Here is a 71,151-nt window from a genome sequence, read left to right as displayed (position 1 = left end):
TATTCCTCCTACATATGCATGAAGGTGACGAGTGTGCATGCTATGCTAGTACTTGGTTTAGTAGCGTTGATCTATCTTACACTAAAGGTTACTTAAACATGAGCATTATTGTGGAGCTTGTTAACTCCGGCATTGAGGGTTCGTGTAATCCTACGCAATGTGTTCATCATCCAACAAAAGTGTAGAGTATGCATTTATCTATTCTGTTATGTGATCAATGTTGAGAGTGTCCACTAGTGAAAGTGTAATCCCTAGGCCTTGTTCCTAAATACTGCTGAGTTACTACTGCTTGTTTACTACTGCTGCGTTACTACTGCTACATTACTACTGCTTGTTTACTGTCCTGGGCAAGCACTTTTCCGGCACCGTTGCTACTGCTCATACTTATTTATACCACCTGTATTTCACTATCTCTTCGCCGAACTAGTGCACCTATTTGGTGTGTTGGGGACACAAGAGACTTCTTGCTTTGTGGTTGCAGGGTTGCATGAGAGGGATATCTTTGACCTCTTCCTCCCCGAGTTCGATAAACCTTGGGTATCCACTTAAGGGAAACTTGCCGCTGTTCTACAAACCTCTCGCTCTTGGAGGCCCAACACTTGTCTACAAGAATAGAAGCTCCCGTAGACATCGGCTTCCTCTCGTTATCGGTGCGAGCGGCACCTGGAACATCTTCCGGTGCTCGCGCTACTCCGATCAACGAGAGAAGGTTCGATAACCTCGTCGAGTTCTACTTTTCTTCCGAGTCACTTCTTTAGTGAGAAACTCTTTCTCAAGAAAGGTTCCGTTCTTAGCAACAAAGATTTTGCCTTCGGATCTGTGATAGAAAGTATACCCAATAGTTTCCTTAGGGTATCCTATGAAGACGCATTTCTCCGCTTTGGGTTCTAGCTTGTCCGGTTGTAACTTTTTTACATAGGCTTCGCAACCCCAAACTTTAAGGAACGACAGCTTAGGTTTCTTATTAAACCATAATTCATATGGTGTCGTTTCAACGGATTTAGATGGTGCCCTATTTAAAGTGAATGCAGCTGTCTCTAATGCATAACCCCAAAACGATAACGGCAAATCGGTAAGAGACATCATAGAACGAACCATATCTAAGAGAGTTCGATTACGACGTTCGGACACACCATTGCGCTCGTGGTGTTCCCGGCGGTGTCAACTGTGAAAGTATTCCGCATTTCTTTAAATGCATGCCAAACTCATAACTCAGATATTCGCCTCCGCGATCAGAACGTAGAAACTTAATCTTCTTGTTACGTTGATTTTCTACTTCACTTTGGAATTCCTTAAACTTCTCGAAAGTTTCTGATTTATGTTTCATGAAATAGATATACCCATATCTACTCAGATCATCTGTGAAGGTTAGAACATAACGATAACCACCGCGCGAGGCTACACTCATTGGTCCGCACACATCGGTATGTATGATTTCCAATAAGTCAGTAGCTCGCTCCATTATACCAGAGAATGGAGTCTTAGTCATTTTTCCCATTAGACATGCTTCGCATCTATCAAGTGACTCAAAGTCAAGTGATTCAAGAAGTCCATCGGAATGGAGTTTCTTCATGCGTTTCACTCCAATATGACCAAGATGACAGTGCCACATATAAGTAAAATTATCATTTAATTTAATTCGCTTAGCATCAATGTTATGAACATGTGTATCACTACTATCGAGACTTAACAAGAATAAACCATTCATCTGAGGCGCATGACCATAAAAGATATTATTCATAAAAATAGAACAACCATTATTCTCAGACTTAAATGAATAACCGTCTTGCCTTAAACAAGATCCAGATATAATGTTCATGCTCAACGCTGGCACCAAATAACAATTATTGAGGTTTAAAACTAATCCCGAAGGTAGATGTAGAGGGAGCGTGCCGACAGCGATCACATCGACCTTGGATCCATTTCCACGCGCATCGTCACTTCGTCCCTCGCAAGGCTTCGTTTATTCCGTAGTTCCTGTTTCGAGTTACAAATGTGAGCAACCGAACCAGTATCAAATACCCAGGCACTAGTACGAGAACCAGTAAGATAGACATCTATAACATGTATATCGGATATAACTTTCTTCTTCTTGACAAGGCCGCTCTTCAGATCAGCCAAGTACTTGGGGCAATTACGCTTCCAGTGCCCCTTCCCATTGCAGTAATAGCACTCAGTATCAGGTTTAGGGCCACCCTTAGGTTTCTCAGGAGGCGCGGAAGCTTTCTTGCCGCCCTTCTTGACATTGCCCTTCTTAGGTTTGCCTTGCTTCTTGAAACTGGTGGTCTTGTTAACCATCAGCACTTGATGTTCTTTCTGTATCTCAATCTCAGCAGACTTTAGCATGGAGAAGAGTTCAGGTAACTCCTTGTTCATGTTCTGCATGTTGTAGTTCATCACGAAGTTCTTCTAACTTGGTGGCAGTGATTGGAGGACACGATGAATACCCGAGCTGGTTAGGAATCACTATCCCCAAGTCACTGAGCTTCTTCGCATGCCCGGACATAGCGAGCACGTGCTCACTAACGGAGCTGCCCTCTTCCATCATACAGCCAAAGAAGTGCTTCGAAGCCTCATAGCTTTCCACGGCCGCATGAGTTTGAAATACCGTTTTCAACTCATTGACCAGCTCATAAGGGTCGTGGTGCTCAAAACGCTTTTGGAGCTCCGCCTCTAGGCTGCATAGGATGGCACACTGAACTTGAGAGTACCGAATCACCCGAGTCTCGTAAACATTCTTTTCTTCCTCGGATACTGCAGGGGGTGGTGGGGGACCTAGCGGTGCATCAAGCACATATTGCATATTTCCGCCATTGAGGAAGATCCTCACATGATGGAACCATTCGGTGAAGTTGCTACCATTGCTTTTAAGCTTTTCTTTCTCTAGGAACTGGTTAAAATTGATTGATGGGGACGCCATGATCTACAACATATATTTGCAATAGTTTAGACTAAGTTTATGACAAATTGAGTTCAAATTTTAATTCAACAAAATTAAAAACTAGGTGAACTCCCACTCAAAACAATATCCCTCACATTGTCTTAGTGATCACACGAACCAAATCCACTACACCAAGTACGATCATCACGAGACAAGATGTAACTTCAATGGCGAACATTCAAAGTGTTCGTCATATCAATCATATGACTCATGCTCTGCCTTTCGGTATCCCGTGTTCCGAGACCATGTATGTACATGCTAGGCTCGTCAAGGCAACTTTAGTATCCGCGTGTGCAAATCTGGCTTGCACCCGTTGTATGTACATGTAGAATCTATCACACCCGATCATCACGTGATGCTTCGAAGCGACAAGTCTTAGAACGGTGCATACTAAGGATGAACACTTTATTATCTTGATATTTAGAGAGAGGGATCATCTTATAATGCTACCGTCACGATCAAAGCAAAATAAGATGCATAAAAGGATTAACATCACATGCAATTCATATGTGATATGATATGGCCCCTTTGTCTTTGCGCCTTTGATCTTCATCTCCAAAGCACGGACATGATCTTCATCATCAACGGGCATGATCTCCATCATCGTCGGCGTAGCGTCAAGGTCAATGGCGCTGTCTTCATGATTGTTCTCCCATGTAGCAACTATTACAACTTCTTTGAAATACTACTCAACATGAAATTTAAAGACAACCATAAGGCTCCTGCCGGTTGCCACAATACAATAATGATCATCTCATACATATTCATCATCACATTATGGCCATATCACATCACCAAACCCTGCAAAAACAAGTTAGACGTCTCTAATTTGGTTTGCATATTTTACGTGGTTTAGGGTTTTCGAGTAAGATCCAATCTACCTACGAACATGAACCACAACGGTGATACTGTTGTCAATAGAAAGAGTAAATTGGATCTTCACTATAGTGGGAGAGACAGACACCCGCAAAGCCACTTATGCAATACAAGTTGCATGTCGAGCGTGGAGCAAATCTCATGAACGCGGTCATGTAAAGTTAGCCCGAGCCGCTTCATCCCACTATGCCACAAAGATGCAAAGTACACGAACCAAAGACAACAAAGCATCAACACCCACAAAACAATTGTGTTCTACTCGTGCAACCAATCTATGCATAGACACGGCTCTGATACCACTGATGGGATTCGTAGCATAGAAACAAAAAATTCCTACCGCAAGAACGAAAACCAAGCCAAGATGCAATCTAGTAGACGGTAGCAACGAGGGGATCACGAGACTAACCCTTGAAGATTTCCAAAGCCTACGAGATTAGATCTTGTTGTTGCAGAAGATGATCACTTGCCGCTTTCAAAAGCGCGTAGAAGATCTTGACGGTGCCACAATCGGGCAGCACCTCCGTACTCGGTCACACGTTCGGTGTTGGTGAAGACGACGTCCTTCTCCCCGTTCCAGCGGGCAGCGGAAGTAGTAGATCCTCCTCGGAATCCCGGCAGCACGACGGCGTGGTGGCGGTGGTGGTGGAGAACTCCGGCAGGGCTTCGCCTATGCGCTGCGGGAGTAGTATGTGGAGGAGGGGCGCTAGGGTTTGGGGAGATGGGGGGTCTTGGGCGCCGGCCACTTGGGGGCTGCGGCCAAGAGGGCTTTTGTGTGGCCGTCCCCCTCCCCTTGCTCCTCATTATATAGGTGGAAACCCCCAAGAGTTAGACTACAAGTCTTCGAATAAGACCCGAAACCAAAACTTGCCATAAGGACGAATCCTACTCAAGATGGGACTCCTACTCAAGGTGGGACTCCCACCTTTCCTTGGAGGGGGGTGGCCGGCCACCATGTCCACCTGGGACTCCTCCCCCTTAGGGTTGGCCGACCATGCTAGGTGGAGTCCCTCCGGGACTCCGCCTTCCATAGTGATTTCTTCCGGACTTTTCTAGAACCTTCTAGAACCTTCATAAATGCACCGGATCATTTTCAAACTTATAAAATGACTTCCTATATATGAATCTTATTCTCCGGACCATTCCGGAACTCCTCGTGATGTCCTGGATCCCATCCAAGACTCCGAAAAAAACTTCGAACTCCATTCCAAATTCCATATCTACTTAAACGACATCAAACCTTAAGTGTGTCACCCTACGGTTCGCGAACTATGCAGACATGGTTGAGACTTCTCTCTGACCAATAACCAATAGCGGGATCTGAAGATCCACAATGGCTCCCACATATTCAATGATGACTTAGTGATCGAATGAACCATTTACATACGATACCGATTCCCTTTGTCACGCGATATTTTACTTGTCCGAGGTTTGATCATCGGTATCTCTATACCTCGTTCAACCTCGTCTCCTGACAAGTTGTTATCACCAGAATTTGACCAAGTCTGGAGATGGGCCTTGATTAAATGGGCTTAGAAGATATACATAGAAAATATTCCCGAATCGGCCTTGTACAAGAAGTTTGGGCAAGATTGCCCGTGTATCTGTAAATATAGTAGGATACGCGTCGGTTAGAATTAAGAGATAGAGGTTAGCTCGTACACGATTAGGTTTATTCCCAAGTTAGACAGTCTACGGACTATAAATATGTATCTAGGGTTATTGAGAAAAGAGGACGATCACGTTCGCAACAAATCAATCTAGGCGCATCGCCACCCCTTGTTCCGAGGGTTTGTCCCGGGTAAGAAACATGCTGCCTAGATCGCATCTTGCGATCTAGGCAGTATCAGTTTATTCGTTGTTGGTGTTGCTCGTGCTGAAGCCTTTTTGATGGCGAGCAACACCCTTATCTTACGTGTTTTGGGGTTGATGACAATGCTTTCACGATGTACTTGTTTAGCTATGCTACCCCTCGATATCTAGCTGCCCTTAAACCTATTTTAGGTGTAAGGGCAGCATCTTGCTTGTTCATGATCTAGTAGATCTAATCCGTTATAGTTGCTCCTTGTTCTTCAAGGATTGGTTTGATATCCGTATGGTTAGGCCTTATAAACGGGTTGAAGGATCCGGTAGTGCGTAAGGTGTGGTTTATTAAGCTCTAGAGGGATTGTTCCGGGGATCAACTTCACGTTGGTTTTTAGGCCTCTTTAGGGCTGGTCTTCCATCATCTTACGTATCTGCTAGGCTCAATTACGCATAGGATGTTCCGATTATACGGTGAAAACCCTAGACTATCGTAGATTAGCTTAGCTGGGTATTGATAAAGCATGATCCCCATGTCCTTATAAATCTAACATGAACCATGGGGCAATCGGCTCTTTGAGCCGATCCACAGAACAATTTAAGAGCCGATCGGGGCTCGTATTTAATGTTTACGTGTTTGCCATGCAGGAAATCAGTCGAAGCAATCCATCACCTTCCCGACCGGGTATAGGTTAGGTGGAACGCCCTCGTAAGCACCGGGACGCGTGTACCGGAAGGCATTGCGGGCCGTCGCCCGAGGGACCGGGGTCAGCCGCAATCTCGGGAGCCTCCCGGCTCTCATCGTGTTGCCCGTCGATACTCGCCGGTGGGTTTTTGACCGCAACACATTCTGGCACGCCCGGTGGGACACTCCGCAACAACGACAACATCGACATCTGCAGCAACCATGTCAAAAGCTGCGGAGGAGGTGGTCGGCGAACCAGTCACGTACGCAGATCTGCCGGAAAAGCAAAAGAAGAAGTATGATGAGATGAAAGCCATCTTGGAAGCCGATCTCATCGGCTCCTTCGTGAGGACCCGTTCCCATGGCGTAAGGTGGAAAGGGTTCTCCCCTGAAGGCGTTCTTGACTGAGTAGACTTGTCTACCCCTTCGGAGGAATGTACCAGAGCTCTGCGCCAGGAAATCAACTACATGGCGGCTCATTCTCTACACCGCTACTCTGAAAGCCTGGTGAATACCCTCGAGCGCGTCGCGGTCCGTGTGGTGCATGAAATCATGAAGCACCAGTACTCCCCGTCAGGACCTACCCTAGGGACCCACCAGGGAGAGACACCACTCCAGATCAGACCGCCGCTACCATTCGCGCTTGCAGCACCAGAGCCGCCGGGTTCACCGGTGTACGTCGTCTACAAGGTGGGAGGCGATCCTAGCGATTGTCAGTTCCTATATGAGCCACCTAAGGAGATCCCACATGGATACGTGTGCACATACGTGCCGGACTGCAACGCCTTGGCGCGCACAAACCAGATAGCACCAACAGGGATTTCTGGAGCAGACGCTGACAAACAAGCATGGTTGGCAAAATATGCTACTCGGAACGAGTCCCGAAGGCTCGGTCCCTACAGCTAATACCATGGAACAGATCGAGCACCATCTTGAGAGATCGGTTCGGCATCTTGCCGAAGAGGAAAACAATCGGCTATTCCAAGCCGTACCTCGACGAGTATGACCCGATCCCGCTGCCACCCAAATATCGGCTCCCCGAATTCTCAAAATTCAATGGAGCAGAAGGATCTAGCTCAATAGAGCACGTAAGCCAATATTTGGCACAGCTGGGCTTGATTTCAGTATCGGACCCGTTACGTGTGAGGTTTTTCGCACAATCTCTCACGGGATCAGCCTTTGGGTGGTACACCTCGTTGCCACCAAACTCAGTCCGCACATGGAAGCAGCTAGAGGAGCAGTTTCATGTGCAATATCATTCAGATGCTACCGAGCCGGCATTGCCGATCTAGCCCGGATGCGGCGAAGCGGGGAGAAACAATATCCGAATACATCCAACGTTTCAGAGCTGTCGAGAACCGATGTTATTCGGTTCGATTATCCGAGAAGGAAGCGATCGAGCTGGCGATCTGGGCCTCGCAACGCCAATCAAAGATCCGACTTCCCAAGCGAGTACGAGTTCATTGTCGCACATGGTGCAGAAACTTACATCCTATGAGCAGCGGCACCCTGAATTGTACCAAGACAAGTTCAAACGTCCGGTGGGTCTGGTTGAGATGGAAGAAACTGAAGATCCTGCACCGGACCTGGAGGTGGCTGTAGCTGAATGGACTCGGGGGGCACATCCTGTGTCCTGTAAATGGGTAAAACCACAAGGGCCTGCAAAAGGGTTTGACTTCGATTTGAGCAAAGCTGAGCAGATTTTCGATCTGTTGTTGAAGGAGAAACAGCTGAAGTTACCCGAAGGACATAAAACCCCTACATCACAAGAAATGAATGGGAGGCCGTACTGCAAATGGCATAATTCGTTCACCCATACCACCAATGACTGCAAGGTGTTTCGTCAGCAGATCCAAATGGCGATTGAACAAGGCTGATTGCTTTTCGGACAGTTCGCCATGAAAGTGGACACACATCCGTTCCCTGGAGTCAACATGGTGGAACCTAACCAATCCGCGAGGCGTCGACTGGATTTCTCGTGCAATGTCAACATGGCAGGGCCTGTGCGCCACCATGGCAAGGATAAAGAGGAAAGCAGTCACTCCCGCAACAAGGAAAAAGAGGAGGCCGATCCACGCGATCGGCCCCGATATGATGATAAGCGGTACCTTACCAAGGAACAAGTGAGAAGCGTGCGAAACCAAAAACCACTCTCCACGCACCTCCTCAACAAATATGAATATCAGTATGACCGACGTCGGCAGTACGACAGAAACGACGAAAGATACAATCGGTCTGAGGAAGATAAAGGAAGGTACCGTCGGCATGACAGAGACGACGAAGGGAGCGAGCACCGCGCTAAGGAGAGGTCAAGGGAACAGGAAGACATGGATAAACACTGGGACTGTCCCTTCTTTAAACACTGCTGGGACTCAGGGATGAGCCGATTGCCTACAATCGAAAACTGCCCGGAGTGTAGACGCCGGAAGAAGGATGCGGGGAAGTTTCAGTTTTCAAGCGTCTAGGACCTCTCCCGCCACAGAACAAGCGTGCTGAGTCCTCTCAAGATGAAGACTTTGAAGAGTCAGAAGATGAAGAAGAGGATAGGTACCACCGGCCAAGGTGGTGCCCCGATGGACTCAGCCATTCCCAAAAGCGTAGGGTTCAGCGGCTACGCAGCTTGGAGCAAGCCGAAGCGCGATACTTGCACACGTTGAGGAAAGCGCGGCCCGATCCGGCCGTGAAAATTCAGCGAGACTTTGGACGAAGAGACTCGACCACCAAAGAAAGTTTGGCGTCCCAAGCAAACGAAAGCCGATGCGGATACATCGGCCGGCACGAACATGGTGTTCTTCCTTCCATCGAGTTTCGTGCCCCGGGGATGGAAGAAGTGCCGATAGCACGGTTTGACTCGCGGTCCACGGCCGATCATCTTTGAGAAGCCACGGGAAAAGGGCTACAAACACATGAAGGCCCTGTACCTCAAAGGTTATATCAATGGGCAGCCCGTCGGCAGAATGTTGGTTGACACAGGAGCGGCGGTAAATATAATGCCATATTCCATGCTACGGCGTTTAGGACGCTCCAGTGCCGATCTGATCAAGACCAACGTCACACTAAATGACTTCAACGGCCAAGCATCGGGGACGCAAGGTGTCCTGAATGTGGATCTAACTGTAGGCCGAAAGACGATCCCAACAACATTCTTCATCGTCGATAGCAAGAGTACCTACGCTGTCCTGCTAGGAAGGGATTGGATTAACGCCAACTGCTGCATTCCATCTACGATGCACCAATGTCTGATACAGTGGGATGGAGACGACGTAGAAGTCGTGCATGCAGATGACTCGATCGACGTCTCAATAGCCGGCATGAACATTTGGGACTCAGAAGACCAAGAGCCGCTCTGCGGAGTCGGTTTGGACGGCTGTGATCGCATCGAGGTGACAAAAAACGGGGTGAGGCTGGTCTTATCCACCGGCCTGATAGAGTAGTCAGAGCAACATCCATCGACATACGTGGCAAGGCCGATCCCTGCAATCGGCCCCAAAAAATAAAAAGCAAGGATCTCACTGCAAACATGCCACGTAGTCGTGGTAGGGAGACTCCCTCCTGTAAGGGAGCACATGCAAGTTGTAAACCTTCATTGAGCAATTGAATCAACATGGAGGCCGATTCCAGTAATCGGCCAAAATTATCCTCACCATACGTTCTGCATGTGTTCAACATCGATCTAGCAGGCGACGGAAAGTTAGGATATGGATTTACGTCAGCTGATGAACTAGAAGAGATCGACATTGGTCCTTGGGATAAGCTACGACCAACATGCATCAGCAAGAGCCGATATCTTCAATCACTTGGAAGATTCGGCTCGGGGGGCACCTAATATGGAATAATGGACGATAACATATGTAGACCGATTCACGAAATCGGCCAGTAAAAAAAAATTATAGTGTATAGCCGATGCACAGACATCGACTTTAGAACTAAGAAACAAAGCCGATGCACAGCCATCGGCTCTAGAGTACAAACACATACAAACTCAATAATGAAGTTTCTCATATTACACAGGGAGACTCTACTGAAGGAACATCTCGAGGGCATGGAGGGCATCAGCACGAACACGATCCACCTCGGCGATCTCGGCCTCATCATCTTCGTCTTTGCCCGCTACCAGCTGCGTGTTCAAGGCGCGGATCTCGGCCAGATCAGTCTTCAGTTCAGCTTTGAGGCCTTCTGCTTCCTCGAGGGAATGAGCGATAAGAGCTTCCTTAGCTTCAATGAGCTGTTTTGTTGCCCGAACCTTCTCTTCAAGGACCTCCAACTCTTTGCGCAAGGTCGCCGGTTCAGCGAGTCTTCGTCGGATGTGTCGACTTTGGCGTCCAAGGCAGCCTTTTTCTCATTAAGCCGTTGGCATTTGTCTGCAATATCGGCTTTCAACGGAAGCTGGGCGTGGCGCAAGCCGATTCTCTGACGAGCCAATGCCACTCTTGACTTGTAGGCAGACAGAGTTACAACTGGCCAAAGTTTCACCTGCAGCGTCACCGGGAGATGAGGATGGATGTCTTCCAGAATGCTCTTCACCGCCTCGGAGTCTTCAACCAATGTCTCAATAGAAGAGGAAAGCAGGGCCTTGAGGTGCTGAAGTTGATCATGTATAGCGCTGGATCCTGGCTCCTCACTTGCTTTAGCGGTAGCCGGTTCGATGGATTCAGGGTCAAAGGTTAGCAAGCTTGAGAGGTCATAACCCTGACAAATAACAAGGAAAAAGTCAGGAGACAACAAAGGAGGAGGTTAGAGCCGAGGGAAAGAATCGTACCGCTCCTGAGACTAGAGGAACAGCCGATGAAGAGGTGATCGGCTCTTGTATTTCGGCTGTGGGATTGGCTGAGTTGGCCACCTTGTCAGCTACACCCGTAGAAGTTGCTAGGTCCAGGGTGGCGGATGGCATTGGTACCTCCTCGACTTCCCCACTGGAGGTGTCATCAGTCTACAAAGGGAATGGTTAGCCGATGAGAACGACAAGGGGTCAGCATGCAAAATGAGCCAAGGAGAGGATGGAATTACGTTTGATATCTCCTGGTTTGATGGAGAGGCTTGCGGTTCCTTGCGAGCTCTCTTGATGCATCGGCTCTTTGTGCGCAGACTGCCCTGCCCTGCTTTGATGGGAGTTTGGGAGACGGCAGGTTCAGGGGCTGACCTTTTCTTGGAAGCCGACGGTGGAAAGTCTGGCTGGCTCTGCGTGGTGGGTTTCTCAGAATTGCCCGAGCTCGATTCCCTTCGACTGGACTGTGTGTCCTCACTAGAGTTTTCTTCAGTGGAAGTCTGTAGAAGAAATACAAGTATGCTGCAGAAGCCTAGAAGGATGAATGAAATCAGCCAAAGCATGGGTGAAACTTACGTGCGAGCTTTCTTGAGCTGGAGTAGGGCTTTGGCGCTTCAGAGTCTTCCTGGCAGCTACTTTCCTCACTGCTGTTCTCGCCTTGACTGAGGCTCGGGGGGCAGCTGACCTAGTAGACACTCTGCTTTTGGAAGCCGATTTGGGTGTCATCGGCTGGCTCTGCATCACAACCTTCTTCAAAGATGGTGAGTTTTTGCAGAAGAGGACCACCGGAGCTGCTGGGAGGAATCTGAAAGGGGAGCCGTCATCATCTACAGGGTCTGGACCGTCTTGTTGCTGCAAAGAGACAGAGCAGGGTTATAAAGGGAAATCAGTGCAAACCACTTCAAAATAAATTGTGAGTAGTGGTACCTGTTCTGCAGGGATGTCATATTCAGCATCAAGCTGTTTCAGCAATGGTCCCAGAGCTCTCCTGAAGGCGTGAGTCTTCCATATTGACCACCAAATCTCAAAACCATCGGTTGACGAGGTAAAAGAGGGGTTGTGAGGAATTGGGGTGGCTAGAGCGTCAAAGAAGGTGTAACACCTCTGACTGGTGAGGACATCAGGTAGATCAGCTCTGCTCTCTGTCAGGTGGTGCAGGAAAAAGTGGGGAGATACCTGTCCCAGACCAAGTTGCCGGGCTGCTACGACCGGCTGATAAGACTCATAACCAGGTTTGATAATCATGTTTGAGGTGCTCATGCCAACTGGGAGGAAACATGGACGGATCATGATGGAATACAATTGCCGAGTGTCAGCATCATCGGCAAAGCTATCTAGCCTGAAGGAGACTGGATTTTCAAAATTTTCAGACTCTGTATAAGGAAAGAAGAGAGGGTTGTCCAGGCCTTGGTAGAAAGTTCTGAACCATTCTGATGCTCCATGTGAGGTTAGTTTGCTGCCTGGGAGGCTATATAGGGCTTGGCCGTAGCTAGTGCACCGGATCTGTCTCTCGTTAGTATCTGGAAAGGTGCAAGTAGCTAAGGGTGGAAAGTTTGGGATCTGGCGTTGGAAGTACAGCTGAGCCCATAGCTGAATAAACCACCAGGGACCTCCAGTTTTGACTGTCTTTTGGGAGAACAGTTTAACAGACATTAGTTGGAGATACCTATAGACTTCTCCAAGAAACAGTTTGCCAATGCCAAGTTGAGTGCCTCTGGCAAGTTCATAGGCCAGGGAAAGATAATTCTTGGTTGGAGCAAGGGAAGGACCACAAAATATGAAGTGTTCCAACCAGAAATTCAGGAAGGCCGTGTGTTCTTTCTCTGTTACGGGGCCTTTGTTTTTCATGTGGCGCCTAAGGTAAGCACCCCAGCTCGTGCAATCTGTTTTGGAAGAAAGCGTGTAGGGGACCTTTGGCAGCCTGAAGGCAGATGGGCTTGGGGATGCAATATCTAAACCAGTGATCATGGCCACGTCCGATAAGGTTGGTGTCATGGGGCCATGACCAAACATGAAGCAATTCAAAGCATCAGACCAAAAATAGCCGATGGTTTTCAGAAGGTTTTCATGTTTCTCAAGGGGAGACAGTGATAAAGCCAAAGCATCGGCTATTCCTGCGGTTTCCCGGTGGCGTGGTGAGTTTTGGAGATTCTATTGTACCATGAAACCCAATCTTCGGGAGGATTAGGCCGGACTCGTAGCAGTCGGCCCAAGAGGTCAGATCTAGATTTTGGTTCACGAAGGGAATTCTATTTGCCTCGCATGAAATCAAATGGGCGGGACTCTCGGTAGAACGAGGGCCAAGACAAAGAGAATTCGGAAGAGAAGGATGTGGCAGTAGAATGTCTGATACCTAGAAATTAGTGACGGAACGAAGCATTAGTTCAGATGTTTGTTGATTAATTCTAGCACTACGTTCGAACAGCGAGGGGCGGTTGAGGATTACCTTCAGGCCGGAGACCATAGCGTTGGCGTTGGATGATTCCGCCATTTGATTCGCTACGGGATCGAGTCTGCGCGATGGAGATCTAAGGTTCGTATGGCCGTGGGTTGGATCTGTTCGAGCGACGATTTGGGGATCTGAGTGTTGCTCTTTCGGATAAGTTGCAGGTTACCGTTTGAATAAACAACGGAGCTGACTCTGCTCGCATTTTATGGCAAGGGCCGATGCGCTGCCATCGGCTCTTGGTGTGTTGACTTGCTTTGACAATCGGCAAAATTGGTAAAAAGGCAAAATCGGCGGAGAAATATTTTCTTCATTAATAAAAGGGCCTTTATAGGGAAGAGCCGATTGCTCAAGGAAGAAAGAACAAAATCCGATTACTACTACTAGTCCTATACTAGTAGTCCCTAAATCTACGGGCCGTTGCTGCCCTCGTCGTCGTCATCGCTGCCGCCGGCGCAGCTGCTGGTGGGCTCCTCGTCGCTGCTCCCGTAGCCCTCTGCGGGAGCTTCGTCCTCCTCGTCGTCGTCGTCGTCGTCGTCGTCGTCGTCGTCCGACCCAGCGCGGAAGCGCTTTGCCGGCGGATATTCCTCGGAGGACTCGTCGTCCTCTTCTTCGTCCTCCTCGTCGGAGGAGGTGTAGCCGTCCCATGAGAAGCGATCGTCTTCGCTCCCCGCCTCCAGCTCCCCGTCGACGAGGAACTGGAAGTCATCTTCTCCGTCAGTCAGGGACTTGTCGTCCTCGGACCAGACGGAGGAATTATGGGACTCGATGTCCCACTCCTCCGGGGCGCGGCGGTTGTACGCCGCCACCGGGTCCCACTCCGGCGTGGGCTCACGGAGGGGAGAAGATACGTGGGAGAGACCTGATGAGGCAGAGGAGGAGGAGGAGGAAGAAGACATGGCTACAGAAGAAGGGGGTTTTTTGCCGATGGCTAGTACGGAGCAAGAGGATGAAGAGGCGAACTGCTCGGTGCGGTTAAATAAAGGGATATGGGGAGTTAATGTTACAGCAGTTTCCGAGGAAGTGGTGCCAAAGAACTGTCAAACCGTGCAGAGCAGTTGAGAAGGCAAGGCATCATGATGAAGGATACTGCGACGGTTCTGCTCTGCCACGACGTGACCCTACGAAGAAAAACAGAGTGGTTTTGGAATTATCATTGCCAAAACCAGGGGGGCATGTGTTATCACCAGAATTTGACCAAGTCTGGAGATGGGCCGTGATTAAATGGGCTTAGAAGATATACATAGAAAATATTCCCGAATCGGCCTTGTACAAGAAGTTTGGGCAAGATTGCCCGTGTATCTGTAAATATAGTAGGATACGCGTCGGTTAGAATTAAGAGATAGAGTTTAGCTCGTACACGATTAGGTTTATTCCCAAGTTAGACAGTCTATGGACTATAAATATGTATCTAGGGTTATTGAGAAAAGAGGACGATCACGTTCGCAACAAATCAATCTAGGCGCATCGCCACCCCTTGTTCCGAGGGTTTCTCCCGGGTAAGCAACATGCTGCCTAGATCGCATCTTGCGATCTAGGCAGTATCAGTTTATTCGTTGTTGGTGTTGCTCGTGCTGAAGCCTTTTTGATGGCGAGCAACACCCTTATCTTAGGTGTTTTGGGGTTGATGAAAATGCTTTCACGATGTACTTATTTAGCTACGCTACCCCTCGATATCTAGCTGCCCTTACACCTATTTTAGGTGTAAGGGCAGCATCTTGCTTGTTCATGATCTAGTAGATCTAATCCGTTATAGTTGCTCCTTGTTCTTCAAGGATTGGTTTGATATCCGTATGGTTAGGCCTTATAAACGGGTTGAAGGATCCGGTAGTGCGTAAGGTGTGGTTTATTAAGCTCTAGAGGGATTGTTCCGGGGATCAACTTCACGTTGGTTTTTAGGCCTCTTTAGGGCTGGTCTTCCATCATCTTACGTATCTGCTAGGCTCAATTACGCATAGGATGTTCCGATTATACGGTGAAAACCCTAGACTATCGTAGATTAGCTTAGCTGGGTATTGATAAAGCATGATCCCCATGTCCTTATAAATCTAACATGAACCATGGGGCAATCAACTCTTTGAGCCGATCCACAGAACATTTAAGAGCCGATCGGGGCTCGTATTTAATGTTTACGTGTTTGCCATGCAGGAAATCAGTCGAAGCAATCCATCACCTTCCTGAACAGGTATAGGTCAGGTGGCACGCCCTCGTAAGCACCAGGACGCGTGTACCAGAAGGCATTGCGGGCCGTCGCCCGAGGGACCAGGGTCAGCCGCAATCCTGGGAGCCTCCCGGCTCTACTGTGTTGCCCGTCGATACTCGCCGGTGGGTTTTTGACCGCAACACAAGTACTCTTTACTCGTACCGTGGTATGTGGTCTCTTATGAACCATTCATATGCTTGCAAGCTAATTAGACGACATTACACCAAGAGGGCCCAGAGTATATATATCAGTCATTGGGATGGACAAATCCCACTGTTGATCCATATGCCTCAACTCATACTTTACGAATACCTAATCCCACCTTTATAACCACCCATTTACACAGTGGCGTTTGATGTAATCAAAGTACCCTTCCGGCATAAGTGATTTACATGATCTCATGGTCGAAGGACTAGGTAACTATGTATCGAAAGCTTATAGCAAATGAACTTAATGACGTGATCTTATGCTATGCTTAATTGGGTGTGTCCATTACATCATTCACATAATGACATAACCTTGTTATTAATAACATCCAATATTCATGATCATGAAACTATGATCATCTATTAATCAACAAGCTAGTTATACAAGAGGCTTACTAGGGACTCCTTGTTGTTTACATAACACACATGTATCAATGTTTCGGTTAATACAATTATAGCATGGTATTGTTGACGTCAGAAACCCCCTGGCGGGCAGAGACGGGCAACACGGTAGAGCCGGGAACAACTAGGGCTGCGGCTGGCCCCAGTCCCTCAGAGCGACGGCCCGCAAAGCCTCCTGGTCGCACGCGCCGATGCCAACTGCAAGGGCGTGCCACCTGACCTATACCTGGTCAGGAAGGTGTGGATGATGCCTCGCTTAGTTTCCTGCAGGGCACACACGTAAACGTTAAATACGAGCCTCGATCGGCTCTCGGGTTATCCTGTGAATCGGCTCAAAGAGCCGATCCACCCATGATTCAGACGGGGTGTCCGAATATATGGTGGTCCTGCTTGATCAAGGTAAAGCTAATGAGATCTACGACGATCTGGGGTTTTCACCGCATAATCGGATCATCCTACTCACGATTGGTCCTCGCGCTCGCGCACGGTGACCGTAAGCCGATCCTAGACAGGGCCTAAAAACCAACACGAGGTTGATCCCCGGAACATCCTTTCTAGGGCCAGCAAACGCCACCCTACACGCCGCTGGATCCTCCAACCCTTTGTAAGGCCTAACTATTGCAGATATTAAACTAATCCTTGTAGAACAAGGAGCAATCGTAACGGATCAGATCTACTAAACTATGATCAAGCGGGGTGCCGCCCTACACCTAAGGTAGGTGTAAGGGCGGCTAGACATGCAAGGGTTGCACTACGAAAGCATGTAATATGAAGAACAATGCTAACCCTAACATGTCTAAGATAACTACGTTGCTCGCCATCAAAAAGGCTTCGATACGAGCAACGCATGAACAACGTGGGCGAGCTTGTGCTGCCTAGATCGCAAGATGCGATCTAGGCAGCATGATGCTTACCGGTAGAAACCCTCGAGACGAAGGGGTTGGCGATGCGCCGAGATTTGTTTGTGGTTGAACGTTGGTTGTTGTTTATTCCATAAACCCTAGGTACATATTTATAGTCCAGCGGACTTTCTAATGTGGGCGTGCACTAAACCGTGCACGAGATAAACTCTAATTTCTAAATCAATACACAATCTACTATATTAAGATACACGGGCTAACTAGCCCAAACTTCTAGCACAAAGCCGCTTCAAAGATGCTCCACGTGTAGTCTTTCAAAGCCCATCTTCACTTACGGCCCACCTCCTGATTTGGCCAAAATCGGGTGATAACACATGCCCCCCTGGTTTTGATAATGATAATTGCAAAACCATCCTTTTCTTCGAAGGGTCATGTCGTGGCAGAGCAGAACTATTGCAGTATTCTTCATCATGACGCCTTGCCTTCACAACTTCTCTGCACGATTTCGACAACTCTGGCACCACATCCTTGGAAACTGTCCGAGCCTTAAATCTCCACTATATCTTCTGTTACTTAATCACATCGAACAGTCCACCTCCTCACCCCCTTTGCTCCAAACCAGTCGCCCGTCGGAAAACCCTCCTCCTCTACAGCCATGCCTTCTTCTTCCTCCACTCAATCCTCCTCCTCGAGCGAATCGGAGCCAGAGGTCAATCAAATGGCCATCCACGATACTCCCGCGCCAGAGTGGGACGCGAGAGAATGGGATTTCTCTATCGAGTCAGAAGCCGACGAACCCCGCACCATTGGGGAGGAAGACCTCCGGTTCCTCGTTGACGGGGAACTGGAAGCGGCGTGCGCAGACGACCTCCTCTCATGGGAGATAGACCCTTCCTCCGACGAAGAAGAAGGAGAAGGAGAAGAACCCGGAGAAGAAGACTCTTCCGACACCGGGTACCCACCGGCCAAGCGCCTTCGAGGCTGGGCTTGGTCAGATGATGATGACGACGAGGAGGATGAAGACGCCACCGGTGGCTTCATCAGCAGCGACGAGGAGCTCGCCTGTAGCAGCGCCGATGATGGCGGCGACGAGGGCGGTGACAGCCCTTAGATAGGATCCCTAGGATAGGACCCGCAGTAGTAGATAGGGCACTGTATCCCCTAGCACTTCCTTTTGTGAGTACTCTTAGCTCTTTGTGTAACAAACTGGCCAAAAGCCTATCAATTATGATGGCTTCCTCTTCAAATTGGTGGCTCTATTCTGCAAGAATTCTCCATCTCTTAAACGAGTTGTGACACAGAGCCAGCCGACTCCAACGAAATTGGCTTCTCAAAACGAAGGACCTTTAGGGCGAGCTGCCCCCCGAGCCTCAGTTAAGGCAAGCGCAGTAACGAGCCTGCCCAACGTGCCGTCCCAAGCCTCCAAGCTATAGTGCAGAACCAGCCGATTCCAATAGAATCGGCTCCCCAGAGCAAAGAACTCTCAAGGTGAGTTCTCCCCCGAGCTTCTTCAGACCGCCTCTAGCGCCTTGTTGACTAGATCGGCTCCCTTCCTTTGGTGGGTCTGAGGCAACCCATCCTTGACCTGATCTTCGTGGTCTGCTTACTGCCACATTACACCTCTTGAGTCGATGGTCATGCATCGGCTTTTATATTCTGAAGTCGATGTCTGTGCATCGGCTGCAATTCCATATATGTTTTATATCCTGAAGTCGATATCTGCTCATCGGCTGTGATATTTTGTTGTTGTTGTTTTTTTTTACTGGCCGATTACAAATCGGCCTCCATACCTTACTGCCCATCATCCCACATGCTTGGGAAATACTTCTTGAGGTGTTGACCATTGACGGCTACTGGGAACTTTTGCCCGTCTAACTCTTCCAACATGTATGCATTACCCTTCAAGGCCTGGACGACCTTGTACGGACCGTGCCAATTAGGAGACCACTTGCCATATGCCTTGTCCCTGGTTCCTAACGGCAACACAGCTTCCCATACTAGATCGCCAACTTGAAACTCCTTTGGTCTAACCTTTTTATTGTAGGCACGCGCTACCCTAGCTTTGTTCTCCTTAATCTTCTCCAATGACCAAAGCCTCAGTTCTGTTGCGTCCTCAATAGTGTCACTCATCAAAGCTGCGTATTCTTCCGCTGTCAGATCATTCTGAAACGTGACGCGTCTTGATCCAGCCGTAATTTCCCAAGGTAATACGGCTTCCTGTCCATAGACAAGCTGGTATGGCGAAGTTTTTATAGCTCCATGGCACGACATGCGGTAGGCCCACAATGCTTCGATAACTTCTCATGCCAATCCCTGGGGTTCTCGTCAATCTTTCTCTTGATCGGCTTGATTAAGCTCCGATTGGACGCCTCGGCTTGCCCATTAGCCCGAGCATAGTACGGAGATGATCGGATCGGTTTAATCCCCATGTCATCGCAGAATTTCCTGAATTCTTTAGAAACAAAGACCGAACCTCCATCGGTCGTGATAGTTTGGGGAATCCCGAACCTATGAATCACGTGTTCTTTCACAAACTTGATCACATCTTCTGATTTAACCTTCTTCATAGGGACGGCTTCCACCCACTTGGTGAAGTAATCTGTGATGGCCAAAATCCATTCATGTTTTTTACTCGAGGCCGGATGGATTTTGCCGATCATGTCCATGCCCCACCCTCGGAACGGCCAAGGTTTGATGATAGGGTTCATCGCTGATGCTGGTACCATCTGAATCTTCCCAAACATCTGGCATGCTTGGCACCCCTTGTAGTAATGAAGCAGTCTTCAAGCATGGTGGGCCAATAAAACCCAGAGCGCCTGATTAGCCACTTCATCTTGTGAGCCGATTGATGAGTTCCACGAGCACCTTCGTGCACCTCATGTAAGAGCCGATTAGACTCGGTTGGTCCCGAGCACTTGAGTAGTAACCCTTCCAACGTCCTGTAGAACATATCGTCTCCTATGAGGACATACTTCATGGCTTTGTATCTTATCCGTTTGGGTGCCCCCGAGCCGAATCTTTTAAGTAATTGAAGATTTCGGCTCTCCAATCATCCTGCTCCAGGAATTGTACCTGGACCTCCGACCCTTCGGGGTATCTATATAGCCTGACGCCATTTGTGCGAGATTGTTGGCCTCGGTATTTTGGGCTCTTGGGACCCAATTAAAGTTGATGTACCGAAACTGTGTCATCAACTCACGGCATTCCATCCAATATGGGAAAAGCAATTCACTTTCGCACTTGTATTCATCCGTGAGCTGGTTAATCACCAACTTAGAGTCTCCAAAAAGCTCTACTGCTTCTGCCCCGGCTTCTAATAGCAATTCCATCCCCTTACGTACTGCCTCATACTCTGCCACATTGTTAGTGCAAGGGGCAGATAATCTGATGGAGAAAGAGTACTCTGCCCCCCGAGGCGACACGAGCAGGATACCGATGCCACAACCCTCGTCGCAGGCCGATCCATCGAAGATCATAGCCCATGCACGTATGGATAGTGCTGCTATATTGGTACTGATTCGCTCAGCTATGAGATCGGCCAACGCCTGCCCTTTGACTGCTTTCGCAGGCTGGTACCGGAGATCGAATTCTGACAACGCAAACATCCACTTACCCAGTCGGCCTTTCAACACAGGGGCCGACAGCATGTGCTTGACGACATCCGACTTGCATATGACGAAGATCTCTGCCGTCAGAAGGATGTGATGCAGCTTGGTGCAGGTAAAGAACAGGCAGAGGCACAGTTTCTCGACCTCAGGAGACCTTGTCTCCGCGTCCAACATCCTTCTGCTGAGGTAGAAAACGACTCTCTCGACGCCCTCGTGGAGTTGCACCACCACCGAGGCGATGGATGTGTCAGCTACTGATAGGTAGATGTAGAACGGCTTATCTTGCCGGGGCGGAACTAGCACGGGCGGCGTCGTCGGATACCTTTTAATTTCATCGAACGCCTCGCCGCCGTTCCGCCCCCAGTGAAATTCGTCGTCAGACTTGGTCTTCACCAGCGCCATAAATGGCTCGATTCGTCCCGACAGATTGGAGACGAATCGTCGGACAAAATTGATCTTGCCAATTAGACGCTGGAGCTCCTTCTTCGTGGTGGGCGGCTGCATGGTGCGCACCGCCTCTTGACTCTTCAGGCCGATTTCGATTCCCCGTTCATGAACCAGAAAACCTAGGAACTGACCAGCCGTCACACCGAAGGCACACTTCTTCGGGTTCATTCTTAGTCCGAACTTCCGAGTTCGGTCTAGGACGCGCCGTAAATCATCCAAGTGTCCCTCCATGGAAACAGATTTGACTACGACGTCATCGATATAGATTTCCACCAACTTGCCGATCAAATCGTGAAATATATAGTTCATAGCTCGCTGGTACGTTGCACCAGCATTCTTCAATCCAAAGGTCATTACTACATATTCAAACAAGCCTACCGCCCCTGGTACTCTGAATGCGGTCTTGTGTATGTCTTCGGGAGCCATGAAGATTTGATTGTAGCCGGCGTTGCCATCCATGAAGCTCAACACCTTGTGGCCGGCAGCTGCATTGATCGGTGTCTCCGCCACAGGCATCGGATATTCGTCCTTGGGGGTGGCTCTGTTGAGATCTCTGAAATCGATGGCCACACGCCATCGGCCGTCCTTCTTCTCTACAGGCACGATACTGGAGATCCACTCAACATACCTGCATGGCCTGATGAACCCGGCGGCCAACATCTTCTCGATTTCTTTCTTGACCTCCTCCAGAATTTCGGCTCTCATCTGACGTGCTCGTTGCTGGAACGGCCGAAATCCCTTCTTAAGAGGGAGCCGATGTTCGATGATGCTTCGTCCAAACCGGGCATCTCTCGTATAGTCCCATGCGAAGCAATACGGGTATTCCTTCAGCAGAGCAATCATCTGGCTCCTAAGCTGTGGATCCAACTTTCTGCTGATAAAAGTTGGTCGTGGCTTGTCCCCATGGCCGATGTCGACTTCCTCCAGCTCATCGGCTGAAGTGAATCCATACCCCAGCTTTCCGTCCCCTGTGAGGTCGACGCCAAATACTGGGAGAGCGGGCGGCGCGGATAACACGGTCCGATCGCTAGAGTCGGCCTCCATCTTGATCATCACCAGGACTTGGTGGCAGTGTCGGAGCCGGTTGCGTGGGTCGGCTCCTTCTCCATTCTTGCTATGAGAGCAGCTGCCCCCATCACTACCCCTACCAGAGTGGTACCCAAGTTCTACCATGTTGATGCTGAATAAGTGTCCTGGTTGGCCCTGGGAGCGGGTTCTGTGGAAAGAGCCGATGAGTTCGGCTTCGAGGACTGCCTTGATTTCGTCGTTTTTCTTTTTTAACTCATCAGGCAGATCCTCGTACTTGACCGGAGTGTCTTCCGCCATCTCGGATGTAGATGGCGATGTCGTGGATGTCGTCGACGGTCCCACTGGGCGTGCCAGAATGTGTTGACGTCAGAAACCCCCTGGCGGGCAGAGACGGGCAACACGGTAGAGTCGGGAACAACTAGGGCTGCGGCTGGCCCCAGTCCCTCAGAGCGACGGCCCGCAAAGCCTCCTGGTCGCACGCGCCGATGCCAACCGCAAGGGCGTGCCACCCGACCTATACCTGGTCGGGAAGGTGTGGATGATGCCTCGCTTAGTTTCCTGCAGGGCACACACGTAAACGTTAAATACGAGCCTCGATCGGCTCTCAAGTTATCCCGTGAATCGGCTCAAAGAGCCGATCCACCCATGATTCGGACGGGGTGTCCGAATATATGGTGGTCCTGCTTGATCAAGGTAAAGCTAATGAGATCTACGACGATCCGGGGTTTTCACCGCATAATCGGATCATCCTACTCACGATTGGGCCTCGCGCTCGCGCACGGTGACCGTAAGCCGATCCTAGACAGGGCCTAAAAACCAACACGAGGTTGATCCCGGAACATCCTTTCTAGGGCCAGCAAACGCCACCCTACACGCCGCTGGATCCTCCAACCCTTTGTAAGGCCTAACTATTGCAGATATTAAACTAATCCTTGTAGAACAAGGAGCAATCGTAACGGATCAGATCTACTAAACTATGATCAAGCGGGGTGCCGCCCCTACACCTAAGGTAGGTGTAAGGCGGCTAGACATGCAAGGGTTGCACTACGAAAGCATGTAATATGAAGAACAATGCTAACCCTAACATGTCTAAGATAACTACGTTGCTCGCCATCAAAAAGGCTTCGGTACGAGCAACGCATGAACAACGTGGGCAGGCTTGTGCTGCCTAGATCGCAAGATGCGATCTAGGCAGCATGATGCTTACCGGTAGAAACCCTCGAGACGAAGGAGTTGGCGATGCGCCGAGATTTGTTTGTGGTTGAACGTTGGTTGTTGTTTATTCCATAAACCCTAGGTACATATTTATAGTCCAGCGGACTTTCTAATGTGGGCGTGCACTAAACCGTGCACGAGATAAACTCTAACTTCTAAATCAATACACAATCTACTATATTAAGATACACGGGCTAACTAGCCCAAACTTCTAGCACAAAGCCGCTTCAAAGATGCTCCACGTGTAGTCTTTCAAAGCCCATCTTCACTTACGGCCCACCTCCTGATTTGGCCAAAATCGGGTGATAACAGGTATATAAACATTTATCATAAACACAAAGATATATAATAACCACTTTATTATTGCCTCTTGGGCATATCTCCAACAAATACGGATCTGATAAACACACTTTTTAGTTTGAACGAATGTTTTCAACCGGCGCGCAACCAAGTTGTTATCCTTTTGGTTTTCTGGCTATTAACGTGGGAGATATTCAACAAATCTGTGGTTTCGCTGGATTGAACCTAATCATAATCTAAACTAACTGTGGATAAATGGCGAGCGTTTTAAGGAGATAGTTGGAGATGAGAGTGGGGTGTCATTTTCTGTAATTCATTCGATGTGTGACACCAGGCATACACAGCTTTCACTTTAATAGTAAAGATAAGTTGGGTCAACAAGATATAAAATCTAACATAAAAACACCAAAATAAGAAGAAGATAGAAAAATTAAAGAAGTAACAAACTAAGATTCTGGTACATGGATATCCCATGAAGAGCCAAATCTCTAAGCATGTTCCAATCTCGAGTATTTATTTATCACCTCCATCTATATTAACTTTGATCATCCTCTGACCCTCTTAGTATTTTCCATATTTTTAAAATATCACTATTAACTGATGCTTCTGAAGGTCTTCTTTAGATATACCCAAACCATCTTAGTTGGTCTTCAGCTAGCTCCCCGTCGATCAATGTCATCCTACACTATCATGCATTATCTTGGTCCGTAAGTAAGTCTTTTTCTTATATAGCTACACATTTATCGTGGAATGCACGTCTATGCAACATTCAACTTTTGGATGTGTTGTCTTTCATGGACCAACATTCTTCTCCATGTAGCATTGTAGGTTTAATTATGGCCCTACACTAGCATATAATTCATTGTCACTGATGAGTGCTTAATAACCCCCGCTCCAACGAGCTAGTCGTCTGTCACGACGATCTTGTCAGAAATGATTTCGAGTCATTGGCAAACGGCTGCTTTTTTTGTTCTAACATTATGTAGTGACATGCATTAAAAGGCGTCTATCAGGAACTGGGCCGGTGGGGCCACAAGTTTGGACACGCTAGACGAGTCATTTCTGGTGAACTATTGTTGCTTGCATGTTAGTAAAATTGTTGAAACCCCAAAGACTAAGTTTTTTCCATGGTTGTCCACTAGCTACTGAAGAGGCTGGAACTCCGGAACATCAATCCGGCTGCTAGCATTCCACCACGACAACCCTGCTAGCAGTGCAGCCACAACCACACTACTTCTCAGTATCCTCGGTTGGTGAGGAAGCACAATGCACATAAAAAATAGACTATTAATCAATGAGATACATACAAATGACTAACAAGTACTGAACTTACATTTCATAATCAGAACAAATGACAAATCATCAAATTTAAACTATATTTAATTACAAAGTTCAAGAATTGCAAATTGTGCATCCTTCTTTAGTGCGCTCATCCTTCCTGGGCATGTGGTTAAAGCAGAGCTTCTTCATAAGCTTGGTTTAGTTTACTTAGATCTGCTCCAAGCATCGTATCTCCGGTTCACCTATGAACTACAAGTATATCTCGAGCTACACCTTCTTTGAGCTATGGCTATCTCTAAAAATAGCGTGGTATTATGAAGAATCATGTTTGTGATGTGTGCCACAGCTGGAATAATCAGCAGAACCTCCCCAGGGCATGAAATTTTCACCTAATTCTTGTATAAAACACGCAACAGTATGATTCGTAGGATTAGGATCAATATGATCATCTCGTATATGGTGCCCCTCTTGATCATGCAAATTAAATTGTTGCAAAGAGAGGGAGGTAATTTATTAGGCTCCAACAATAGAGTGAAGCGAGGAAAAATGAAACTAATATCACATGAAATATACACACGGCCACTCACAATGTCTAGACACTTTTAGCCGATACGAAGACCACTATATCGAAGGAACACACTGTTTAGAACGAAATTGCAACTTGCGATTATTATACGGACCAAGATTGGGCCAACAAACACATCCAAAAATCCGCAAAAATAGTTATATTTATATCCAAAGAGAAGATTAATAGGAGTTTGAGAGTGTATAACCTTCTTGGGAACATGATTAGTCAAATAAACTGTAGTAAGAAAGGCTTCATATCAATATCTGGGTGGCATAGATGCATAGGTAAGAAGAGTCAAACCAACCTCATACGTCTATGCTTACGCTCAATGGACCATTTTGTTGATGCACATGAGAACAAGAAACAAGGTGGGAAATACCTACTTGTTGAAAAGGGAATTAAGTTTATGATACTCATCCCCTCCCCCTCTGTTTGCATATCAATATTTTTTCTATCAAAGAGTCACTGAACGTGATGCTGAAAATCATGAAACTTCTAAAATACATCAGATTTATTTTTGAACATATATATCCAAGTGAACTTGCTCTAATCATCAATCAAACAAACATAATATTTCCATCTCCCAGTAGAAGTCTAAGAAGGACTCCAACCATCATAAAATATAAGTTCAAGAGGAAAAGTATACACACTAGATGACTAAGGATATGGAAGGTATTGGATCTTGGCATTTTGGCAAGCATCACAAACAGACTCTTTATTTGACTCACTAACATAAATATTATTGTCTTGAAGAACTTGATGAACCACATCCGAAGATGAATGTCCTAGGCGCCTAGGCAAATGCGGGAAAGTGGACTTGATGACACCATGATTTTGCTGTCCAGACGATGAAGAAGATGACAATAGCTAGGGATAAAGACGGCTCACGTACATGTCTACCTTGTGGAAGAACCTTCCTCCTGTGTTGGTCCTTGATAAAACGAACTAGGCCAATATTACAAAGGCGTGATTATCTTTTTCAAGATGACTAGTGGATAAAAGAATCCTTTTGGCATTAATTAGGAGCATGCAAGATATTTTTAAGATGCAAATCATGATTAGGGGTACGAAGTAACGAGTGACCAACATAACGTATATCCATACTTGCACCATTAACTGTGTGTATTTGGCTATTTGCTCGTCCTCATTGTAGCAATCCCGTAGTTTTGCAAGTTCACCCATGATGTGATCAGTTGCTCTGCAGTTAGTATAGCAATTTGTATCAAGTCCATAGGATCCAATGTACGCTCTCGACGACCTTTCAGGACAGAGACTTGCCCATAGTCGCCATCTCGTCGGCCAAACTTTTGATTTGACAAAAAATATACTACATTGATCTTGTTTTACTTTCAAGTTTGATTCATCTTAGTGCGGAGATGCATAATCCGTGCCTTAGACTGCGAAAAAAACATCACTCCAGATGTCTGCTAAACTTGTTAACCGAAAAATTGATGATCCTACGAGATGCACTTTCCATGGTTAGGGTTAGGGACTGAAACCTCTATCGCATCCTTATCCTTGGTCTTCAGTTGCTTGTCTGGTGCAGCTACCAAACCATCGAGGTAGCCATAGAGATGGGCACCACAAACATCGGGGACAATCTGAGCTCGCCAAAGAAGGAAATTGTCTCCATTTAGTTTCTCGGAGTTGCTGGCGCTAAGGGAGCCAACGGTCAAAGTCGACGAAGAAGACGAGCCAAATGGCATGGCAGCGGTGTTAGCGATGCTCTGAAACCATGTAAGAATATTATGGGAAGCGTACCCTAATTGTGAGTTGCCATGGTGCTTTATATTGATACGGACATACAAGAGTTTGAGGACATCATGCTACACATGTTGTAACAGAGTCGTATATGCTACGTATGGTAATATACCTATAGACATATGTACAACTAGAGTACAATAACATTCAACAATCCCAACGATAAAACCACTCGCACAACTTTACATGAGCGCAAACAGAAATCCCAAGAATATATGTATGGTATCATTTGTGTGATGTATTGTTCAGGCAAAGACATGAAAGAACTATCATCCAGTAGCCACACTTATACAACATCTTAATTCTTATCCATACATCTGACAAATAGTCAATCTGTTAGTATTTCGAAAAAGGTTCATGAATGCAGTTCACAACTTGCTTAATGGTTCTTCTGAAAATACCAAGATGAGGATAATGTGTTATCATCACAGGTACTCGGCCGATTGTTCACTTTAAACTGGTTCTTGGAAGTTAAATACGCACAAAACCTCAACCAAGACTAACATATTTTATAAGGGACCTAGCATGGATTTCCATTCTACTGTATGCGGCTAACTTTTTCATATTACTACTGATGTACACGCCTTTTCTGTTTGAAGTACAAGATGTGGAAAGTTAATGCAATCATCTCTTCATTTGTCAAAGAAATGTATCTTCCATTGCTGGACTGTACGGATCTGCCATCTTCTTTGCAAGTTCGTACGTTAATCCTTTCTTGTCGTCCATAGCATCAATGTAAACCACCGAGCCTTCACATATTTCTCCCTTGACAATCATATTGGAGAGAATTGTCATTACATTTTTCTGGACCCACCTCCTTATGGGTCTTGCACCGTACATCTGCATGAAACCAAATATGGTTATAAAAATAGTGAGAATGCAATATGGTGATTTTGACAAGATAGTTGTACTTACAGGGTTGTACGACTCCAATAAGATGACGTCCAACACGTCCTCACTTGCAGATAAAGAAATGCCCTTGCCAGCTAATACGGCAACAATGTTCTTCATTTGTATTCTCACAACCTCTCTCAGTTGGTCACGTGAAAGTGGATCAAATATTACTATCTCACTCAGTCTGTTGAGAAGCTCGGGTCTGAAGTGTTTCTGGACCTGCACAAATAAAGATACATATATATGAGAAACATGTGGTAGGCGACTTTGCAGCCTTTTCGTGTAACTTTGAGATTCACAAACCTCTTTCATGAGAAGGTCTCGTGAATTGTTTGTATTTGTCCCATCCATGCTTGCTGCTAGGATTTCAGATCCTACATTTGATGTCATAATGATGATAGTATTTTTGAAATCAACAGTCCGACCTTTGCCATCAGTCAACACACCATCCTCAAGGAGTTGAAGAAAAATATTCGACACCAATGGATCCGCCTTCTCTACTTCATCGAAAAGGATGACACTGTATGGACGCCTCCTGACTTTCTCGGTTAGTTGTCCGTCATCGTCATACCCAATATAGCTGTCGTATATGATAAAACCAAGCATTAAGATCAGTCGAACTAGTTAAAAAGTAGCACAAATTATATCGTGCAGAAATAGGAATCATATATCATGTACAAACCTTGGAGGTGCTCCAACAAGGCGCAAGGCGCATCCCTTGTGGACATATTCAGACATGTCGAACCGAAGCAACATCTTCTCACTATCAAATAGTTGCTCAGCAAGGGCTTTTGCAAGCTCGGTCTTTCCAACACCAGTGGAGCCTAAAAAGAGGAATGAGCCTATGGGTTGGCCAGGGTGATCAAGACCGGTTCTAGAGCGTAGCACCGTCTGTGCAACCAAGTTGACCGCCTCATCTTGGCCAATAACTCGTTCATGCAATCTGTCCGCTAAGTGTATTAGCTTATCTTTCTCCTTTTGATCAAGTGTGGTGATAGGAATTCCAGTCCATCGGCTTACAACCTACATTTTACAATTATAGAGCATGCATGCCATACACGTGACATTGATCAAAACAATTGAAGCAAATATCTATGGGAAGACAATTCTTACGTGTGCAACATGATCGGGACCAACAATAGGCCCCTTCATTGTATTTGCAGAGCAGTTTTGGGCGTTGTCCATTTCTTGTTTGTCATTCTGCATTTTCTTTCTGGCTGCGGTGGTGCACGCGGCATCAAGGAGATCAATTGCTTTGTCTGGAAATTGACGACCTACAGTATAAACAGCAACAAAAGCCTATGAATATTGAAACATGGCAGTGCAGGTGATTCGATCTGTCAATCACCATGCAGTCTATACTTTGGATAATGTGATGGTTATCGCCCTTGAAGCACAAAAAACATAGAACTAAAGTATACCATAGCAGTTGATCGGTCTGATAAGCCAAAGATGAAGTTAACAAGGATGGGTGCACACTATATATACCATAACCAAGGATGGGTGCACACTATATATATGTAGCATGGGATTTTCGCCATAACCAATTAAGAGAATACCATCAAATATGCATGAGAAATTAAAATAGAAATCTCTGATGTTGGTACCTGTGATATAGCGGGCAGCGAGACGTGCGGCAGCAACAAGAGCGGCATCTTGGATGTCCACGCCATGGTGGTCCTGGTAGCGCTGCTTGAGACCCCTTAGGATGTCAATGGTGGCCTCCGTGGTGGGTTCGTTGACGTGCACTTTCTGGAACCGGCGCTCGAGAGCGGGGTCCTTCTCGATGTATGTGCGGTACTCGTCGAAAGTGGTGGCGCCGATACAACGGATGCGGCCGCGGGCCAGCGCCGGCTTGATAAGGTTGGCAGCGCTGGTGCACTTGGTGATGCCCTCGCCGGCGCCGCAGAGCATGTGCATCTCGTCGAAGAAGAGGATGGTGTTGCCGTCCGAGGCTTCCGCCTGGGCGATAACGCTCTTGATGCGCTCCTCGAACATGCCCCGCAGCACGGTCCCGGCCGTCATGGCACCGAGGTCGACCTCCACGAGACGCGCGCCGGCGAGCGCCGGTGGGACGTCACCGGCGGCAATGCGCTGCGCTAGGCCCTCGACTATGGCGGTCTTGCCAACCCCGGCCTCGCCGACGAGCGCCGCGTTGTTCTTGGTCCTGTGGCAAAGGATGTCGATGATGCTGTCCATCTCATCGTCGCGGCCGACGACCAGATCGCGGGCCACATCGGCGGTCATGTCTCGGCCGTAGGAGCTGACGGATGTCTTCGACTGGAAGAAGCTCCACGCAACCCTGGCTAGAGCAAGAGCGGCTGCGCAGCCTATGGCAGAAGCTGCTCCTTCAACCATGGCCGCGCGTACACGCTCACCATGACCACGTTGGCGTGGATCACGCTGCCCGCGTGCGGGTACATCATCGGGTCGCAACATCTTTTCTTCTTTGGTGAAGACGGTAGCAGAATCATTGGGACAAGCTTAAACAATCACGCGTACCCTCCCATGTATTTTATACATCCAACAGGTCTCCACAATCCGACTCGGTCAACGTCCACCTGCCCACATAATTGTGTTACAGTGTTCGTGACGAACACGAGTTACAACTCGGACTCGCTCCTTCTTCTAGGGGAACTCGGACGATCGGATTAGGGCATCCCAGTACCACTCGCACAAGGGGAGCGACCGTTTAGGACCGCGAGGCTGAAAAATACGTCTGCCCGACGCACAGTGACCGATATATCCGTGAAGACGCAGGCGCTGAGCAGTTCCGCCGTGTGATCGCCCGCGTCTAGGGGCAGGCGTTTCATCACGCCCGGTCTGGCAGCGATTCTGGCTCAATGCAGTTTCTTTGGTGCGCTGGTATTAGCGACGAGGTGTTGCTTCGACAGTCCGCCTTAATGGCGATGCCTCACCTGCCGAGCGGCCGCCGCCGCTCACGACTGCCAACGAGTAATGGTGATGCCACGCTTTCCGAGCCCTCGGCTGCCTCTAGCGTATATAAAGAGGGACACTCCCTTGGCTGTCTCATCTCATCTCCTCCCATACAAATTCTAGCCGCCGCACAACCTCTACCGTAGCGCCGCCTCGCGCATGTCCTCCGCCTTTGCCATGAGAAGCGTCGGACGCGGCCAGGTTATTGCGTCTCAACCTTCAAATCCACCTCCCCCGGCCGAGAGATCCGACGAGGAGAACGACCATAGCGTGGACAACGTCATTGAAGAGGCCATGGACGTGAATTTCATGGCTGATGCGAAGCAGGAAGCAGAGGAGGAGCGGGCGACGTTCGACGCGGAGCAGGAACATTGTAGGGAGGCGGTAACCGCAGAGGACGCCTTCGGCGTCTCCTCCGACTTCAAGTGGGACTATGACGGGCCTAACCCGGAGGAAAAGACAGCAGAGCAGGGGGCTTTAGTCGAGCCCTTCGAGATGCTCAAGAAGGCCGAGGATGCCGCCAACGAGGCGCTGCAGCAACGACTGGTAGAGGACGTGGCAGCCCACCAAGCTCTGGCGACCGCACGGCGGATGGAGCGGCGGGCGGCGGAGAAGCTGAGGAGGAGGGAGGGAGGCAACGACGATGCCGGGCGGTCAACCGCCCCGAGGAGCGGCAAGTAGTCTAGGGACTTGCTCTTCCTTCTTATTTTCCGTATGTACATTTTTTGGATTTGAGCTATGAAAAAAATGTTGGAAAAACAATATGGGTCGTCCCACTAAGAGCACACCCAGACGCAAACAGACGCGCGGTTAAAAATAACCACTTTCGTCTTTCCGAAGGTTCGACGCAAATGGACGCGCGTCATCATGTTGAATATCCAAAACACTTAAAAATGCCTTATGTTAAAGATATATGCGTGTGAGATACATGTCACGTGGGAGCCATATGTCCCCTAGAAAAAGAGGCTCACGGCTGATGCAAGGATACAACACACAGCTAATCCCAAGATTTACCATCACACATCTATCTATCTTCTATCTATCTATCTATCTATCTATCTATCTATATATCTATCTATCTATCTATCTATACTAAAAATAAAATAAGGGTATTAGATTAATTCACATATGCTTAGGAAACATAAACCGATGATTATATTTTTAACGTTTGAGATTAAAAGTTAAAAAACGTTACATACTACAATAATATGCATGTACAAAACTAAACTTGTGGCACGTCTGAGAACTTCTTTTGCGTGCCAAATAAGTGTAAGGAACGAGTCCTTAAAAAAATGAAAGAGTCCCTTACCGTATACGGGTGCATCTATCATGTTTATGGAAGCCATCTTTAATGGATGGTGTTGTCCCCCGGGATCAAATCTACCGATCCCCGGGTCAGCAGCCGTAGGATGTGGACGATCCAACCGCCCAGCTTGGTCCCAGCTCGTGTCCCACCCAGTCAATGGTCCCACGCGGACATTTTTAAAAGAGGCCCATATGGGGAGCTGACCGTGTCATCCTCGTTGGACTCCCACTGCCCACGCCGGCAGCACCACTACCGATGGTCAGTCCGCTCGCGCCGGCAGCGCCACTGTCGATGGTCCGCCGGAAAATCCCGAAGTGGAGTCACCGGAGAACTCCAAAGTGCAGTCACCGGAGAAAACCTCCGTGGCGTCGCTGATGCAACTTCCCTGCTCGTGTTCCAGAACCCTCCTCCGTGCACGCCAGCGTCGTTACTTCGTCGGCCACGACCCTCGCCGGAGAACCCTGCACGGCATCGGCGATACATCAGCTGGTAGCAGCCCCGACATGCCTTGGTAGCAACGCATGTGGCCATCAGCAGCAACGCGGCCAGCCCCATGTAGCAACGCGGTCGCCCCTTGAAGAAACGCCGGCAGCAGTGCGGTCCCTGGCTGGCAGCATCGCCACGCCTCCTTTGCAGCAACTTCGGCGCCATCGACTGCTTGCAGCAGCGCCGCTCCGGCGAGCAGCACCGTCGGCCCGAGCTTGCATCAATGCCGACACTGTCAAGGCTAGCTTGTAGCAGCGCCGCCCCTGGCTAGCAGCACCGCCACCCCTCATTTGCAGCAACGGCGGCGCCATCGACGTCGGTTTGGAGCAGCGGCGCTCAGGGTGGTAGCAGCGCCGCCCCTAGTTTGGAGCAACACCGGGGGTTTGCAAAATGCCCTCGTCCTCCCCGCGCACCAAAGCTACTGCCTGGCAGCAGCCCGGCCGCTCGATGCGCCGCCGGCCCCGATGCATCCCGCCGGCGGCCATAAATAGTCGCCACCGCCACCGCCATCGCAGCCCCTAACCCTAACCCCCGCTTTCCTCTCTCCCCCGCGCCCCCAGACCTAACCCTAACTGACAGTGACCGGCTGGCCTCCGCCCGATTCCGGCGCCGGCGAGGCTCCCCGGCCGTCGCCGACCACGCCCTCGTGCTCGCGGTGAGCTCCGCTCCCTCCTGGTCCCCTCAGCTCGCCTCCTCTCCCTCTGTATCGCCACCGCCACGGGCTACTGCCCCCGTCCGCCGCCGCACCTCGCCGGAGGCTGTGCTCCGGTGACCAATCGAGGGCGGCGCCGCCACCATTCGGCTCGCCATGTCGCCCCACGCCTTTTGCCCCTAACCGCGCGTCCGATTTCGGCCCGAATCGGCCGATTGCAGCTCAACCCGAGCTCGGAGAGAGCAATGGTGCTGCTGACGTCAGCATGACGTCATTAATATTTTTTCTATTTTTTGTAATTATTTTCAGTAATTGATAAATAATTCATATTAATTCAGAAAAATATAAAATTATATATCAAAATGATCCGAAAAATAAATCCTATCTGTTTATCCATGTTTCATTCAAGTTTGAACCAATTAAATGTGAGCCTTAGTAGGAACCTTAAATCGACCCCCCTTATGTCGGGATCGATGCTGAACCCCTCTAATTTCCGTCGATGCACCTAGGGTTTACCCGAACCCCTCTAATATGACATGTCATCATATCGTATGTGCATTGCATTGTACCTTGTCTTGATTTTGCTCTTCCTTTCCGGTATTTGGTTCTTCTCGATAGGGACCGGACGCGAATCTGAGATCAACGCCACCGAAGAGCAGCACCAGAACAACGAGGGACAAGGCAAGCCCTAACCTGGTTCATATATGGTTTCAAAATGCTTTACTTCTGGTTCTTACATATTGCATCCGCTTCAAATATGTTTTATCGGCAGTTGTAGATATCCTATGTATGCATATTCCATCCTCGTAGCCCAAAGTTCCTAATCCACCGCTCCCAGCAAAACTAGGTCTGAGCTTGTTCGCATCGCTAGAGCCGTATATGTGATATGCTTAGCTATTGAAGTCTGATCCATCCGGTTGATGAATCAGAGCTGCGAAAGAACCTAGTTGGACAGGATGACGTGGTAAGATCAGTGGTGATGTTAATAAACATGCTAAAGGCTTGGATGGACCGCCACATGGGGGTGTGGTGATTTGACTCGTTCTCGCCGATACTAGGACCTGAGGTTCTCACCTTCGGAACAAAGACTGAGTGTACAACCACTTGGGGCCCATGGGAACCCTTTGGCCCGAACTTGCCTAGCTTACCCATGAGTCAATTAGATTGCGAGTTCCATTTGCCATACGCATGGGGAGAAGATGGAAAAGGTTTTCAAAGTGCATCATACAGGGCATGGCTGGGGTGAAGGATGCTGGAGGCATTGAACTGGATCCCCTACGCACAATGACCGGGACCGCCTCGAAGAATGGCTACCTACGATGACAGAGTTCCCCAGTTAGATTGACTCATGGAATAGGCGAAGTAAGGGAAAGGTTTTGGTCGACCACCCTCTGCCGGCACGCCAAGGAAGCGTGTACATGACGGCGCTAAGAGTCGGTCGACGCGTGTGGGTAAAGTTGTACACCCCTGCAGGGTAAATATTTTCGAAAAGCCGTGTCCCCGGTTAAGGACGACTTGGGAAAGAATGTGATGATCATAGACAACTTGAACTTGATCGTAAAACTTGATATCTATGTGTGAATAAGGATCCCTTATCAGGGTGTCAGGGGGTGATCCTAGGTAACAGGTTCAGGTGATGATGAAGATTCGGTGGACTCAACATGATGATAATAGAGCTAGAGTTGATATCACTCTCTTATCCCCTTTTGAAAATGGTCTGAATAGACGAGCTTCTGATCCTTCCTGTTTACAAAGGAAAACTGGCTTTCCGCAAAATAAGCTCCACATAAAGCCCCGCATACCCTCTTTGCTAACAGATTGTACTAAGTCTTGCTGAGTCCCTGTACTCATCCTTGCATGCTTTGTTTCAGACGAAGTCCTTCCAACTGATGGTGGTTTCTACCTCGACGTCGACGAGTAGTTCGGAGTTCCTCAGGCGGCAGCCTGAGACTTATGAGTTAGGACGTCGCCTTATGTTATGGCCTCTTAGGCCCTTTGCAGTCTTGTTATCTAGATAACATAATTTGCTTTCCGTTGCTTGTTGAATTGTGGTCAGTGACCTCTACGTGTAATAAATTTGGATCTTAACTCTGCTAAGAGTTCTAATATATTTGTTTTCAGTCGTAGAGTCACTGTTGTGTTACCGATTCCGACCCTGTAGGTCCTAGAGATCTAGGTTAGGCTTATGCCAGATGTGATATCTGGGTTTGTCTAGCCCCGACATCCGGGGTCGCCACAGGTTTTTCGTATCAGAGCAAGACTGCCTATAGGAAACCTTTTCGACTGGTCGATGTTGAGTCTAGTACTTGTGAAAACTATTTGAAACCTAAAAGTATTTACAAAAATCTGAATAGGACTCTTTTTACTCCTTATCTGATGTTACACTAATGCTGAGTCATCTTACCTTGTTTGATTTAAAAAGGGTTTACCTCTACCCTGTTATTTCCAAACATCTAGGATCTACGGGTTTGGGTTGTTTTCTCTATAAGTACTCCGTACTTGGTTGCTTAACTCAGTGTTCCTAAAGTTACATCAGTTGATCTGAATCTTGTTCCTTCCATTCAGTCAATGTTATCATTCCGTTGAATCCTTTCCAAGGAATCTGTTTCTCATGATCTTTTTTACTTTGTGGGTTCCACCTAATTTTGTTCTAGGCTTCAAGGTTTCTTCTTACCTTGGATGGCTCCTTTCCTTTTAAATTTTGTTGATCGAATAATACTTCTGAAGCTAGGTATGGCTTCTTGAAAGTTACCTTGTGATTACTACCTCGCAGTGTCCTCCATGTCACTCAGATAGTAGTTACCCCTTTATTTGTGTTTTCCCCTTGGACTTGAACCGAAGGTCCCGGATTGTGTTGGGTTCTCTTAGTGTGAATCTAAGTACATGATGCTGGCCTTTAACCCAATATCCATTCCGTTGATCCTTCCTCTGGTTGTTCTCGTCTGACCCATGTCTCTGCTGATGAGGCTAAAGAGGATCCAAGCGTCCTAATGGGTACGCTCTATATAAATTCAATCCTAGCTACAGTTCTGTTTGATTCTGGAGCATCGCATACATTCATATCTCAAGAGTTTGCAAGAAAGCATGATATACCCTTCGAGACAATGCCCTCCCCTCTAGAGATTACAACTCCTGGGTCTCGTTGGCAAACCATCTCGATTACCTGTGAGGTTATAATCAGTATAGGGCATTTGTTGTTCCCCACCTCTCTCATTGCCCTCAAGTCAACTGACATTGATGTCATTTTGGGCATGGATTGGCTAGTAAAGCGTAAGGCTGTCATTGATTGTTCATCCAGGTCTATTGTACTGACCGATATTTCTGGCAAAAGCATTCTATACTGGGCTCCATCTGCAATACCTCCGTCGGCAAGGTTTACCCCTGAAGTCGAGTTGTATGCCATTGAATCCCTGCCTAAACCAGAAATCTCCGATGTCTGGGTGGTCCGTGACTTTCCAGATGTCTTCCCCGAAGAGTTACATGGCATGCCACCTGATCGAAGTGTGGACTTTGTCATAGTGTTTGTTCCCGGAACTGCCCCTGTTTCCCGGAGACCATATAGTATGCCTCCGGAAGAGTTGGTTGAACTGAAGAAGCAGTTAGAGGAGTTATAAGAGAAGAACTTCATACAACCCAGTACTTCTTCCTGGGGTTGCCCTGCCCTCTTTGTCAAGAAGAGAGATACCAATATTTCGCGGCTGGTTGTTGATTACCGACCGCTCAATGTAGTGACAATCAAGAACAAATACCCTCTTCCTATAATCATTGATCTTTTTGATCAGTTTTTCGGTGCCACAGTCTTCTCAAAGATGGATTTGAGATCAGCGTACCATCAAATCAAAATCCGAAAGGAGGACATTTCAAAGACAGCGTTCACAACTCGTTATGGTCTTTACGAGTACATTGTCATGTCCTTTGGCCTCACAAATGCTCCAGCCACTTTTATGCGGCTCATGAACTCTGTTTTCTTGGAGTATCTTGACAAGTTTGTCGTGGTCTACATCGACGATATTCTGATCTACTCCAAAACCGAAGATGAACATGATGACCATCTTCGTCTGGTGCTAACCAAACTTCGTGAGCACCGTCTCTACGCCAAGTTCTCCAAATGTGAGTTCTGGTTAAAAGAGCTCATATTCCTTGGTCATGTTATCTCTGAAAAAGGTGTTGCAGTCATTCCAGATAAAGTTCAAGCCGTTCTTGACTGGAAGACACCTAAGTCAGCTAAGGAGATTCGAAGTTTTCTCGGTCTGGCGGGTTATTACCGCTGATTCATTGAAAATTTCTCCAAGATTGCCAAGCCAATGACCGATCTTCTCAAGAAAGACAAGAAGTTTGAATGGTCAGAAAAGGCTGAAGAAAGTTTCCAGGTTTTGAAAACCAAGCCGACTCATCGCTCCTGTGCTCGTCCTTCCGGACACAAGCAAGGACTTTGTTGTCTATTGCGATGCCTCTCTCCAAGGGCTCGGATGTGTGTTGATGCAAGATGGCCATGTGGTGGCCTATGCCTCTCGACAGTTGAAACCACACGAGCTCAATTATCCTACTCATGATCTCGAGCTTGCAGCTGTGATCCATGCTCTTAAGCAATGGCGACCTTACCTTTATGGTAATCGTTGCGAGTTGTACTCGGATCATCAAAGTCTGAAGTATCTTTTTACCCAGCCGGATCTAAATATCAGATAGAGAAGATGGCTGGAAGTCATCAAAGATTATGACTTGGGTCTCAACTATAAACCCGGCAAAGCCAATGTCGTTGCTGATGCGCTAAGTCGGAAGTCCTATTGCAACAATCTGATGGTTAAGCAAGCGCAACCTTCTCTCTATGAGGAACTTGCAAAACTCAACCTTGAGATTGTTCCTAGTGGATTCCTTGCTAATCTAGAGGTGAAGCCCTCTCTTGAAGACCAGATCAATAAGTCTCAAAAGCAAGATTCTGGCATTACCGAGATCAAGAAGAACATTGCTAGCGGAGTTGCTAAGTGTTTCTCCATTGATGATCAAGGTACCGTTTATTTCGGTAAGCGTCTAGTCGTGCCGGATAAACCGGATCTCAAAGAGCTAATCCTTACAGAAGCTCATGAATCACCCCTCTCCATCCATCCTGGTAGTACCAAAATGTATCGGGATCTTCGCCAAAGATTCAGGTGGTCCGGGATGAAACAAGAGATCGCTAAGTTTGTTGCTGAATGCGACGTTTGTCGTCGCGTAAAAGCAGAACATCAAAGACCCGCCGGCACTCTCCAACCTCTATCTACTCCAGAGTGGAAATGGGATGAAATTGGCATGGATTTCATTACCGGTCTCCCCAAGACCAAAAATGGAAAAGATGCTATATGGGTAGTGGTTGACCGTCTATCCAAGGTTGCTCATTTCCTTCCTATTTGGGAAGATATTCGTGCTAGTCAACTAGCTGATCTATACATATCCCGGATAGTCGCTCTTCATGGTGTTCCCAAGAAGATCATCTGTGATCGTGGAAGTTTGTTTACCTCCAAATTTTGGGAAAGTCTTCAGAAAGCTATGGGAACTCGTCTTTCCTTCAGCACCGCCTATCATCCTCAAACCGGTGGCCAAACCGAAAGAGTGAATCAAATTCTTGAAGATATGCTCAGAGCCTGTGTTATATCCTTCGGTAAAGATTGGGCAAAGTGCCTTCCATTTTCCGAGTTCACTTATAACAATAGCTTCCAATCTAGCCTAGGCATGGCACCTTTTGAAGCTTTGTATGGCAGAAGGTGTAGAACTCCTTTGAACTGGTCCGAAACTGGAGAAAGAAAATTCTTTGGACCAGATATAATCAATGAAGCAGAAGATCAAGTTCGCATCATTCGCGAGCGTCTGAAAACTGCTCAGTCACGTCAAAAGAGCTACTATGATCGCCATCATCAAGAAGTGAAGTATGAAATTGGTGATCAAGCTTATCTTCGAGTCACTCCTCTCAAGGGTGTCCGTCGTTTTGGTATCAAAGGCAAACTAGCACCTCGCTATGTTGGTCCTTTCCGCGTCCTTGCCAAGCGTGGTAATGTTTCTTACAAGTTGGAGTTACCTTCCAACTTTCCTGAAGTTCATGATGTCTTACATGTGTCCCAACTCAAGCGTTGCTTCAAAGATCCTATCCGTGGTGTTGATCACGAGACTCTTGACCTCCAAGAGGATCTAACCTATCGAGAACATCATGTTCGTATCCTTGATGAAGCCGAGCGTAAAACTCGACGTTAGAGCATCAAGTTGAAAGTTCAGTGGTCTAATCATTCTGAGCAAGAAGCAACCTGGGAACAAGAAGATCGTTTACGATCTGAGTACCCTTCCTTCTTTTCTAAAATCTAGAAATCTCGAGGACGAGATTCTTGTAAGGGGGTAGAGTTGTAACATCCCAACCTTGTTTATCTAAATAAAGGAGTGATCATGTGCATTTCATGCATTTAGTTTGCATTTGAGCAAAAAATTTGCATCTCCATTTTCTAATTATGCAAAGTCCTTCTCTATTTCTTGCCTCAAATTCAAACAATATTATATAAAATAAGCCACATGCATGGTTTCGTTGTTACTCAATAAACCCACGTGTGTGTTCTATTGTTCTCTGGAAATTTAAGTTCAAACAAAATTCAGAACAGTTTGAATTTGCAATTTGAAAAGAGAAATAAAACCAAAAATGGAATAAAAAGGGGAGAAACCCCTTCTCTTCTCTCCCTGGGCCGCATCCCACCTCTCCTTCCCTCTCTCCTCTCCCTGGCTCAGCCCAAGAGGCCCAGGCCGCACCCCACCACCGGCCCAACCACCCGCAGGGGGGGTTTGCAAAATGCCCTCGTCCTCCCCGCGCACCAAAGCTGCTGCCTGGCAGCAGCCCGGCCGCTCGATGCGCCGCCGGCCCCGATGCATCCCGCCGCCCGCCGGCGGCCATAAATAGTCGCCACCGCCACCGCCGCCCCTAACCCTAACCCCCGATTACCCCTCTCCGCCGCGCTCTCCCGCGCCCCCAGACCTAACCCTAACTGACAGTGACCGGCTGGCCTCCGCCCGATTTCGGCGCCGGCGAGGCTCCCCGGCCGTCGCCGACCACGCCTTCGTGCTCGCGGTGAGCTCCGCTCCATCCTGGTCCCCTCAGCTCGTCTCCTCTCCCTCTGTATCACCACCGCCACGGGCTACTGCCCCCGGCCGCCGCCGCACCTCGCCGGAGGCTGTGCTCCGGCGACCAATCGAGGGCGGCGCCGCCACCATTCGGCTCGCCATGTCGCCACGCGCCTTTTGCCCCTAACCGCGCGTCCGATTTCGGCGCGAATCGGCCGATTGCAGCTCGACCCGAGCTCACATAGAGCAATGGCGTCGCTGACGTCATGCTGACATCAGCGTGACGTCATTAATATTTTTTCTATTTTCTGTAATTATTTTCAGTAATTGATAAATAATTCATATTAATTCAGAAAAATATAAAATTATATATCAAAATGATCAGAAAAATAAATCCTATCTGTTTATCCATGTTTCATTCATATTTGAACCAATTAAATGTGAGCCTTAGTAGGAACCCTAAATCGACCCCCCTTATGTCGGGATCGATGCCGAACCCCTCTAATTTCCGTCGATGCACCTAGGGTTTACCCGAACCCCTCTAATATGACATGCCATCATATCGTATGTGCATTGCATTGTACCTTGTCTTGATTGTTCTCTTCCTTTCCGGTATTTGGTTCTTCTCGATAGGGTCCGAACGCGAATCTGAGATCAACGCCACCGAAGAGCAGCACCAGAACAACGAGGGACAAGGCAAGCCCTAACCTAGTTCATATATGGTTTCAAAATGCTTTAATTCTGGTTCTTACATATTGCAACCGCTTCAAATATGTTTTATCGATAGTTGTAGAGATCCTATGTGTGCATATTCCATCCTCGTAGCCCAAAGTTTCTGATCCACCGCTCCCAGCAAAACTAGGTCTGAGCTTGTTCGCATCGCTAGAGCCGTATATGTGATATGCTTAGCCATGTTTAGCTGTTGAAGTCTGATCCATCCGGTTGATGAATCAGAGCTACGAATGAACCTAGTTGGACAGGATGACGTGGTAAGATCAGTGGTTATGTTAATAAACATGCTAAAGGCTTGGATGGGCCGCCACATATGGGGATGTGGTGATTTGACTCGTTCTCGCCGATACTAGGACCTGAGGTTCTCGCCTTCGGAACCAAGACTGAGCGTACAACCACACGGGGCCCATGGGAACCCCTTGGCCCGAACTTGCCTAGCTTACCCATGAGTAAATTAGTTTGCGAGTTTCATTTGCCATACGCATGGGGAAAAGGTTTTCAAAGTGCATCATACAAGGCGTGGCCGGGGTGAAGGATGCTGGAGGCATTGAACTGGATCCTCTGCGCACAATGACCGGGACCGCCTCGAAGAATGGCTACCTACGATGACGGAGTTCCCCAGTTAGACTGACTCATGGAATAGGCGAAGTAAGGGAAAGGTTTTGGTCGACCACCCTCCGCCAGCACGCCAAGGAAGCGTGTACATGACGGCGCTAAGAGTCGGTCGGCGCATGTGGGTAAAGTTGTACACCCCTGCAGGGTAAATCTTTTCGAAAATCCGTGTCCACGGTTAAGGACGACTTGGGAAAGAACGTGATGATCATAGACAACTTGAACTTGATCGTAAAACTTGATATCTATGTGTGAATAAGGATCCCTTCTCAGGGTGTTGAGGGGGTGATCCTAGGTAACAGGTTCAGGTGATGATGAAGATTCGGTGGATTCAACATGATGATAATAGAGCTAGAGTTGATATCGCTCTCTTATCCCCTTTTGAAAATGGTCTGAATAGACGAGCTTCTGCTCCTTCCTGTTTACAAAGGAAAATTGGTTTTCCGCAAAATAAGCTCCACATAAAGCCCCGCATACCCTCTTTGCTAACAGATTGTACTAAGTCTTGCTGAGTCCTTGTACTCAGCCTTGCATGCTTTGTTTCAGACGAAGTCCTTCCAACTGATGGTGGTTTCTACCTCGACGTCGACGAGTAGTTCGGAGTTCCTCAGGTGGCAGCCTGAGACTTATGGGTTAGGACGTCGCCTTATGTTATGGCCTCTTAGGCCCTTTGCAGTCTTGTTATCTAGATAACATAATTTGCTTTCCGTTGCTTGTTGAATTGTGGTCAGTGACCTCTACGTGTAATAAATTTGGATCTTAACTCTGCTAAGAGTTGTAATATATTTGCTTTCAGTCGTAGAGTCACTGTTGTGTTACCGATTCTCACCCTGTTGGCCCTAGAGATCTAGGTTAGGCTTATGCCGGATGTGATATCTGGGTTTGTCTAGCCCCGACCTCCGGGGTCGCCACAAGCATAACCGTCGCCTGGTTGTAGCTGCGCCGCCGGCCGCAGGAGCATCGCCGACAGCGAGTTGTAGCAGCGGCGCCGGCAGGTTGTAGTAGCGCCGCCGGCCGCTGGGAGCATCGTCGTAGGACGCTGGGAGCAACGCCTTCGACCATCGAGAGCAACGCCAGTGCCGTTGGGAGATAGGCTGGCCATAGTTGGTAGTAGCTCCGCCCTCTGCTTGTAGTAGCGACATGCGGCGACAACAGCAACGTCGTGAGGGGATCAGGGGATGGCGCATTGGTCGGCGGCGCGGAAGGCGGCGTGAGCGAGCTCGCGCGTGGAAGGTGGCGTAGGCCGGCGGCGTGGTAGGAAGACGGCAAGCACCGACGCTTGTGCAGGACAACCACGACGAGGACTACAGCGAGGCGCTCGCATACCATAACGAGGAGGCCAAGAACGACAGCGACGACTACGTCGCGTGCATTTTCCAAGAATGGCAGTTAGCCATGGCGGAAGGCTGGAAGTTTGAGTTCCCGGACAACATGACGGTCGACGACATCGCGAGGCGCGGCCTCCTCGTCTCCAAGGTGGACCGACCTGTGCAGCCGCCGCTGCCCCGGTACGCCACCGGCATCATGCCGTCGGGCCTCTCGGAGGAAGAAGCCCTACGATTGGCGCTACAGGACTCGGCCACTCCACCGGTTCAACCGCCGCCTCCACCTTCGCCCTACAACCCGTGGGGCCTCCACCTCCGGCATGGGATCCTCCACCTCCGGCTTGGGTTCCTCGAAACCTTCCCGGATGGGCCCATAGGGGAGGCACGAGACATAGCCGTCCGGGTGCAGCTTCGTGACCCCAATGAAGGGTTCATGGAAGCCTACCGGAAGATCACCGCGCCAAGGGTTCACGTCGGCCGTCCTGCTGACATGGGGCACGGTCCCAGGCTGCCGATGTTCTTCGTGCAGCTAGAGAGCCACGACCTCACTGCCCTCGCCGTGCCGTCGTACATGGAGCACCTCCTGATCAGCAAGTACAAGATGAAAAACAATGACATGCCGGTGAAGGTGGCATTGTACATGGGACAACGCTACGAGTGGAGGGTGCAGCTCCAGTGGAGGGCCGAGCGCGTCGGCTTCATCAAGTCATGGAGCGAGTTTGCTGCCAGGGCAGGCCTCCGTGTCGACGACATGATCGCCTTCACCCCTAAGGACGACGGCTTCTAGGTCGACGTCTTCAAGAAGGAGAGTTCATGCTCTAGCATCTTCAACTGCGGGAAGCATCAGAGGGCCCTTATGCCGATCGTCGCTATTAAGGTTCTATGCTTGTTCCCTCTCTCTGCTGTTGTGAAGTTTTTAGTTGTTGTGATGGCCTCAGTAGACGTTAAATACTTGCTTTTGTGCATATGTGCCTGTAATTTGGGTATCGCTCCCTGGAGGCCGACCTTCTTAAAGGTCTGGTTAGCCCACGTATGTACGACGCGTGGCATCGTACGGAACGTCTCCCGCGCGCGCCGATCCGCGGCGTACTTGCCAATCGCACCTGGCCGTGCTTGGCTGTAGGCATGCATCCAGCACGATGCAAACTGTATCAAATTCAAAGGGAAACTAGCTAGCAAGTAAAATCGGAAATAGGAGTATAATTACATTCTATACACACACAAACGAGTACAAAAACAGTCGTGCACACGGGTAGGTACAGTCGCATACATGGGCAGGTACAGTCGCGCACACGGGTAAGTACAGTCGCATACATGGGCAGGTACAGTCGCGCACACGAGTAAGTATAGTGGCGCACACAGGCGAGTACAAGTACAGTCGCGCATACGAGGAGGTACAGTCGTGCACACGAGCAGGTACAGTCATGCACAACACACGAGTACAGTTGAACACACGAGCGAGTATAAGTACAGTCACGCAGACGAGCAGGTACAAACGCGCATACGAGCAGGTACAGTCGTGAACACAACCAAGTACATGTACATAAGTACAGTGACGCACACGAGCAGGTACAGTCGCGCGTAAGTACGAGTACGATCCCGCACACGGACGAGTACAGTTAGCGAGTAAAGGGAAAAATTGCACCAAATACACTAAAAATAGAAGTACTTATCAGTTAAAACACGAGTACAGTTAGGTACACACCACGGGTACATCATAATATTATTGGAAGTACGAAAAAAAAGTATCTCCAAACCTATCAACATGGGATCTAGTTTTGAAGATCTCGACGCGAGGATCTCAAAAGTGAAAACGGTTCACAATTTGGACTTACGGTTCTCAAGATATTTCATTTTGAAAAAACGAATCTAGAGGAAAAAGGGAAAAACTGACACAACTAAGTCTTCTCTCTCCTCCCCCATCCCCACCTTGCTTCCCCTTGCGACACGTGGCGAGCAGGGAGACCACTTCCCAGGGATTTTTTAGCACCACAGCGCGCCAGTTGTCACGTGCGGAGCGAGTTGCCTTCCCTTCGCGAAGGTCGACCTTTTTTTAACGATTTCGCTGTAATTTTGGTCTCTAGAGGCTGTTGAACATTGTTTTTTGGTCCTGGGTTGTCTGCCCCCAGGTTTAAGTAGGTGTCTTACCACTCTGACGCTAGTACTATTTTACATGTGTATATAATTGTGTGTTGTGTTTATAATCGTCTTTATGCTCTTGTGTGCCGTTGTGTGATGGTAAGAACACCATATTTAAATGTAATGAGGAAAAGTACAACCTAAATACTTAAAATGGCAACTAAACACATATGATACGGCTGAACATAGATTGAACACTTTTTCCAAACATCCAAATAACCAGCACGCACTGATGCACCACGGGAGACTAAACGATGGGCTAAATCTAGCCCGTGGCCCATCCGGGTGCGTCCGGGCAGTGGAGCAATTGTCGGACATGAGAGTAGTACGAGACAGAGATGTATCAGTCAATCTGGGCCCTCAGTTTCAGTCAAGCACGAGAAAGGGCCGAAGAGAAAGGAAAACAAGAAAAGAAAGGGGAAAAAAAGATAAACAAGAAAAGAAATGATCGCTGTCCCCGTCGCCGGCGACATCCCGGCCGGTGCGTCGCCTTCGCCTGCTCCGGCGGAGGAGGACTCTCCATCGTACGGCTCTGTGGTCCTCGGGGGCACCTTCGACCGCCTCCACGACGGCCACCGTCGCCTCCTCAAGGTGATTGCTGCAGTACACAGAAACGAACAGGAATAATTATCTGTTGCCTCACTTCCGATTAACTATCTTTCTTCGGGTTTTTGGGTGGCAGGCGTCGGCAGATTTGGCGAGGGATCGGATCGTGGTGGGCGTCTGCACGGGACCCATGCTTGCCAAGAAGGAGGTGTGAAATCTCGCCTTTATTCCCCCAAAAGGTGCTCTTCATTTTCCAACCTTGTTCATCAGTTCTTGGAGTTCTGATGCTTCTTGCTCCTCCAATATGTAGTTCGCTGAGCTTATCGAACCCGTGGAGAAGCGCATCAAGGCCGTGGAGGATTACATCAAGGTTTGTGATGACCCCTGATCTTGTCCCCCTTGCTCTATGTGGATTTCTGGTAGCAGAGACTTAAAAATGTTTGGGCGGATAACTAGTTATGAGGTCGATTTGGTTGGGTAACTAGAACGGCGCGTTGCTTTTCTTTGACTTCCGTGAGGTCAATACGATATGATTACTGAAAAGGTGCAAGGTGCCGGTAATTGTTGGTTATTTTGGTCTGGGGAGTGGAGATCTGCAGACATAGAGAGAACTCCGTTCCGGTGAACATGTATTTGTTCTTGTGCTTCTTGGTGCTTTCGGTCAGCACTTATAAGTTCTATAGTGGCTTACTTGGAATGAACTTTTGTGGCAATTGAGGACTGGCTTGTTACGATTTGTGCGTGCTGTTCTACTTGCTAATGTTACTTTTTCTTATGGTTTATAGAGAATCTCCTTGTGCTGAAGAGTTCTTCCTTGTATTGAAATGGTTAATTTGCTAAAGAATTCCTGGAAAAATAAATTAGGCTGTACTTGATTTGGATATAACTGGTTTGTAAATGTAGGGAACAAGTTCTTATGGGCTCTGAGCTTGTAAGGTTGATCACTTGTCAGTTTCATATTGGAACGTGCAATTCGATATTGATTGTAGCTTCGTGTGGGGTACCAGGAGGAGCTACCGAAAAAATAGAAATGCTCATGTGTTTGTTGTGTTTTTTCCAGTTATCCGGTAATAACACTTTGCAGAAGCTCATGATTGATTTGTTGTAAAGCGCAGTCTATTAAACCAGAACTGATAGTACAAGTGGAGCCTATTGAGGATCCATATGGCCCATCAATTATTGATGATAGATTGGATGCCATTATTGTCAGGTATGTACATTTGCACAATCGCTTTTCTGGCATGTTAGCTATTGATAACTATGCCATTTTTGTTCATTCATGCATGTGATTTTGCCAAAAGGTAAAAGTAATCCTTTCACTAACTGCAAAACTGTACTAAAAAAACACCTGAAACATATCATTATTGCACTTACATATTTACAGTTCAATATAGACTTCAAAGTGAACTGTGTCGTGCTCAACTGCTCATGTAAAATAGTCATTGTTTACTTAAGCTTTGTTTGATGTGCCTCATTTGACGTGACAATGCCGTTTATATTTAGTAAGGAGACAATAAATGGTGGAGTTGCTGTAAATCAGAAAAGAGAAGAGAAAGAACTACCGCTATTGAAGGTGTGATCATGTGTTATATGTATCCTTATATATATGAACCTACTAGTGAATGGAGCATATAACGGAATTGATGAGCTTGGTTGCAGGTTGAGGTTGTTGATCTTTTATCTGGAGATACAGATGGCGAAAAATTGAGTTCATCTGCTTTAAGGAAGCTCGAGGCAGAGCAAGGTCACAAACAGAAAGCAACAATAGCTAATCAGGAAGGTGTTTAGAGAGGAGAACAAACTGGAAGCCCTGTTAGGTGCATACACAAATGTGAAGTGGTCTGCCTGAAGCTTGTTATGAACAAAAAGTAATCAGAAATAGCATTGTGGTTACCTTTTTGAACGAGTGGTCTTCAAACATCGGCCTATGGTCCTGTAACAGTATATTACTCTAATCTGGAGGCATAACCTTATGAACTGAATGTTGGTAAGCTGGACTAATCAAATGTACACATATTTTGTCCTGGCATTGCCATCTGAATGTAAAGTCACCTTCAGGTCGTTTGGAATAATGGAACAACTTAAAATTAATGGTATCTCTTATGTGACATATTCATGTGATGTGTACTTCCTAAGAACTCGTGAAGTACTGTAGCATTTGCTTCATTCTGCTCCAGTGTTACTTTTGGGCCTCTTGGCAGAAACCAGGTACGCACAGTTTACTTTAGTTGGTTTGGAGTTAACAAGAGTAATTGTCCTCATGGGTCATGGTAGTTAAGATGTAGCCTCTTATAATTTAGGAACAATAAATTATTCTGAGGGAAATGACCAGTATTATTTTCATAGGACTGGTAACGGTGTCTGATGCAAATGGTAAAAAAAATGCTTATTCGCGCTGGTTTCTTGTAGTATAACTGTATAAATCTGTACAATCAAAAAAAAAGTTTGTGAGACTCGAAAAACAAAAGATCAATTGTTTACTATTTGGATGGAGAGTCCAAGAAGATATCATGTGGCAAATGCACAACCATAGACTCACAACCCCCATGTCCACATCAGTGGAGGGAGAACAGACAAAAACATCAAATTTCTGAAGGAATAGAAACTCAAAATCTTTTGTTGCAACACACAAGAAAGTTCTCACGCAGTACACACACAAATCATGCACACATGTCTGCTGGTACTTCTCATGTTTCTATGGCCTGAAGTTGTGCTGGACTTGGAAAATGAGGTGACCAAGGCCAAGAACTTGTCACCATTGCCACCTCACAACTCACAAGAGCAGTGGTATGTGACCTCTATTTATTTTCCCTACAATTCCATGGAAGAGCTCACTAAGATTTGTGTAGGAGTTACCTAATTCTTATCCCATTTGTTGGGTTTTTGTTTGTTATATAAGTCCAGCATTTCCTTGCCCCTAGGAACTAACTCCCATGTGATTTGATCCAAACTTTGCATACAGAGATCAAGAAATGGCTTGTTCGTCCACATTTAGAGTTCCTAGTGGGTTAGGGTTCTTGGGGCCTTCCAGGATTTGTCTGAATCCTTTGAGAAGCAAAGGTGGTGGGCGATCAGGAGCGAAGTACGTGGCACCAACCTGTGCAATCTCCTCTACTAGGCCAGCATCACAGCCTAGATTTATACAGCACAAGAAGGAGGCCTTCTGGTTCTACAGGTTCCTTTCCATAGTGTATGACCATGTCATAAACCCGGGGCATTGGACAGAGGACATGAGGGATGATGCGCTGGAGCCTGCCAATCTCTACAGCGATGAGCTAAAGGTTGTTGATGTTGGTGGGGGAACTGGGTTCACCACATTGGGGATTGTCAAGCATGTGGACAAGGAGAATGTCACCCTGCTGGACCAGTCCCCCCACCAGCTTGAGAAGGCACGGCAGAAGGAGGCACTGAATGGGGTGAGCATCATGGAGGGTGATGCTGAAGACCTCCCCTTCCCAACTGATACTTTTGACCGCTACGTCTCCGCTGGAAGGTAGGTTTGGTATTTTCCTAACATCTTTCATCAACCATGCTACATCCTTTTTCATCAACCGTGCTTACAAATGGTGTTATTCTACAGCATCGAGTATTGGCCTGACCCGCAGCGAGGAATCAAGGAAGCTTACAGGGTGGTGAAGCCGGGTGGGCTTGCCTGTTTGATCGGGCCAGTCCACCCAACATTTTGGCTATCTCGCTTCTTCGCCGACATGTGGATGCTCTTCCCCACGGAAGAAGAGTACATAGAGTGGTTCACCAGGGCAGGGTTCGAAGATGTTAAGCTCAAGAGGATCGGGCCCAAGTGGTACCGTGGTGTTCGTCGGCATGGCCTGATCATGGGATGCTCCGTGACAGGCGTGAAGAGAGCTTCTGGAGACTCGCCTTTGCAGGTGCGTGTAGCTCTTAGACTGTTTTCTCTCTCTCAGTGTTCCAAGTGTGTTGCCATCTCTTATCCACTGCTATATATATGATGTTCATGCAGCTCGGCCCCAAGGCTGAGGATGTCAAGGAACCAGTGAATCTTCTCGCCTTCCTCTTCCGCTTCGCCATCGGGACGATGTGCGCATCGTACTACGTGCTGGTGCCTGTCTACATGTGGATCAAGGATCAGGTTGTTCCCAAAGGCGAGCCAATTTAAGGGATAGTAGCGAAGATCTGACATAGAGGCTTGTGTACGTTAGCCGCATGTAGAGCTTGTGATTCCCTGCTTATGTTTGCTCCTTTACCCCTTGAAATCTTGTTTATGCATAGGGACATTGTGCACTTTTGAAAAGAAAATTGTAGATGCTAGGGTAGTATCCCCAGTATCGCAAGAAATGCAAAGGACCTTTGTATAGCATCAAAATGCATTCTCCAACATGGAATCACAACCCTAGCTGTATGACTGTAACTTGTTTGGTTCAAAAGTCTCTGGTTGTTTAGATATCTGGTTACTTCTTACCAGGGGTAAGTAATCCCTGGCATCAGCTAGGGTTACTATATTGTCAAACTTCTGAAATTTCAAATAACTACTTCTCCTGGTCATGCTCCCTGTTACTATATACATATGCGGACATTACCAAGACTACACACTAAAGAAGAAACTGTAATAAGTCATCACAAGTCGCAGCTCTTCCAACAGGTTTTGCAGAAAGTACCAGCATTGTCATAAAAAAGGCAGCAAATAATAGTAGCATCCCACCGATAAAAGTCGAGAGAATACACTTAACATCTCTTGCAAAAAGCAGTGAAATCATAACATCAGATTCGATGGACAACACAAAAGAAAAGCCGGGTAGCTACATGATTCCTCATTTAATGATACATGCACACTTGAGTGGCACTGCTGAGCTTGCATGACACCTGATTATCCAGTTCCTGAGATCACACCTCAGTACGAAACCAACCCGCCTTTGCTTCCGGAGGGGCTACTGGATCTCGAGCTGCTGCTGCGCCTGCGGTTGTACTTCGAGCTGACCCTTTTTGCTGGAGCGGCATCAGGAGACCTAGGCCTCGAGGCATCAGGGCTCTTGGACCTGGATCTTGACCTTCCTCTATTGGCAGAGGGGCTGCTACCACGGTGACCAGGGCCGCCACCGGCGCCACTGCCACGACCTGAACGAGGCCTGTAGGTCACATCTCGTTTATATTGTTCTGCGGGGCTACGGCTGCGTCTTGGGCTGGGGCGGCGATGTCCTCCACCGTCACGGCGTCTCACTGGACTGTGTGACCTGCTCCTGCTTCGGTCTCTCCTTGCGTACCTACCATCATGGACGTTGGTTAAATTTTCAGTATGTTTAGTAAGAGTATCAGTTATTAGTCATCAAAAAAGTAACATGGATTTGCACAAGGAAAAGGGAGGGTAATTCAGTGAATCATGATAACAATAAAGCTGCTTGACAAGCAAAAGTGTACAATGTCACTGATATGTTATTTGACTACAGCAAAGAGGTATAGATCACGCCTTAGCTGTAATGAAAGTTTGTCCATGCACAACAATAGACATCTACAGGAGACTTATAAATGGCAGGAAACAAAAGAAGAAAAGGCAACTGTGTTTGTGTTGAGAACGCTAACATACTTGGGTACTTAATCAAACCAATGGAACACTTAAAAGCTAAGAAGCACCGATATGGGGACACAGGATACAGCCTTACGTGGATACAGCGACTACATGTAAATAGTTGAAAACGAACAGCACGTAACAAAGACAATAACATTTTCTGAAGATGTGAGAACAAAGTACTGCCCATTTGTTACTTCCCTGTCTCCATTTCATTGATGAATGATCCTCAATTCCTGATCCAATGCTAGTATTAGGACCAAGTATCAGTTGCTCCCTGAACCATGCAGGCATCCTACAGCATCTCTGCGCCAGCTCGCAGCCTAATTCCATCTCTCCGATTTTCTTCTCCCATACGGCTCCTCTAGACCTCTGCCAAAAGCAACCGTGGCACTGGAGCGACTGTGGCGCCTCCTCAGGTCGTGTCTGCCAGCATACACAGGAACAGCAGCAACTACAGGAGAGAGATGAGGAGTTCCGCAACCGCCGGTGAGCAAGACAGGCAGCAGTGTGGACACTGGAGTGGAGGCAGCGACACGTCCTTGAGGTTGAAACGCTTGTCGAGCCTGTCGTGCTCCCTGCTGGATCTGTATGTATTGGGTCTTTACTGGGATGAACGTGCCCCCCACCCCACTGTATCCTTATTTATTTATTTAAAAGTCAAAAAGTAGGATGTGCGTATCCAGGTGCATCTCCCTGTCGTCCATGTACCACGCAGGGGTACGGTTGACCGAGCCATTCCTTAACTTAAAAGTGCTTTAACAGAGCAAACTATTTTACCACCGATTGCTAAACTACAAACAGCTTTGATCACAATCACGTGTCAGGAAAGAAGACAAATTGAACTTCAAAGAAATGACATGTTCATCAATAATGCATATGATAATATTCGACATTAGTTATTGATGGCACTCTTGTTACACATAAAAGAATCCTGAAATAACCATTAGCAGCAAACATGCTCTATAGAGCATTTCAGGCCTTAAAGCCTTGCAAGTGACATATGATCAAATAATATGTATGGTATATTTGTGTTGCAAAATTCATGTATGCTATATTTCTTTCTATTACTTTTTAGGCATATTACAAGTGAAAAACATAGTCAAAGCTCTGGATTGGAGACCGAGAAATGTCAAACATGTCTTGCAGACTGGAGTTCCCAGCACTCAACATAGACAATGTTAAACTATTGCAAAAGTAGAACAAAAGCTGGTAAGCGGAAAATGTCGCTACTTCACTAAACTAGGTAAGTTCTTCAAAGGAAATACCAACCTTGGTGGGCTACTGGCTCTTGGGGAGCCATGGTATCTCCTTACTGGCGACCGCGCACCATAAGGACCATTTCTTCCATACCTGGACATGATGGGATTCCAGCATTAGTATCATATATATGTCAAAATGTAGTAAATCAATAATCAAATATACATACCTATTAAAGTTACCCCATCTATCGTTTCTTCCTCCATTGTAGCGAGACCGAACAGGTGAACGCTCTGGAGACGGTGTTCGGTATCTGCGTGCAAATGAATACTGCTGTGTAAAACCACGCCCTTTCCTGACACGTCCATCCGCTGTAGAGCTCTTAGCTAAATCTTTGCCATTGGTGGGTACTGGTTGATTGGTTACAGAGTTTGGTTCTGTACCAGCTTCAGATATGCCAGTCCCTGCAGCATCAGCAGTGTTGTTGCCATCTGGCCTTGACAGAGTTGCATCAGCCCTGATGGGGTTGGTATCATCCCTGCAATTATAAACAGGAGATGTTGCACTATCGCTGCAAAGTAGTCAAAGGACCCAGACAAAAAGTACATTTTAAAGGAAATTAAACCTGAATTTGCTAGATCTATCTTCAGAGTTCTGATTTCCAACTCTGACATTAGCCCCATTTTCATCTTTGTGTAATGGTTTGCTTCCTGCAACAATTTCTTTGCCTTTATCTGCATCTTCCAAGGTTTTGCCTTTCTCCGAATTTATCATTTCAGTATTTTCTTTGTCTGCCATTAAGTATTAACGAAGATAATTATTAGTTCAAAATTGTACAGAACCAGCATGGCCATCTCAGTAATCAGTGCATTCCAATAACACAAAATATCAAGGTCACATAAATAGTATCTTATGTCATACATTGCAGGTTGTTGAAAATTATAAAGAAAGAATAAAGACAAAAACAGCAACAGATATTATCGAACTTGAAGCGTTATGCTACAATCTTTCTACTTATGATTCTCATATATGCAATAGCATGCAAAGGCTTCTCAAATAAATTTTTAAATCAAGAGATGTTCTGGAATAGTGATGACAGACATAAACACAAAAATTTTGGCCAATAAAACATATATTCCATTCCATTGATGCTTATCTTTAATTATTATTACAAGTATGTTGAACCAAATGAAACACAAGAAGGTCATGCCCAGGAATTTGCAAGCGAAAGTACAAATTCGGATTGCCTTTGGGATCACAGAAAGTAACTCAAAATAGTTAACAGAACAGAAATATAAACAGCTAAATTTAAGCAGCACCCGGCATACCAGGGCATGTTGATAGAAAATGGTGAACACAAATAGAAGACTGAATGGGAGTTCTACCTTTCTTCAATGAGTGCTTGGTATGGCGGCCTGCACTTTCATTGTCAGAACTGCTGCTTGAGCTTTTTGAATCATCACTTGAGCTCCCATAGCTTCTAAAAACAGCACCAAAAGGGAATCATTCAGTTAGTATTAATTCTGAGTGAACATAACTGTACAGGTTATATAGGTCAAGATTTACCTCTTGGATTTTCTTTTTGTTCCTCTACTCTTGCTCTTACTCTTCTTATGGCTGCTCTTCCTCTTTGTAGACTTTCGTTTAACCTTCTTAGAACCTTTTCTTCTCTTGTGCCTATGATCACTAGATGAGCTGGTATCCAATGATGCTGAAGAGTACGATTCTGACTCTGAACTATCTGAGGAATAAGACCCTGAGTCAGAAGTTTCTGAGCTATATGAGTCAGAGGAGTAGTGCTTTCTCTTTTTCTTTCGTTTATCCTCGCTGGTTTTTTTCTTGGTTCTGGCCTTCCCTTCAGAATCAGAGCTATCTTCTACTGCCTTCTTAAGCTTCTTTTCTGCAAAAAGAAGTGCTGAGAAAGCTTAGCAAAAGATAACTCATGAACTGTTTGGAGATCTCCATAGTCCATATTAACCGCTACTTGCCTTTCTCTCCATGTAACTGATTCTGAGTATCTATGTTAGAGACTTCACCACAATCAACGATTTTAACTGGGCTTGTAGGCTTTCCAGAACCAGAACCCACTGCTTCAAGCTTCTTAAGCAAAGCTTTTCCATCGAGCACCTTCCCAAAGACCACATGTTTTCTACAAAAAGTTACAATGTGGGCTCATTAAATGTTGATAGACCATGGGGGTCAGTGAAAAAATGTCTTCTTCTCCAATGGGGGGCATGAAATAGACATTAATTTGCTGTGGATAATATACCACCAGTGATGGGTCTTTCACAAACTCTCAATCATTACTTGTCACAATTTCATCACAAAGTTGAATTTTAATTATGGAAAGGAACAAAAAGTACAGCTCCAAAATTATAAGTGCAAAATGACTAAAGGAAAGAAGTAATACCCATCAAGATGTGGTGTAGCCTTCAATGTTATAAAAAATTGGGACCCATTGCTGTTTTCTCCAGAGTTTGCCATGGACAGAATACCAGGCTGATCATGCTTTCGCTTGAAGTTTTCATCTATAGAACACAAGACAGTAGTACATTTTTAACAGAAGTGTAATATGATAGTAGCACACTCATCATGGGACTTTAACCTTAAGTGGCTAACAGACAAATTATATAATTGCCAGAAAAAATGATATAGCCATACCTGGAAATTTTCCACCATATATGCTCTCCCCACCACGTCCTGGAAATAGCATGCAATGTTGAGCTTATATAGTCTACATCAATAAGTCAGTTGAAAGAAGAAGCCTGGGCTAATGAAGCAATACCATCTCCTGTGGAAAAATCACCACCCTGCAGAGTTAACAAATCTAATCAGCCGACTTTAATTTGAAAAAAAAAGATGGTAAAATAAAATAGAGAGCACAGTTCCAAATCATATTTATAATCTATGAAGCTCATTTTGCAATCCACATGAACAACAAACATACCATCACTAGCTACAATAAAAATATGCAGCAATCACATCAGTTGCAATATTTTGGTACCTGAGCCATAAATCCTGGGATAATGCGATGGATGTGTGTTCCCTTAAAATAAAGTGGCTTCTTTGTAGATTCTCCAAGGCCTCTCTCACCTACATGTTGACCAGAAGTAAGGCCTTAGACAATAAAAGGTAATACGTAAAGGCAACAAGTACATGCTAACATATCATTTATATTGCAACTTTCATATGAAGAACCCTAGAGTCTTACAATAAACTTGAGAAAATGAAACACCAACTTTTTTTATAGTGAAAATGGAACACCAATTAGTTGTGAAGAAGGAAAAGTGAGATATCTTATATTTATACTAGGACATATCATGTAAAAGCAATGCTTCCACTGTTCTACTGTTACATATATAGTAATCTACCATGACAAGAAAGGTGCGGACAGAACAGAAAAACAGGTTTACAAATATCTTTCCAAGAGATAACAGTCATAATATTTAGTTAAACCAGATTCTACGAAACTATAAGTCTATAACTGAAAGGCAGAAACACAACAATATAGCACCTATACAGCTGAAACTAGAAAATCATGCATGCTCATAAGTGGTAAAAATAGCTATACTAGAGAACACCGCAGCAAGATTCTAGTTCACCTCCCCCTTATGAAGCCATTCTAATTAATATTATGTCATGTCATTTGCAAGCATGCATCAAAAATAAAAGTTGAGTTAAATCCATGCCATTGTGGTCTGCATTCAAGACTGCCGTGTGAGTAATCACTAGGTTCACCAAACACGGCTCTTTTGGGGACATAGACCATATCCATACTTTCCTAGCATTCAGGCAAACAATTGGACATCCTCAACATCAAGGATGCTAAATTTAAGAACTTGCATATCGCAACCGTATGTTTCGTCAATAACTCCACCGTTACACACACGCTACTTCACAGCAAGGAATCTGAATTTTACCAGTACAAAGGGCTCGAAAGTTCTCTGCTGTCCTCGGAACTACATCGGCAAAGAGCTGCAAAACCAAAGTATGAAGCTAATCAGGCACAGACCCGTTCTCAAAGGAGAAATAGCCATCACTCTAGAATGATAAGATGAGGCAAGCATGAAGGTACAAGCTTTGCAACCTCAAACGTCATTCTCTCGGCAGCTCGTCCACCGATGGATATGTCCATGAAGATCTGAGGGTTCGGGGGATTCTTCTTGAGCTTCGGCATGATTTCCCCACCCTCTCTCTCTCTCTGTGTTTACCTGCAGGTGCGTCGGCGGGTTGCAATCATGAGAACATCGTCAGCAACAAACATCCCAAGAGAAGTACAGTAGCAAGAAAGGCAGAGGAGGATCTAGACGTTGCGCACCCAGAATTTGTGGAGGTGGTCAGTGGGGTTTAACAAGAAATCACTAGATGGCAAAAAGCGCGTACCTCGGGGGGCTGTGTCCGAGGTTGTGGACGGTGGAGGCGGCAGGGACGCGGCGACTGAGATGGCGGTGGCGGCGCTCGTAAGAGGCTGAGGGAGTCGAGGGTGAGGCGTCGGCGGTGACGCCGCAAGCTACGGCACGGCGGGGCGGCAGGTCTAGGTCACTAGGTCAGGACTCAAGAGGCCGGAGCCCGGAGGGGAGGGAGAGGAAAGGGACGAGACGGTTCTGGGTTCTGTGGTGACCCATAAACTATGGGCCGAAAGGCCCCTCAGGCCTAGCAATCGGTTTTCTGCAGATAAATGGGTCAAGAAACCTGTAATCCACGAGTTCGTTGCACTTGCAACGGCTTAGGCAGTGTAGTTTTGTTTCTTTTTTGGACTTTACTACGCAGCGGCGCCGCATAATTTTAGTTTCGTGCGGCGGCTGCAAAGCACCGCTGTCATGCGAGAGCGCGCAAAAACAACCACTTAATCAGGTCTCCACAACCGGTTGCATGCTGCGCAGTCTTGTCAGATGCTCAATAAAAAACTGCTCAACATACTTGAGCTTTGACCTCTTGCATGTCCATTACGGAGCACTTGCCAGATAAATTAGCTAGAGTGGCCGGATTACCAATTGTCAAATTAGTTAGGCTGAGTTGATGGGTTCAGTTGTGACTAATTAACATATTATTAGCTCTTGGTTACCGGATTCATTAGGCATGGTTTCCAGGTTAACTTTTAATAATTAACATATTAATTAGATCCTATGGTTGCCAGATTCCTGATTGCCAGGTTAATAAAACCAAATTGCCAGATTAATTAAGCCGCCATGGAGCTCCTCCGTCATCCCGTCCCTGTACCGCAAAGTTCGAGCAGCCGTGGTTCAGCTTGGCGGCGACGGCGGCCTCCCGCACTGCTCCGTGCTCAGCGTCGTGTGGTAGTCTCCCCAGCTGCTCCGTGCTCGATGCCGGCGCCGCGGCAACCTCCCCGGCTGCCCGTGCTAAGCGGCGACGGCAGCCTCCCCCGCTGCTCTGTGCTGGACGGAGACCTCCCCCGCTGCTCGGCGGCCTCCCGGGCTACCCGTGCTCGGCGGCAGCGGCGGCCTCCATTGCTTCCCGTGCTCGGTGGTGGCCTCTCCGGCTGCTACATTGCTCGCGCGGCAGCGGTCTCCTCTCTCTTCCCTGCCTCGGACTCCCGGCGCTGCTTTCCGTCATGGTTTCAGAGAGACAGGCAGATATTTGTATGGTCGAGGATAGTGGTGAAGGGATAAGGTGCGTTTTGGATGAGATGTAATCGGTCATTTAAGGGCAGATGAGTTTTCCTAATGCTGACCCCCCGCCGCACGGGAGGGCGAGCTATGCGGCGTCCCCGTGTAGATTTTCCCTTCTTTTTTTATTTTCTACATCTTCTACATCTACATCTACACTACTTAAAAAGAAGGAACATGTTCCTTATTCTGCCAATACGTCAATTTTGGTCGTCCTTCCTCGCTCGCCCTGCACGCCGAACTAACTGGGCCAAGCCCAACTAAGCCCCGCGGCTGAAACTCCCCTCATGCCGCCGCCCCTCTGCCCCTGGCGCTCCACCGCGCGTTCTCCCTCCTCACCCGCGCCTTCCTCCTCCCCCGCTCCTTCCTCCTCCCCCGCGGCGGCCACCACGATGCGCGCCTCCTCTCCGCGCACCTCTCTCCGTCTCCTGCTCCGCCCCCACGCCCTCCGTATCCCTCAACGCCGCCGCCCGGATCCCCCATCTACGTGGCAGGTGGCACCCTCGTCCCGCAGCTCCATTCCCTCGTCCTACGCGCACGTCTCCACAAGCCTCATTCAGACCTACTTCTCGTGCGGCAGCATAGCCTCTACACGTAGCGTGTTTGATGAAACGGTCCACAAGGACATCTTCTGCTGGAATGTCACGATCTCGGGGTATGTGAAGTCTGGGAACTTGGCGTGCGCGCGGGCCGCGAACTGTTTGATGCTATGCCGCAGAGGAACGCGGTGTCCTGGACGTTGGGGCGTATGCACAGATGAAGCGGCCAGTGGAGGTGATCGAGGTGTTCCGGAGGATGCAGGGTGGGGGAGGGGATCGAGCCTGATGGGATAGTGTTGCTCGTAGGCCTGCGGGGATCTTGGCGCGGTTGATTTGGGCGAATGGGTGCACAGGTCCGTGTTGAAGTGGGGCTTATGCTGGCATATACCGCTGATGAATGCAGTCATCGACACGTACCTCAAATGCGGGTGCGTCGGTGGTGGAGGTGTTTGAGGGCATGGAGAAGAAGAGCGTTGTGAACTGGACAACGGTGATCGCTGGATTCGCGTTGCATGGCCTTGGCTTGAAAGCTGTTGAGATGTTTTGCCGGATGGGGAGGGAGAATGTGGCGCCAAACGATGTCACTTTTCTTGCGATCATGTCGGCGTGTAGCCACATTGGACTGAATGATTTGGGTCGCTGACATTTCAATATCATGATATCCCAGTAAGGGATTAAGCTGCGAGTCGAGCATTATGGATGCATGGTCGATTTACTTGGCCGTGCTGCTCAAGACTTGGTTAAGGGCATGCCTTTCATGGCAAACGCAGCAATATGGGGAGCTCTTCTTGCTTCCGCTCACACCCATGGTAATGCTGAGCTTGGGGAACAAGCTTTGCATTAAGACATATTTTAAATAAAATAGGTGGTGTTTGTGTGCAGAAGGTCAAAATTGAGATAGCTAATCTTTGATGGACTCCTCGTTGCATGAGAGATTTGTTCTTATGATCCAAACTGTACAAGCCTTTCAGCTTTGGTTACAGGTATGGGAACCATTTCCTGACTAGCGTCAGCTTCTTACTTGATAGTTTTTTTTTTTGAGCTGTTCTTACTTGATAGTTACTGATTACTTGTTTCCTCTTTGCTTCTCCTTTTGCAATATACATAGATCAACCTATGTGAATTCTCTGTATAGCTCCAAGAAATATCTGGTTTTGTAAATACTTCAATGGTTGTTTACATGAGCAGGCTATCTGGTTTGTGAAAGCATGTGCTTTTATCTAAAAAATGCATTAAACATGTACTTTATATACTGCTTACATGAGTAAGATATCTGGTTAGTGTGGAAACATGTGTCTTACTACAGAGGTGCATTGCATATTTCAGAACTGCAGTGGTCTCACCTCAATTGAACCGATCTATCTTTAACCTTTTTGGGGATGCTCTTAGTATTATTTTCTTGAAAAAAGGGAGATGTGTGCTTTTGTCTTGTGAAACATGCATCTACAAGCTAGCCCGCTAGATTAACGTAGCGCGCACTCACGCACATACAAGCCAGCTATCTTGGTAGATTGTCTAGATGTGTAGAGGTAGCACTCAGGTGCAGCACCTACAATCACCTTACTAGATTGGCTATATCGATGTAGTGAATATATCAGAACTTGTAAGTTAAGTTTATGAAGCTCTTTTTGTTTGTTTGTACAATGCAGGTTTCATGGTTCGGAGCGTATACCTTTCCTCCACACGCCCCCCCTACTCGCCACCAGCGGTCAACGGAAGCTGACGGGGTAGTGTATCACCAGGTACCATTATTCCTCTGATCCTCCTTATCTTCCCAATGTTTGCTTTTCCAGGATGTCAAGATTGATTTGTACATAGATTTTGGACACACTTTTGTCAATTGCGAAAGCGTAAGAGCCCTTTGTTGCTTGACATAGAATTTTGCCTTTTGATCTTGCTCAGATTAATAGAGTTAGAGACACCAATTTGGGAAAAGAAATGAGTATTGTGGTTTATTTATTTGAACATGGAGTGTATTCGCTCAACGATGATTTGTTTGTTGTTTCATACCTGCAGCTTACTTCCACTTTGTGCTAGGGATAATTTGTATCAGCCATAGGTACTTAAGCTGATATATTCTAAAAGACTAAAAGTTCTACTTAATTTTTTGTTTGTTTGGCCTGAGATCTAAATTGTGTTGGCCCTTTCAATGGACTATTTGATAATTTGGTGTAATCACTGAAGTTGACTGCTCACTACATTAGAATCAAGGATTTTGTCTTCTGAAATTACTGATTCAGCAGCTACAAACTAAAGATTGCTTGCATTCTTTACTTAATATTGGGGTGAGATAAAATTTTACCTTGATATATGGTCCTTGCACATGCTTGTTTACTTTTTTTTATAGTGTTTTTGATTTTACGCTCCATCATATTTATTCATCATCTTCATGTTCAAATCATAGGTCCAGCATCTTCAATACCAATGACAGAATTAGGGCGGTCCTAAGTTTTGTTATGTCTCTGCATGGTGTGCGTACTATTTATTAAGTTGGTTAGTAGCAGGAGTTGCCAGGATTATAGTAGTAGCACATAAATGCAATCATTTTTCTTTGTAAGGTGACAATAGAAAAAATGAGGTGGGACGCTCATATGGGAGCAGGCAAATAATACATAGGTTGATCTTTCTGTTGATATACTCACGTGATGCTGAACCTGAAGTTTCTTGTACATCTATTACCTCCGAGCCGTGGAGTAAACAACACAATATAGCTCCTTTATCGTGCAATTATGAACTTGATAATTCACATGGCACATTTGTTATCTTTAAGCTTGATAAGTAAATAGCTCTTGTTTTAGGGAAATATCATTCAAATGTCAAGTTTTTCTGCAGTTAGCTATAAATTTAGTAAGCATTTCTTCTTCTATATACAGAAATCCATGTAAGTAAGTAGTCCACCATCCGATTTTTGAGCAATCAGTTTGGTTGAGCTCTATATTTGTGGGAATGAAGTCGTTTCCTACTAAGGACCTGGTAGAGTTGGACAAGAATTTGTGGCGAGCAGGCTTCATGACGGCGAACTCTGCTTCAAGCAGCAGTTTCCCGTCCTCTCCTAGAACAATCTGGACGCAAGCAAGATAAAATACAGCAAGGTAACAGATAGCACAACAATCATAGGCATGAACGGAGTGGTGAGCCTTTTCATTCTACAGGTCTTGCATTGTGAATTTGTGATGTGAAACTGCTCATGTGTGGCTGCTCTTGTGTTGCAGGACGTTTGGCAAGTTAAGTAACGGGCGGTGCAAGGATTTTAATACCATGCTATTGTTTCCCGTTATTCACAGGGAGCACAACAGTGGTCTAAAGTTAAAATATCTTCATGATATGTACATGCTATTGTCAGAAAGTTATTCTTTTGTTTATAACTCAAAATCAGTTGCTACATGCTATTTTAGGGACTTTTTCCTAACTACTCAAATCAGTTGCTATTACTCTAGAACTGCAATGTAGAGAACACATGTTGGTTTCTTTCTTTATGTAGATGGCACACAGTAAACTTAAGAGGGAAAAAAACATATGCGGATTTGAAGTTAAGAGAGGAAGAATTAATAAGCCAACTAGGAAGGGATACCACTCACTTCAAGCCAATGTATTTGTTCAGTGTATTACAGTAAGGTGCATCTAAAAGTAAATCACAAAAGAGTGTTGCAAATATGTCGTAATCAAACCTACTGTCACATATAGGAAATAAGGATGTGATTTGCCAAACCTTTAATATTTAGTACATAAATTACATTCCATGTGACATACTAATTGAAAATAATGTGTGCCATGTTTTTGCAATTGTTGTTCGACAAGTGGTTAATGAACGCCATGCTTCCAAACAATCCTTGATGATCCTTACGTGTCCTCGTTAGTGGCATCTTTCAAAATGTAATAGCTGGCTCTATATAGGCCCTTGAATTTTTATGTGTGAAATAAGTAAGTAGTTCACTATCAGGTGCATGCATGGGTAATACAATTTGAGTTAAGTAATTTAGTGCTTTTGATTGTGCCGTATATATAGGTCCATGACTTTTCCGTGTGTGAAACTGGCGAAATTCAGTTTGATTTATTTCAGTTTTGGAGCATCATCCATTGATGCTTATTTATCAGAGTTTTAGATGAAATTGCAAGATATCTTCGAGCCATCTATTATTACACTAGAACAGAGAGGTGGGTTCTCTTCACCTCTGACTACGGATATGTGGTACATATCTGAGGTACTGTATTATTCTTTATCATTAATACAGTGATTACAGAAATGCATGTCTCCTGTTTATTACATTTTGCACTTGATGTTCCCGGTATCTTACATATCGTTTTCATGTACTGCTACTTCTGTATTCTCAACGGGACAACATTATTGCTCCTGAAAGCTACACTTCATGAAAAAAATGTAAGGAATTACGATATAATTAACTTTGCAAACTCATACCGAACTCTAATAGTGCACTCATATTGAAATTTCTTAAATCATTTATTGCTATGTGTATCCTCCCGATGATATTTTCTTTTGCATTTTGATATAGATGTAGTCTACACGTCATATAGTGTAGGTTGTGTAATCCACTTATACATATCAACAATTCTAAGTATAAGAGCAAGAATTAGATTTACCTTTCATGCTATGGAATTATCTTGGAATTTGTACAAAATAATCCGACCTATTTTACTTTTTGTATTATACTATTATAATAAAAACATGGAAAGGGCACTTAGAAAACTCAAATACACGATGACGATCTATGATAACAATAATATAATGCTACTTCATGTACACCAATTGAAACAACACTTGTGGTGTCTAGCTTTGCTATTTGGCTGTGTGAACAGCTTTGGGTTGCAGGTTTTCCAATATATGATTTTGTGTGTATACACTTATTTCCTAATGCAGCCTATATAAGCAGGTGGAGTCTGTGACCGGGGAAGATGGCTGCAACGAAGAGGAGGTGGGGGAGGGTGGACGGTGGAGATCGTGCGGCACATCAGGGAGACGCCCTTCCTGGTGCACCTATTCCGCGAGGTATGACCGGAGACGGCCGGCGTTACCGGAGATCTGACACGACATGCGCTGGCGGCTGTGTGGATGGAGCAGCGTCAGCGCAAGGGGATTATCCTGGTCGAGTAGGTGGCCTCGACGGCGGTCAAGGATGGCGAGGTAGGTGTTCGGCATGATTTACAAACCCGTGGGATGGAGTGCCCGGCGTGGTATATCTTAGACACCTGTAGTTTTCTCTACCTGTAGAGATGAAGAGCAGGGTACCTTCATGCAGCCTCCGCTGCTGCTGCCCTTGGGGCGGGTTTAGTTTCTTACGATTGGTACTTATGTCATGTACATTCGTGTGTACGATGCATATGAATTGCATTAATTTTTGTGCACCAATGTTCATCACTCCTACAAGCGGCTGGACCTGGATTTCACCACCAACGGCTTTCTTGACAAGATCAGTGTTTGGCAATGCACTCTCTGTTAGACGAACTGAAAACTTGCAAAGAATGACAGATTTTCTGATTCGATGAAATTTCTATGTAGCTTGATTGCTGCGTAAACTGACATGTTATTAGCACTCCACGCCAATGTGAGTAGCACACTTGTTCAGTATTGAACTGGAGCCTGTGGGTTTAGGTATTGCATTGGTAAGTTAAGTCTTCAGTGTTTTATATGTGCTAACTTTTGGTTGGAGCAGCACGTTAAATTTTTGAGCTGCTGATTTGTAGTAAGATCTAAGTAGATCGGTGCTTTTGTTTATTTATTATCTTTTTCATCTTGTGTATTCAACCTTTTACAGTCATATATGTGAATCCGAGAATTTCTCGTAGATTGTGATAGGTAGATTTGGAAATAAATTTAAATAGAGTATAAAATAATTAAATAAAGCTAATTCAAAAAAATTATGGGAGCAGCTCAAACAAAAACATAACAAAAAATAATGATTAGGATAAAAGGGAAAACTGATGCTAGGTATGTGAGTTGATTTTTTGAAAAAATTTAGGTCATAAATGATTTTCGTCTAAAAATTAGTTTTTTCCATATGCAACGCATTAGTGTGTTCAAAGCAAATATTTTTGTATCGTTCCCGTTGCAACGCACGGGCATTTGTACTAGTAGAACAAAAAGGCAATACAATGAGAAATCCAACAAATGATAAGACTAGCAGGATTATTATGATAAAAAGTGTGTTTTCGTTATTAGACTAAGATTTGAAGAACAATACCAAGATCTCTACAAGTACTCCCTCCTTTGGGGGTTTATTTATAGAGTGAGATACTCCACAAATATAGGATAGATGTCTTAACTCATCTTTTTTCACGTAAAACTGGCACAACTCCTCTCTCCCTTGACCATGAAATCATGTGCAAGTACCGAATTTTAAAAATGAGAAGATTTACTGCTCTTTTGACCAATGGCGACCAATGGCAAGATTTGTTATTACTACTCCCTTGATCAATAAAATCGTCTACTAGGCCTGCCGTATTAATCCTCTGGCCCTATAATCCCAAACGAAGGGAGTAATAAAGTAACTACTAACTCGAGAGCGTTGAAACAATGCAAGAACATTTCAACATTCAACCATGTGAGAGAACAAAGAAATATCCTAGTCGATAGTGATGGAGATGATGTAGTTGATCACTTCTAGCTCCCCATCTCTTCTCCTTGTTTTGCAACTCCTTATCTTGCAAGTGAATACAATCTAACAGATTAAAAGCGGAGCATACCATGGTCTAAGTAGATGCAAATCCAAATTGACAACGTCGATAACTTTCTTACTCCCAAGATGGGTTAAAACAACAATACCACCTATCGAAATGAATGGCGGTGATGGCATGTGCTCGTCGTACGCAGACACGTTGTTGGGAAATCATAAGAGGAAGGTGTGATAAGCACATCAGCAAATTTTCCCTCGGTACGAATCAAGGTTTAATCGACCAGTAGGAGAAAGGCGTGATTTATGAAGGTGTTGCTGGCTGACTAGTGGCATGGCGCACTACCGGCGTCAACAACAACGTGGAACCTGCACACAACACAACCAAAGTACTTTGCCCCAATTTGCAGTGAGGTTGTCAATCTCACCGATTTGCTGAACACAAAGGATTAGACGTATCGAGTGGAAAGAGATGTTTGCAGAAAGTAAACATAACAGGATTGTAGTTGAATTTATCAGTAAAGGAAAAAGGACCGGGGTCCACAGGTCACTGAGGCGTCTCTCTATAAAAAAAATCATGTTGGGTGAACAAATTACAGCTGGGCAATTGACAGAATATCGATCGATACATGACAAGATGATTACTATGATAATTTGGTATTGTGCATTACAACATAATACATAGACAGTAATTCAACTGCGTCTATGACTAATAATCCACCTTCAGCGTCCGCACCCCTTCCAGTATAAAGTTGCAAGCAACAGACTATTGCATTAAGCAATGTGTGTAAAATAAACAATAGAATTATCCTGGATAAAACATTCTTGGGTTATCCCTAATAGCAACAGCACATCTACAACCTTAGAGGTTATAAAGTCACTCTCCCAGGAAACTAGAGGCATGTGATGCGTGTAGTTGACACGTCCGTTGGGAACCCCAAGAGGAAGGTGTGATGCGCACAACGGCAAGTTTCCCTCGGTAAGAAACCAAGGTTTAATCGAACCAGTAGGAGTCAAGAAGCACGTTGAAGGTTGATGGCGGCGGGATGTAGTGCGGCGCAACACCGGAGATTCCGGCGCCAACGTGGAACCTCGCACAACACAACCAAAGTACTTTGCCCCAACGAAACAGTGAGGTTGTCAATCTCACCGGCTTGTCTGTAACAAAGGGTTAACCGTATTGTGTGGAAGATGATTGTTTGCGAGAGAAAACAAGTAAAACAAGTATTGCAAGCAGATTTGTATTTCAGTATTAAAAGAATGGACCGGGGTCCACAGTTCACTAGAGGTGTCTCTCCCATAAGATAAAAGCATGTTGGGTGAACAAATTACAGTCGGGCAATTGACAAATAGAGAGGGCATAACAATGCACATACATGACATGATAAGTATAGTGAGATTTAATTGGGCATTACGACAAAGTACATAGACCGCCATCCAACTGCATCTATGCCTAAAAAGTCCACCTTCGAAGTTATCGTCCGAACCCCTTCCAGTATTAAGTTGCAAAGCAACAGACAATTGCATTAAGTATGGTGCGTAATGTAATCAACAACTACATCCTCGGACATAGCGCCAATGTTTTATCCCTAGTGGCAACAACGACAACACAACCTTAGAACTTTCTGTCACCTGTCCCGGGTGTCAATGCGGGCATGAACCCACTATCGAGCATAAATACTCCCTCTTGGAGTTAAAAGCAAAAACTTGGCCGAGCCTCTACTAGTAACGGAGAGCATGCAAGATCATAAACAACACATATGTAATAACTTGATAATTAACATAACATGGTATTCTCTATCCATCGGATCCCGACAAACACAACATAGAGTATTACGGATAGATGATCTTGATCATGTTAGGCAGCTCACAAGATCCAACAATGAAGCACAATGAGGAGAAGACAACCATCTAGCTACCGCTATGGACCCATAGTCCAGGGGTGAACTACTCACTCATCACTCCGGAGGCGACCATGGCGGTGTAGAGTCCTCTCGGGAGATGAATCCCCTCTCCGGCGGGTGCCGGAGGAGATCTCTAGAATCCCCCGAGATGGGATCGGCGGCGGAGGCGTCTCGGTAAGGTTTTCCGTATCGTGGTTTTTCGCCTCGGGGTTTCGCGACGGAGGTTTTAAGTAGGCGGAAGGGCAGAGTCGGGGGGCTGACGAGGGGCCCACACCACAGGGCGGCGCGGGCCCCCCCTTGGCCGCGCCGCCATGTGGTTTGGCCACCTCGTGGCCCCACTTCGTATGCTCTTTGGTCTTCTGTAAGGTTCGTGGCGAAATAGGCCCTGGGTCTTTGTTTCGTCCAATTCCGAGAATATTTCGTTACTAGGATTTACGAAACCAAAAACAGCGAGAAAACAGAACCGGCACTTCGGCATCTTGTTAATAGGTTAGTTCCGGAAAATGCACGAATATGACATAAAGTGTGCATAAAACATGTAGGTATCATCAATAATATGGCATAGAACATAAGAAATTATCGATACGTCGGAGACGTATCAAGCATCCCCTGGACTATGCACGAAAATGATAACAAAGATAATTTCTGAAGTGATATGCCATCATAACCTTGATCATACTATTTGTAAACATATGTAGTGGATGCAGCGATCAAAACAATGGTGATGACATGAGTAAACAAGTGAATCATAAAGCAAAGACTTTTCATGAATAGTACTTCAAGACAAGTATTAATAAGTCTTGCATAAGAGTTAACTCATAAAGCAATAAATCAAAGTAAAGGTATTGAAGCAACACAAAGGAAGATTAAGTTTCAGCGGTTGCTTTCAACTTGTAACATGTATATCTCATGGATAATTGTCAATATAGAGTAATATAACAAGTACAATATGCAAGTATGTAGGAATCAATGCACAGTTCACACAAGTGTTTGCTTCTTGAGGTGGAGAGAGATAGGTGAACCGACTCAACATAAAAGTAAAGAGAATGGTCCTTCAAAGAGGAAAGCATCGATTGCTATATTTGTGCTAGAGCTTTTATTTTGAAAACATGAAACAATTTTGTCAACGGTAGTAATAAATCATATGAGTTATGTACATTATATCTTACAAGTTGCAAGTCTCATGCATAGTATACTAATAGTGCCCGCACCTTGTCCTAATTAGCTTGGACTACCGGATCTTTGCAATGCACATGTTTTAACCAAGTGTCACAATGGGGTACCTCCATGCCGCTCGTACAAAGGTCTAAGGAGAAAGCTCGCATTTTGGATTTCTCGCTTTTGATTATTCTCAACTTAGACATCCATACCGGGACAACATGGACAACGGATAATGGACTCCTCTTTAATGCATAAGCATGTGGCAACAATTATTATTCTCATATGAGATTGAGGATATGTGTCCAAACTGAAACTTCCACCATGATTCATGGCTTTAGTTAGCGGCCCAAAGTTCTTCTCTAACAATATGCATGCTCCAACCATAAAGGTGGTAGATCTCTCTTACTTCGTACAAGACGGACATGCATAGCAACTCACATGATATTCAACAAAGAATAGTTGATGGCGTCCCCGTAAGCATGGTTATCGCACAACAAGCAACTTAATAAGAGATAAAGTGCATAAGTACATATTCGATACCACAATAGTTTTTAAGCTATTTGTCCCATGAGCTATATATTGCAAAGGTGAATGATGGAATTTTAAAGGTAGCACTCAAGCAATTTACTTTGGAATGGCGGATAAATACCATGTAGTAGGTAGGTATGGTGGACACAAATGGCATAGTGGTTGGCTCAAGTATTTTGGATGCATGAGAAGTATTCCCTCTCGATACAAGGTTTAGGCTAGCAAGGTTATTTGAAACAAACACAAGGATGAACGGTACAGCAAAACTCACATAAAAGACATATTGTAAACATTATAAGACTCCATACCGTCTTCCTTGTTGTTCAAAACTCAATACTAGATGTTATCTAGACTCTAGAGAAACCAAATATGCAAACCAAATTAGCAAGCTCTAAGTATTTCTTCATTAATGGGTGCAAAGTATATGATGCAAGAGCTTAAACATGAGCACAACAATTGCCAAGTATCAAATTATCCAAGACATTTTAGAGTTACTACATGTAGTATTTTCCAATTCCAACCATATAACAATTTAACGAAGAAGAAACTTCGCCATGAATACTATGAGTAGAGCCTAAGGACATATTTGTCCATATGCTACAGCGGAGCGTGTCTCTCTCCCATAAAGTGAATGCTAGGATCCATTTTATTTAAATAAAACAAAAAACAAAAACAAACCGACGCTCCAAGCAAAGTGCATAAGATGTGACGGAATAAAAATATAGTTTCAGGGGAGGAACCTGATAATGTTGTCGATGAAGAAGAGGATGCCTTGGGCATCCCCAAGCTTAGACGCTTGAGTCTTCTTAGAATATGCAGGGGTGAACCACCGGGGCATCCCCAAGCTTAGAGCTTTCACTCTCCTTGATCATATTGCATCATACTCCTCTCTTGATCCTTGAAAACTTCCTCCACACCAAACTCGAAACAACTCATTAGAGGGTTAGTGCATAATAAAAATTCACATGTTCAGAGGTGACACAATCATTCTTAACACTTCTGGACATTGCATAAAGCTACTGGACATTAATGGATCAAAGAAATTCATCCAACATAGCAAAAGAGGCAATGCAAAATAAAAGACAGAATCTGTCAAAACAGAACAGTCCGTAAAGATGGATTTTATTAGGCCACCAGGCTTGCTCAAATGAAAATGCTCAAATTGAATGAAAGTTGCGTACATATCTGAGGATCATGCTCGTAAATTGGCTTAATTTTCTGAGCTACCTACAGGGAGGTAGACCCAGATTCGTGACAAGCAAAGAAATCTGTAACTCGCGCAATGAATCCAAATCTAGTACTTACTTTACTATCAAAGACTTTACTTGGCACAACAAAACATGAAACTAAGATAAGGAGAGGTTGCTACAGTAGTAAACAACTTCCAAGACACAAATATAAAACAAAAATACTGTAGTAAAAACATGGGTTGTCTCCCATAAGCGCTTTTCTTTAACGCCTTTCAGCCTAGGCGCGTAAAGTGTAAATCAAGTAACATCAAAAGATGAGGCATCAACATCATAATTTGTTCTAATAATAGAATCATAAGGTACCTTCATTCTCTTTCTAGGGAAGTGTTCCATACCTTTCTTGAGAGGAAATTGATATTTAATATTACCTTCCTTCATATCAATAGTAGCACCAACGGTTCGAAGAAAAGGTCTTCCCAATATAATGGGGCAAGATGCATTGCATTCAATATCCAAGACAAAAAAATCAACGGGGACAAGGTTATTGTTAACCATAATATGAACATTATCAACTCTCCCCAAAGGTTTCTTTTTAGCATTATCGAGTGAGATTAACATCCAAATAACAATTTTTCAATGGTGGCAAGTCAAGCATATCATAGACTTTCTTAGGCATAACAGAAATACTTGCACCAAGATCACATAAAGCATTACAATAAAAATCTTTGACTCTCATTTTAATGA

The 71,151-nt window shown here is 46.1% G+C and overlaps 4 protein-coding genes across 5 annotated transcripts; 2 read left to right on the top strand and 2 right to left on the bottom strand.

Moving 5' to 3' along the window:
• Positions 1-28,032: 28,032 nt before the first annotated feature.
• LOC124672439 (chaperone protein ClpB1-like) lies at positions 28,033-30,645 on the bottom strand. Its single transcript, XM_047208662.1, has 6 exons — positions 29,895-30,645; positions 29,401-29,561; positions 28,970-29,310; positions 28,591-28,867; positions 28,309-28,506; positions 28,033-28,233 (listed from the first exon to the last, which is right to left on the bottom strand). The coding sequence occupies exons 1-6, from the start codon at positions 30,643-30,645 to the stop codon at positions 28,033-28,035; spliced, it is 1,929 nt and encodes a 642-aa protein (XP_047064618.1).
• A 15,322-nt stretch (positions 30,646-45,967) lies between these two features.
• Positions 45,968-48,203, top strand: LOC124677326 (phosphopantetheine adenylyltransferase 1-like). Its single transcript, XM_047213327.1, has 6 exons — positions 45,968-46,138; positions 46,230-46,301; positions 46,404-46,463; positions 47,209-47,303; positions 47,597-47,666; positions 47,753-48,203. The coding sequence occupies exons 1-6, from the start codon at positions 45,992-45,994 to the stop codon at positions 47,879-47,881; spliced, it is 573 nt and encodes a 190-aa protein (XP_047069283.1). The 5' UTR covers positions 45,968-45,991; the 3' UTR covers positions 47,882-48,203.
• A 114-nt stretch (positions 48,204-48,317) lies between these two features.
• On the top strand, positions 48,318-50,515 carry LOC124677325 (2-methyl-6-phytyl-1,4-hydroquinone methyltransferase 1, chloroplastic). Of its 2 annotated transcripts, XM_047213326.1 has the most exons (4): positions 48,318-48,880; positions 49,056-49,586; positions 49,674-49,980; positions 50,073-50,515. In XM_047213326.1, the coding sequence occupies exons 2-4, from the start codon at positions 49,066-49,068 to the stop codon at positions 50,226-50,228; spliced, it is 984 nt and encodes a 327-aa protein (XP_047069282.1). In that variant the 5' UTR covers positions 48,318-48,880; positions 49,056-49,065; the 3' UTR covers positions 50,229-50,515. The 2 variants fall into 2 exon arrangements, with proteins under 2 accessions (XP_047069282.1, XP_047069281.1); XM_047213325.1 differs by lacking the exon at positions 48,318-48,880 and having other exon boundaries at positions 48,945-49,586.
• A 197-nt stretch (positions 50,516-50,712) lies between these two features.
• On the bottom strand, positions 50,713-57,343 carry LOC124670589 (peptidyl-prolyl cis-trans isomerase CYP63-like). Its single transcript, XM_047207075.1, has 14 exons — positions 57,216-57,343; positions 56,920-57,043; positions 56,753-56,807; positions 55,837-55,925; positions 55,618-55,642; positions 55,494-55,532; positions 55,243-55,360; positions 54,821-54,981; positions 54,399-54,732; positions 54,218-54,312; positions 53,458-53,623; positions 53,062-53,370; positions 52,905-52,985; positions 50,713-51,330 (listed from the first exon to the last, which is right to left on the bottom strand). Exons 2-14 carry the CDS (start codon positions 57,007-57,009, stop codon positions 50,961-50,963), a joined length of 1,932 nt encoding a protein of 643 aa, XP_047063031.1. The 5' UTR covers positions 57,010-57,043; positions 57,216-57,343; the 3' UTR covers positions 50,713-50,960.
• Between the last annotated feature and the right edge of the window lie 13,808 nt (positions 57,344-71,151).

This window comes from Lolium rigidum, chromosome 7 (assembly GCF_022539505.1).
Source record: "Lolium rigidum isolate FL_2022 chromosome 7, APGP_CSIRO_Lrig_0.1, whole genome shotgun sequence".
Lineage (NCBI taxonomy): Eukaryota > Viridiplantae > Streptophyta > Magnoliopsida > Poales > Poaceae > Lolium > Lolium rigidum.
This window is presented reverse-complemented; position numbering and strand designations above follow the sequence as displayed.

Coding starts and splice junctions, on each gene's coding strand:
- LOC124672439 (XM_047208662.1), bottom strand. CDS start 30,645: ATGGTTGAAGGAGCAGCTTCTGCCATAGGCTGCGCAGCCGCTCTTGCT. Junction 29,562..29,894: donor CGCTGCCCGCTATATCACAG/GTACCAACATCA, acceptor TTTATACTGTAG/GTCGTCAATTTCCAGACAAA. Junction 28,868..28,969: donor CTTGTTGGAGCACCTCCAAG/GTTTGTACATGA, acceptor CATATACGACAG/CTATATTGGGTATGACGATG.
- LOC124677326 (XM_047213327.1), top strand. CDS start 45,992: ATGATCGCTGTCCCCGTCGCCGGCGACATCCCGGCCGGTGCGTCGCCT. Junction 46,302..46,403: donor CCATGCTTGCCAAGAAGGAG/GTGTGAAATCTC, acceptor TCCAATATGTAG/TTCGCTGAGCTTATCGAACC. Junction 46,464..47,208: donor CCGTGGAGGATTACATCAAG/GTTTGTGATGAC, acceptor TGTAAAGCGCAG/TCTATTAAACCAGAACTGAT.
- LOC124677325 (XM_047213326.1), top strand. CDS start 49,066: ATGGCTTGTTCGTCCACATTTAGAGTTCCTAGTGGGTTAGGGTTCTTG. Junction 49,587..49,673: donor CGCTACGTCTCCGCTGGAAG/GTAGGTTTGGTA, acceptor GTTATTCTACAG/CATCGAGTATTGGCCTGACC. Junction 49,981..50,072: donor CTGGAGACTCGCCTTTGCAG/GTGCGTGTAGCT, acceptor ATGTTCATGCAG/CTCGGCCCCAAGGCTGAGGA.
- LOC124670589 (XM_047207075.1), bottom strand. CDS start 57,009: ATGCCGAAGCTCAAGAAGAATCCCCCGAACCCTCAGATCTTCATGGAC. Junction 55,533..55,617: donor TGATTTTTCCACAGGAGATG/GTATTGCTTCAT, acceptor TGCTATTTCCAG/GACGTGGTGGGGAGAGCATA. Junction 54,313..54,398: donor ACAAAAAGAAAATCCAAGAG/GTAAATCTTGAC, acceptor TGCTGTTTTTAG/AAGCTATGGGAGCTCAAGTG.